This window comes from Mauremys mutica, chromosome 22 (assembly GCF_020497125.1).
Source record: "Mauremys mutica isolate MM-2020 ecotype Southern chromosome 22, ASM2049712v1, whole genome shotgun sequence".
In the NCBI taxonomy this organism is placed as follows: domain Eukaryota; kingdom Metazoa; phylum Chordata; order Testudines; family Geoemydidae; genus Mauremys; species Mauremys mutica.
In genome coordinates, this window is record NC_059093.1 from 13,599,959 (window position 1) to 13,671,705 (window position 71,747).

General features: G+C 44.4%; 2 protein-coding genes across 2 annotated transcripts; both read right to left on the reverse strand.

Moving 5' to 3' along the window:
- Window positions 1–4,366: 4,366 nt before the first annotated feature.
- On the reverse strand, window positions 4,367–9,248 carry LOC123354689 (transmembrane protein 45B-like). Its single transcript, XM_044996812.1, has 5 exons — window positions 9,065–9,248; window positions 8,464–8,676; window positions 6,935–7,119; window positions 5,254–5,399; window positions 4,367–4,592 (listed from the first exon to the last, which is right to left on the reverse strand). The coding sequence occupies exons 1-5, from the start codon at window positions 9,246–9,248 to the stop codon at window positions 4,463–4,465; spliced, it is 858 nt and encodes a 285-aa protein (XP_044852747.1). The 3' UTR covers window positions 4,367–4,462.
- Window positions 9,249–23,607: 14,359 nt separating this feature from the next.
- Window positions 23,608–45,241, reverse strand: LOC123354878 (transmembrane protein 45B-like). Its single transcript, XM_044997244.1, has 6 exons — window positions 45,097–45,241; window positions 31,024–31,226; window positions 29,930–30,142; window positions 28,144–28,328; window positions 26,749–26,894; window positions 23,608–24,169 (listed from the first exon to the last, which is right to left on the reverse strand). The coding sequence occupies exons 2-6, from the start codon at window positions 31,205–31,207 to the stop codon at window positions 24,052–24,054; spliced, it is 846 nt and encodes a 281-aa protein (XP_044853179.1). The 5' UTR covers window positions 31,208–31,226; window positions 45,097–45,241; the 3' UTR covers window positions 23,608–24,051.
- Between the last annotated feature and the right edge of the window lie 26,506 nt (window positions 45,242–71,747).

The window sequence follows — 71,747 nt, forward strand, 5'->3', positions numbered from 1 at the left end:
TATTTTCTAGAATTCAGAACAACATGCAAGAATCTAAAAACAGAGGGAAAGAAAAACAGGCTGCTCCCTACTGCAGGGAGGCACAACTCACCCCACCTTGCTTTAAGTGAGCTCTTTTCAAACTGACTCTTCTGTTATGCTTCGCTATAGAATCTTCTACCCTGCAAGCAGGACCTAAAACACCCCTCACTGCTGATCCTCTTACAGTGATAGCTTGCAATTCCAGCACAGTCCTCAATATACCACACCTAGTTTATGAATTATTCATTAACCAGGGATTGGATCCTGCCAAGTGCTGAGTACTCTGGCTGCATCCAATGAAACATTTAGGCATGTGACCAACTTTCAGACCATGAATATTCCATTGACTTTAATCGGATTACTCTCATGTGCTTAAAGTTGAGCACGTGCTTAAATGTTGTACTGGTGCAAGCCACTGAGCTCAGCACCTTGCGGTACTGAGAGACTCAAAAGAGGGGCTTAAATTCATGCTGAATACTGGCCAAAATTTTCCATACATAGATGCTTCAAGTTAGACACTGAATTTCATATTTAAACACCCAAGTGGCCTAATATGTCAAGATGCAGCAAGAGATGCTACAGATGCATCTGAAAGCCCCAAAATCAGCTACCTCTTAAACAGCAGCACCAATATCATGAGTAGAGAAAGGCCAAAATAAATAAATAAAATTCAGTGCGTACTTAATTTGCCAAAATGCATTTTTCAGGGCACCAAAATTATCTGTGAATTTAGGTCAAATTTGGCAAATAGTTTTGGTTGGAAAAAAAAACCTGGAAAAAAGAAAAAGGGTCTCCAGTTTTTAAAATGACTTTTAAATGAAATGGCGTTTTGAATTTACATTCAAAACATTTCATTTGACCAAACAATTTTTGTTTGTGTTTTCTCCATTTGGCAAGAAAACTAAAAACCTTCACTTTCAGTTAGAAACTAAACAGTACTTTTTTCAGCTCAGCAACTGAACAAAAAAATAATCAATTTTTCCACTCATCTTAGTTGGGAGTAAGGAGAAGATTTTCAATGACAGAAAGTGCATTGGTATTTCTACTGAAAAAGATGGGAAAAGAAGCTGAGGTGCTTGTAGACATCAAAGCTACCTTGCAGCAGTAAATGTAGGCCAAAGGGGTCTGAAATAGGGATGGGGGATCTTCTGAGACAGGCTTGAGCAATGACTAAATACAGAGAGCAAGGCTAAGAGAGGAGGGAACTGTTTCTTGACCATAACATTAGAATCAGTGGTTTCTATATGTGGAACTGCCAGAGCGCAGATTTGTCCATCTCTGTTCAACGTTAACAGGACTTTTTGTACAAATAAAATCACACTAGAAGACACACCTGAGTCTGTCTCACTAGTTTTTCTTTCAAGGGGAAGCTACCCACATCAAAGTCCCCAAGTTTTCTACTACTTGGCAAAGGGGGCAGCATTGGTCTGCGGACCCTTGTCCTCTCAGCTCTATGGTTCAGTATGAATGTAAAGAATATGCCATCTACAATCAATTTTTTAAACATCAGTGGGGAAAAAAAAAGCATGGATGCATGCATGTTCTAAAGGGTTTTAATAGAACTAATAGGGGAGAGAAGGTGTTTCCACATCTTGAGACTATGTTTATGCTAGAAAAAATAATATCACTCACCTCTTATATAATAAAATAAAAATAAATATTTGCCAGCTCTTATATTGCATTTTTTACCTGTAGATCTCAAAGCACTTTATAAAGTAGTTCAGTATCATTATCCTTATTTTACAGATTGGGAAACTGAGGCACAAAAAGGTGAAGCGACTTGCCCAAGCTCAGAACCATGGCTGAGCTAGGAATAGAATCCAGGTCTCAATTCTACTCCAGTGCTTTATCTACCAGGTTACACCCACTGAAGCATTAGTATTAAGTGTTTACTGGGAAAAACAAAACAAAACACACACACACACACAAAATTTCCTTTTAAAATTCCTCAGGATCTTTAGGAAAGAACCACCAGCTGGGACCCATCATCCTCCCTTTTCATCTGATCCATTGAGAATGGCAGAGTAAATGCATGTCTGACTTAATTTTTTCAGATTCAATCTCTTTGTCTCCAATGTTTCTCTTCCACTTCTTAAGGCAGCTGCAATAGACATGCACCGATACAGATGCAATTAAAAAGAACCTAACAACTCTGATATGTTTACCTCCTGTATGCATAAGTAGTTTTTGAAGGCCCAGCATATTTGTTAGAGGATACCAAAAATGGGGCTCTTGGCCTCCATTTTCCCCCAAATGAACATAGTATAAAAGCTTTGACTTTTAGTTAAACCACTTTAGTGAAGAATGTCTTGCCAGGTAGTTATGCTTGTATGCAGATAGTCATGCCGTTGAGACCAACCTGGCATGTACCCAGCATTTCATTGGTTTGACTGGATGACCCAGAGAAGACAACAACTGGGATGTACGCTTTTGGCAGCAGTAAATTGGTTAAGTATTTCAACGCTATTCCCTGCTCTTCTTGCAAGTTTTGTATCTTCTGGCTTGCTTTTTCAGATTGCCCTCAAACTTTCAATAAGCAGCTATCAGTCAAATAATGTCCAAGTCTACATATTTTATTGCCTTGCATCAAGCAAAGATATGGAACTGCAGGGGTCTGCTGTCCTGTGCATCTTAAAGCTATTGGCACCAATAGGAGTTTTGTCGACACATCAAAATTAAACCTCTCACTGTATCAGTCTAATGGAATTTAGAGAGCTTTGTACCTATTGTGGCTCACTGACAAATCCTGGCTAGTTTCTGTAATATACGCACATCCAACTATTCTCCCCCGGCCTAGCCTCATCACATACCAGTAAACAATGGTGTAATTTGTGGCAATGAGGAGGAGAGTACCCACATAGTGCCAGCTGAAGCACATGGTAATGAACACCATGTTTCCATGGTCAGTTCGGTAGCAGGCTGGCCCTCCCCAAGGTCGGTACAGCAGAAACCCAATTTGGCTAGAATGAAGTGATATCTTCCAGAGAGGGAAGCAGGTCAACTCATCTAACAAACTCATGTGTTGAGCGAGACCCTGGGGCTTTGCATCACTTTGTCCAGTTGTGGTGGGTGGAGAGGCATGCCTTCAGGGAAGGGGAGTAGAACATATGCAGCTTGCATTGCCGAGTTTCACTCTTTTCTGTGCTATGACTTCAAGAGGCTTGTGCCATGCATGGTAAGCAGGTCAGCAGCTCTTTGTGATCTACTGTGTTGAAAGCTGCAGAAAGGTCTAGTAGTAGGAACATGGAGATACTGCCTGTATCCATAGCCACAAGGAGGGACGCATGCCTCTAACAAATCTCCCCACCCCCAATACATTAATTAGCAGTCTGGATAGGCTGGTGGATAAGCACCTCCTAAATGAATCTCTGCTTGTGTAATGCTCGTGCACAATGGCCATTTTACCTTCTTTCTTGGTTCATTTTCTCTTCTCTCTGTTCCCACTCGAAAGCATACAGAATCATGGAAAGCAGAGGTAGAAAAGGCCTACCTAGCCCCAGCACATCTAGTTCATGTGCCCGAGCTTGTGCAAGAATGAGCCCTATAGCACAATTTTCAGTGATTCCTCCAGCATGAGTTGCACTTCTTTTTTGGATGAAACCTCCATCACTTCCTTTAGGAGACTATTCCATAGCAAAAGCTTCCAGCCTGGAAATTTCTGCTGATATTTAGAGTGGCAGAGGGTGGGGACAAGTGGTGAGCTAAATTTCAGAAATGTTTAGAATGGAAAAAATAATTTTGTACACAAGTTTTTTTCCTTCTTGGTGCATTAGCTCAAGAGATGTGTGTAAACATGCCTTTTTAAAATACTATTTTTATTTGTAGACATATGTACTTGAAAATTATATAAATTAAATTATACTGTACACAAAAATAATGAAATATATCGTATTAACACATGAAAGAGAATGATGACCTTCCTGTATCTCTCTCAGTACTCTACCTGTAACCCAGGGGTTTTGCTGAAATCCATTTCAGGGTAGTTCATGAAATGCCAGTCTAGGGTTTCCAACTCTACAGTTCAATGCTAAATCTCAATTAAATTTGGAAACTAGATTAGCTGAAGGAGCTGCAAATAGCTTAGCCAACCGCACAGATATGAGACTCCAAATGCCAACTTGCTCATGTAGTGTAGTCGTAACATTTGAATGTCTACACCCAATATGTACAGTATTACTTAAAAAAAAATAACTTAAAAAGGAAAAAAAAATCAGCACACTTTTCAGCTCTAAAGAGTATAAGGGAATCTGCAGCGACGGGAGGCTGGGGAAAGAAAATTCTTGCACCTTAATTCTGTACATATTGCATAATGGGACATTGTGCACACTTTCCTCCCACCTTAGATACTCCATTATAAAGTCTCAACTTTATTTAAAATGGCAAATAAAAATCTCATCTTAAGGGGACAATCATCAGGAAAGCAGAGAAATCAGTCAAGTCCTCACTTTTCATCCATCCCATCTTCTGGGAGGAGGACAGGTTCAGGGCTTTGGTTGGTTTTCCGTAAACAAAACCCACAGTCGAGTTCAACATCAATATTTCCAAAGTTTGCCTGACATGCCTTTCTGTACCTGCATAAAAAAAGGAAAAGAAAAATATGAATGTGCACACTGGCCTGATGATAAAACACTGATCTAATTTAGTAACTGATTATGGCAACAAGCCTGTCTCCTAGTGGCTTTACGCAAATTCAAATGGTCTGGGAACCCTGCTATCTTTGTTACACCAAAAACTGTTCAACTCTATGTAACATGGGATCCTTCACTGTCATTTGTCACAGAAGAACATTTAATTTAGGCATATGCTTTTAGTCTGATTATGTTAATCTGGTATATTCAACTAGTCAGACTGTTTGTTCCCTAAAAGCCCACTGCTACCTGTATCAACAATGAGGGAATCAATTAAATATTTTCGAGCAACAACAGTAATTAAGTTATTATGGAAGCACCCGTCATAAAAACAGGTTGTTACCCATAGAACAGCAGCAGCTTTAGGTGCTCATTTGTTTTGATTCTCTCCTACACTTGACACATACACGTCACTCCCATTGGTACTAATCTGAATTCTGTGCACACAGCAAAATGTGAACAGGTTGCTCAGCATAGCACTGCAGTGCTGTTGAAGTAGCTCTAATTATTGCACAAACTATCTGCCACTGACAAATGATGACTGTAAAGTAGACACAAATTGTTGTCTAGTCCTGGCATGCCACTGCCCCGCCCCACCACATACCAATAAGAAAAAACAGAGTTGGCTGCTGTGACGAGAAGAGCAGCTGCGTAATGCCAGAAGAAACACATGGTGAGGAAATTGAAGTTTCCACGGTCAGTCTGGTCCCAACCTGGCCCTCCCCATGGTGGGGACAGCACAAACCCAATCTGGTTAGAAGAAGAAAAGATTAACCATTTTACAGCAAAAGATGGGTATCAGCCCCTCTAGCACATCTCTGAACCTTTTAATTATTATAGCAGCCTTAGCATTTAGTTGAGATATGGACAAATCCACCCATGGACTAGAAGCAGAACGCTCTTGGCTCACTAACCACTGCCCTCACCAATTCCCCCTGCTTGCAATAACCTCTTGGCTTGACAAACTTTTTAAAACAGGGGGATTTGTTAATGATACATGGGTCTCTTAACTCTTCGGACGCCAGGAATGAATAGGCTCACTTTTACAATTCTGAACAGAAGGACCGACATGGGGCAAACCTCGACCTAGCCTATTCCTTCTGCTCTCCCCTTCCCCAAACCCTTCTCCTGAGCACTAGAATTTGTCTAGTCCAAGGTGCTGGACACAAGGAGATTAGAGAGATTTCCTAGACAAGAAATATTATATAGAGTGGTTAAAACAAAGACTCTGGAGTCAGGCAACATGATTCTGTCTCTGACTCACTAAACACTCACATTAACAAACAAAGCCTTTAAAGGCAGGTGAATGCTACGCCTATTTGACAGGTAGAGAAACTGAGGCAATGAGCAGCAAAGTGACTTTCCTGAGCTAGTACAGTGCATCCCAGGCAGAGCTGGTGAGGAACCCTGGGCTCCTGACCTTCCGTCTGGTGGCCTATCCACTGGAAAAATTAATGCAGGTCTTACAGCTCATGGGTTTTTGACATGGCCTGAGGTACATATACTGTACTGCATTGCCAACTTTCACAATTATATTGCAAGTCTCACAGTATTTGGTGAGTTTTCTACTCGTGATTTTGGGGGGGCCCAATTCAAGATTTTGTAATATTTGGAGTGGTCAATATTGCATATATAGCCAAGTCTCCATATAGTAGCTGCAGTGCAAGACAAGAGCATGAAACCTATGGTTATATGGTAAAATATTCAGGCCAATTTACAGAATCCAGGGATTAAATCCTTTTTGACAGTGACTTAAATACCTTAAAGAAGTTTTTATTGGTCTTACCACATCCTTTCCCCATAAAGTGAAACTGGGTGAGCAACATACCATTATGCTACAACAGCTGCTTAGCAGTACAAACACAGATGGACGTTCCTTCCCAAAGTAGGAGCTAAATGATTTAAGGACCCAATGGGAAAAATTCACCCAGGGTGTAAATCCACTGAAGGTAATAGAAAATTTGGCCCAATGTGTCATTACCAGATTATCTGGAAGAATGAACAGCTATATAGTTACATGGTATTTTTTAAGAAATACCTGGCAAGATCACCAATAATTAAAGGAAACTAACCATTGGTCTATAATGAGTAATGTTAGCTCTTTGGGGCAGGGGCTGTCTTTTTGTTCTGCGTTGGTACAGCACTTAACAGAATGGGGTCCTGCTCCATTATTGGGGCTCCTAGGTGCTATCACAATACAAACAATAACAGCACTGCCTTCTCTTCTGCCCCTGTCCCCATCAAACCTATAGTTCAGCTGAAAGTATCGGATCAGAACAACTGACCTGCCAGAACCAAGATCCCTGGAGGATGAAGAAACTGGTTCTGAAGAACTCCAGGATGGTGTGATCCCGCAGGAACACTTCCATCAGGGCGCAAAGGGCTCCACCAAATATAGCGATGAGCAGCAAGGAGTGGAGGTGCTGATCCAGAGCGGTATTATTGTAGTCATGGAAACAGAACAGGAAACCTGCCAAAAAAAAATCAAACCACATTACATAATTAAATTGTATCAAGACAGTGAGTGAAGAGGATTCATCAGTGACCATAGGAAGCGTGGGTTGCATTTAATGGAATAGATGGATACATTTTTTTTCTGCTTTGTGCATGTGCAACTACCTGCCTGTTAGGCAAAGATGGATATTAGAATTTCATGGGACAAAATCAGGTGAGCGCTCCCCACTCTGATAATCTTCAGTCATGGGGAGCGGCAAGGAGGATAACACATTATACCCCATAGTAGCAAGCTTAAAAAAAAATTGCACCCGAGACTATCCACTTCCTCCAGCAAGGCAGAGCTTAAAGCTTCTTTTGCCCTAGATTATAATGTCTGCCCCATAGGACATCAGACAGGTGTGCCCGCAGTACCCACTCCCACTCCAAAACAAGCAGCAGCAATAAGAGTCAGTCCCCATCTCGGAGCATAACAATGAGCTTTATACTGAAATTTCTTCCCTGCCAAGGATCAAGCCAAGAAAAAGAAGCTCCGTTTTGGTCCACCATAAGTCACCCCACAAGAAGGATCAGGTTAGGGTGACCAGACAGCAAGTGTGAAAAATCAGGACAGAGACTGGGGGGTAATAGGAGCCTATATAAGAAAAAGACCCCAAAATCAGGACTGTCCCTATAAAATTGGGACATCTGGTCACCCTAGATCAGATCCTAAAAACACAACCAACCTCCTTCCCCATAATCACACAGGACGATGGGAGAGGGGAAGGAGCTTCCTCTCCCTAAACCACCACTGCCATCTAGTGGCTGTAAATTATGCATAGCCTCCAAATATCCAACTCATCACTGCAGGCAGTGCCCTATGCACACCTGTTTCCCATGCCTCCAAAGCTGGTTCTGCCTTTCTGGTTATTAAAGCAAAGTTTGGTTCCCCTCTTTAGCTGTCACATAGTGGACATATACTATTGCTGCCTTTGTTGCCACACAACATGGCCGAGTTGAGATGTTGCACCACCAAAAACAAAAGGCCTTGGGACTGTTTCATTGCCCTGCTGGATGTGTGTAATTAGAACTGGGCAAGATGCTCACAACAAGAACACAAAACCTCACCGAACTGGCCAGGTTTAATTGCAGGCTCAGACCTTGGGCCACGTGCATTGAGAGCTTCAGTTGAGGCTCTGAGACTTGTCACATGAACCTGGGGACCAGCCACAGTTTCATATTCAACCCTATCAAAATGTGACCCAGTGACTGGTGAAGCAGTTTATTAGATGTCTAGCTATGTTCTCTCAACCAACCTTCTGTCATTTGAAAGTTCTGTCAGCCAAATTGTTCAGACCTTTTATCATTACTTACTACTCACCTTCAGTGAACATAGCCACAGACAGCAAGAGGCGATCCAGTCCCAGAGACAGCTTGAGCGGGGAATAGGCGAGAACATCCACAATGCCCGAGAGGCCATAAAAGAGGTACATGGTCGTGTACTGCCAGTTAGTCAGCTTCTCCCAGCTGTAGGTCCCTCCACTGTAGAGACCCATGTGGGGGCCATCGGGGACGAATTGCTCAGCCAGCATCCCTAGACAGTAGAGGCAAAAACAGATCATGTTTTTTCCTTCTAAATGAGGATAGGAAGCAGAATATCCTCCAGGCTGGAGAGAATGAGAAGTCCCAGTGGAGTTTGTTTAGGATCATCCATTGGAGACACTTCTTGGTATTTAATTCATAAAGCATGCTTATAGGGTGATGTAGGGTTTGCCTGGTTGTTTTTGAGGATGTTGTAAGACTTCTATATAAAATGCTAAAATGAATGCCACTAAGGCGTCTGAAAACAGAACCATCCATTTTCTGCCACGGGGTAAGTCCACAGAGTCTCTGATGAGAGAATACTCGCAGCATGATAATGTCAGGTTTTTCATGGGCCATTGGGCTGCTGGGGAAAGTAGTGACTAATAGTCTGTCCTTACCTGCTACAGCCAGGAAAGCTTTGGCTGCCCCTTCGAGGATATCCAGTTTCTGGATCCAGCGGCCTGCCTGATTGTCTGCATTCAGCGTCCGGCTCAGGTATTTCAATGGGTATTTCACAGACCACCCAAGCCCGAAGACCAGGAAGAAAGTGCCTCTAAGGGCATTGCCTTTGAAGCTTGACATCACTGATCCAACTTGCTGGGTAGCTGGACCTGAAAGGATAAAAAACAACGTTCGAAGTCGCCCTGTCATTGATCACCCTGACAACAGGATGACTCAGAGGAGCCTTGCCTCTCTAAACGCAGTGCCCTGGAGTTTACAATGTTGTCACACCAAGGCACTTGACTTCCAGTGAAATCCCAATGCACGGCTCTGTCCTTATAACAACAGAGTGGTAATCAACAGCAATTGGAAAAGAAATATAGAAAGAGCCATGGTACCACTGGAGGAGAAGGGGGAAGGATTTGCATAATAACTGGATTGCCCATGGCAGGGGCTTTTTAATGCATGGGAATCATAGAACTGGAAGAGACTTCGAGAGGTCATCTAGTCCAGTCCTCTGCACTTGTGGCAGGACTAATTATCTAGACCATTCCATTGCTATTATCTTACAGAAGAGCATGGCAGCTGGATGCTTTTTAATGGGAAGGTAGCAAAGTTATTGCTGGCAAAAAGCAAGTAGGTAAGATTTTTAGGAACATTAACTCCCTTCAAGCAAAGTAATTAATAGGGTGTGAGTCCAGCCAGCCAGGTTGGATGTGATTTCTTAATTGCTCCAGAGAACTTTGGCTTCATTAAAACTTGAATACTGAACAACCGAGATAAACAAATGAGATTCCTATAAAGTTAAGGTGACCAGACATCCCAGGTTTTGGGGAACAGCCTAGCGTCCCAGCTACAAAAACGCAAGGATCGCAGAGCACGTATGGCAAATGTAACAATGACTACATTGGCATGTTCATGCATGATTCTCACATCATACATGTGAGATGCATTGACACCAGAGTTAGAGATTGAATCTTCAGAGACAAGGAGACAGTTAATGTCTGAGGGCATTGTTTTCTGTGTTGGAGTCAGAGAGCAAGGCCAGGAGGCTGGAACCAGTTGAAATAAAAAAAAAAAAGAAAGAAAACAGAAGACATTGGGATCCAATGAGCATTTCTGGCTATGCTCTGGGAAACTGTACACTTTGAGGAATATTAACTGGCACTCAAGATCTAGCAAGAGGTCCAAGAAGCAAGTGCAGCAAGCACAGGAATGCACAAAGAGTTATCATTCAAATGCTTGCTACAATTCGCATGCTGGGCTTTAAATAAATATTCTCTGGAGACAGCCTCATTTCCTCTTAGTACCCTCCTGATACTTAAACCTTCCTTTTGCCTTTTTGTACCCTTCCATTCTTCTTCATGCATTCTTCTGTGTCATTCTTGCACTGGGAAACATGACCCCTTTTGTGCCACACAAACCTGCCTCTCTTTCATCAGAACCTCAACACTCTCCTTCCACTAAGATTAATAATAATCCACCAAAAAGAGAGACAAACATGGTACTCTAATTATATTGAACTTTTCCCGTGTATATCATATGTTAGTGTCCAGTTTATACTGTGAACCCCTTGGGGCAGTGATCATCATTATGGAATGTTTGTAGAGTCCTGAGCACATGGGCTGTCAGAATCTAGATAAAAAAAACATGCCAAGGTTTTGTCTAAGTCCTCCCATGCTAGGGAGTAGTTAGGTGTGCAATTCAAAATTAGGATAGGGTGTGGTATAGACAGGTACTGGAGATTAGGGATCAGGATGTCTTTACAAAACCTCAAAAGGTTGGATTTGTGTTTTGCAAAACCCAAGTCAGGATAGATTGGCTCTGGCCTCATTTTCTCCAAGTGGAGTTGGTTCAAATAAGTGTTCTGGTTTTGGCTCATCTTTACTCCTATTTGCTCAGATAAAAGCATTATCCTTTATACCACCAGGGCCTACCTTTCATTCTTACTTAGGATGCCTATGTACGAGTTATGATGGGTCTCAGTTTAAAGTAACACCCAAAAAAATCCCCATTGACATGACACAGGAATACCCATCCGAAGAAGTGGGTATTCACCCCCGAAAGCTCATGCTGCAAAACGTCTGTTAGTCTATAAGGTGCCACAGGATTCTTTGCTGCTTTTACAGATCCAGACTAACACGGCTACCCCTCTGATACAGGAATACCCATATATTTCTTACCATGGACAGACGTTAATAGTAGGGTTTCTTGGAAATCAATACTAGAACTAATTGTATTCTGTGGTCCAGCTGGCATAAATCGTCATAGCTCCATTAACCCAAATGGAGCTGTGTTAATTTACGCCAGCTGATGATCTAGCCCAGTAGACATATTTATCAGTAACCTGGCATACGGAGTGAATGGGGAGGGAGCAAAAGCTGCTGTGAAATATTTAGGTTGGCGAAGGATTGTGAAGAATGACAAAATGAATTTAAAAACCTTAATGGGCAGCCAGAATGGCAAAATAAAATTTAAAATAGTAAGTGTGAATTAATGAACACCGAAAGGAACATTGTAAGCCACTCAGAGTAGTTGGTCAGAATTAGATTATCTCGCATGCAGAGGATTGGGGTGTTATTGAAGAATGCCATGTCTTAATAACTCTGTGCACTGAACAATCTATGTATTGCCATAAGTGAACAAGATGTTTTGCAGAGAAATAGGAAGACAATGTCTCCATCTCAAAGAGCTTACATTCCAAATTAGACAGGAAAGGGGAAAACATCCAGAGAAGGGAGGAGAAAAAGGTCAATTGGTGCCAAGGGAAGACTGTATTTTCCTTCTTGCAGGACATGTACACTGTAGGCGTTTGTTTTGCTTTTGTTGTTTCCCCAAATATAATTAGGGGTCAGAGAGGAAATGGATTGCACCAGAGGGGAGATAAGTGGCAGAAGCTAAGACAAAGGAAGTGACTTTTAGGGAGGGAATCTGAAAGCAGAGAGTCTATTAAACACATTGTGTGTCATACATAAAATTATACCGTACGCTCTTTGGGGGCAGGGACTAGGTTTTATTTGCTGATTAACATACTTGGCATAATTTTGGGCACTGTACCGATAATAAAAACAACCTTTTCTGGACTCTGAACTCACCATTTTGACAGATAATAGTTTAGAGGCACACCAGTTGGAAAGACAGTTTATTTTTATTTTTTTTAAAAGAAGAATTACTGTTAGCACAGAGGTCAGACACTTTCAAATTACAAAAACAAATAAACACACTCTTTCAACCAGCCTTATGGCGCTATCTATGAAACCTACTTCATCACATCTCCCGCTTTATCAGCTGTATAATTTAGATATAAATCCATGGGGAAAATGATGGCCTAAATTCTAAGCAAGTTACAGTTTAGAAACAAACGCAGAGCAGTTACAAAGAATCAAAAACTCAGGTGGTATTTTACAGAGAACTAATCTGCATTCCAATAGGCTGGGAATATGGCTGTGGTCAGAGGGGTATCATTACCTGAGTTTCCCTTCTCTCTGTTCTGGCAGGCTGCAATGCTTTTGAGATTTTGATGTCACTTGCCTGATAGTCAGATGAGGCACCTGCATTATCGCCCTAAAGAACATTTCATAGTTGCATTGACTACTGTGTTCAGTCTCCCCTGCTTCTCCATGTTCTGTTTTTTAGCTGTTCAGCTCCAATACCTGCTCTCTTTTATATGCCTTCTCCCCTATCTCAAATACCCCAGGACCTTTTTACCTAACAGAGATGGGTTCAGCTTACTGCTTACTCCATAACAGGACACTGGTACAACAGTCTGTGCAGAGAAATGTGCTTTGTTGCATTTTAAATAAATCAGGGCTTTACAACCTCTTCCCCCAACAGGGAAGACAGGTGCCTGTCCAGGAGGAGAAGCGATAGAAGAGGCAATATGAATAACAGTTATTTCTAGAGAGGAGTTTGAATCAATGCCCTAAGATCCAAGCAGCCCTGGACTTCATCTGAGGAAGGGGCCTGAAATACCAACAACGTGTGGGAACGTGCCCAGCTGTGTTGATAAATACCAGCCTAAGCCACAAAGCCCTTTGGCCAAGCACTAGAGCTCGACAAAGTGGGCCCATTTAGACATGAACATTCACAGGGCCTTGCAAATCCCTTTTCAGTTTGGCAAGTTTGACATCCCCTTTCCCAAGAACAGGGTTTAATTTGCATGGGAGAAGGGGACATGGCTGTTATCCCTGCGAATAGCTGAATGTGCACGTACCCATGACTAGTTGTGCCACAAGTGCCTTCTCTCTGCTTAGGAGTCGTCCAGTCAGCCAATCAGGAGAGACAGCAATACCATGTGATTTCTGGTGACCAATCACAGCACTTGTGGTAAATAATTCACATACATTCATAAAAAACAAACAATCAGAGCCTGCTTGCAGGTAATCTGCCAAGAGGAGAAAAGAGCTTGTCAGCTGGCTGACTGCCATGCATACACACCTGGAAGCATCTGCTTTCTGGCTGCTTGCTAGCTGACTTTGCCCAGTGGTTAGGATGGTGGAGGGGATCCCTGAGGAAGGAGGGACCTTCAGCTCAGCATAGCCCTCCAACATCCTCCAAATCACCAATCGCTGGAAGATCCTTTTCACTAAAGATCACAAAGCTTAAAAGCCAGGCAGTCCTCAAAAAGCGACTCTTTTTGGGGGGAAGAGGGGTTAACCATGGGAACTCAAACACACCTCCCCAGCATCTCTTCATCCAGGTCCCTTCCAACAGCATGAAACATATTCCCAGCTTGTTCCCCCTTGCATCTAGGTAACCCTTCCTTCCAGCTCCTTAGAGCTTAGAAAGCTCAGAAAGCCAGGTTCACACACAGACCATTCAGCATCTCCCCATGGGAGGGAGGAGGAATTTACCTGTGCTGGCTGCACTGCCTGTTTCCTTCCTGCTGCTGAAGTGAGGTGCACCTGTTCCCACTCGCACTCCAGATGTGAGCAGCAGCAGTAAGGAGAAGTGAGATGGAAGTCCCAGATAAGGGGAGGAGTAGAGTAGGGAGGTGACTCTTAATCTGGATGCTCCACCCTAAACGTCTTCAAACCACATCAGAAAAGGTGAGAGTCAACCAGTTTTCACAGTGATTGACACCTGTTTGCTGCTGTATTTCTTAAGGAAAATTAACCTTCTTCTAGGATTTCACCATGAAATTAAACAAACAACCCCAACAATAATTTTTATTCTTGTGATAACCAGGCTTACTCAGGTTACATCATGTTCAGGTTTTGATGACTGAAGAAAGCCTGGTCAGTATCCTGACTAGTCACATTTGTTTCAGTTCAATAGGATGGGAGAACTCAGTAGAGTTACAAGTTGGAAGCTCGTAAAACCTTTCGGGCCTGAATTCTCAGTTACATTAATGCCCCATCACATGGCTTTGACAGTGTGAAGCAGCTGTAACTGCCAAGGGGCTCAAAGGGGTGGGGGTAGGAGTTAATATAACTGAGAATTCAGGCCATGGGTTTCATAAGTTGAAGCAGAGGACTTTTGAAATTTTCCTCCATCATAAACAAAACACTCATTCATTTCTATGAAAATTCAATTATAAAGACCTCTTTATCTATAAGCACTCACTTCTTTCATCTAACATTCCGCCACTAACCCTCCACTGAGCAGCTGCTCAGTATCATCATATCCGCGTTAAATAAAAGACGACAAGTTAATGTAGCTGCTTAAACAATTGCAAAGGTCTCATGAGTGTAACATCACAAGTAAATACAAACTGCTCCTTTAAGCTCTTTTCCGACCCCTCGAAGTCTTTATGGGCTGCATATAGAAAGGTTGTGAGCACCTCAGGGCAAAAACCTTGTCTTATTGTCTATTTACAGAGCATCACATCCCTCTATGGTGTTTTAATACAAACCAGCATAGTGATATGCATCTCAGGCTTTTGTTTAGGACCATAAGTAAGATCTAACCAGAGACCAGGAGGCTTACAAATGAGTTGGTTGATGAAGTGCACTGCACCTGCATGCCATGCATTAGTGCATTTTTCAGTGTAATCCAAGTACGGACAGCCAGGAAAGCCTCCCACCCAGTGTAAAATACCCAAAGCAATACTTCACTACTAACACTAGGCCACCTCGTACCAATGGCTATTACCTCAGATAGCTTTGGAATGATATCAGTAAGTGTCAGGTTCTGAGGAAGCACCTCTCTCACACAAGTGCTTATTCAATTATTAGTGGTCTGTGTTTACCACAGGTGCCTATTCTCGGGAAGAGGGAGCGGGGGGAAGATGGGGTTGGTGGTGGCAGAGAAAGGTGAGGATAACAAAGTGACTTCACAGAAGTTGGTCCAGTAGAAGTTGTTACCTCACCCACCTTGTGTCTCTAATATTCTGGGTCTCACACGGCTACACCACCACTGCAAACACTGGTGAGGACAGCCAAGGAAGAGGAAGCCTCTGTCACTTCACTGCCGCACCAGCATACAGGGACACTAGTACAGTCAGCACCCCAGTTGCTAAGCAACACAGCTGGGAGATGGAAAGCATTCACCTCTGCTTTCATGACCGTTGACAGGGACTAGCATCAGCAGAGGCCATCTGGGACTAGTCAAGGAAACCCAGTTGGTGAGGCTGGAAGAAGGGCTGGGAAGGAGAGACTTTGAGCTGTCAAGCTGGGTGGAGAGGACAGCAAACACTGCTGAGGCAATTATCCTACCCAAGAGGAAAGGCAGAAGCAGTGGCAGGTGTCTCAGGCAAACAGCAGCAGTGGAAGAAGGTCCCTGCCTCGCATGGAGGGGAGCTCCACATCTTCCAGTCTCTCTCTATTCCCAGCTATGAGAGGAAAAAAAAGATGTGAGGGGGACAGTTCAGGCCACGATGAATTCTCTGTACAAGGGAGGCTGGCCAGCTCTTTTAGCCTGAACTGGAGAGAAACCCAGCATGGCAGAGCGAGGCAGGTGAAAGCAAGGGGGGGTGGGATTTAACAAGAAGCCTGAAGAAAAAAACAAAAAGCCCAACCCTCACTCCTGCAGATGGTTTCACCCAGGCTTAGCCTTTAAGACCCTGAGAGAGAGCTGGCCTGGCATCCCCAGCATAGAGAACATACAACTTGGAGACTCGGGTGTGGAGAGGCTCATGTGGAAAGGGATCCTCTCCCAGTCCTGCTATTTGGCATGAAGGGCCTGCCAGTTTCCCTTCAGAGGTGCCTCACCCTGCTTAGGGATCTGAACACCACAAACAGGGCAGCTGCTCACTCATCACCGATCAACGTCTCTATCAGTGACACCGTCCGTGCCAGGTACGGTACTACTGGTGGTGGCAGCGAGACTGCCTGGGGAGAGCTCTATTCCTGCCCACGCCTTAAACAACAAACCAATTTTGACTAAAAAATTGCCAGTGAGTGAATCCCCTATGGTCCTTGATGGGTTGCCCCAGGGTTGAATTGCCCTCACTGTTAAAAATTTACACCTTATTTCCGACCTGAATGTGTCTAGCTTCAGCTTCCAGCCATTGGACTGTGATATACATTTCTCTGCTAAATTGAAGAGTCCCGGTCCTGTCTCTCACTTCCTTAGTGCTTTGCAGCTGTCAATCTCAAGCCCATTTTTAAAAAAACATTAAATTAATTAAGCCTCAACCTCCCCTCCCTGGAAAGCAGGTGGGACCTAACCCCATTTCACAGGTGGTAAAATTGATGTTTAGCCACTACTAGGGAAATGTAAGTGGAAGACCTAAAGCTGGAAGGAAAGAAGATGCAATAAGCAGCAGCCAGCTGCCAAATTGACACTTTCAGGCGTAAGGTGCTTTTCATTGCCAAATGTAAAGGGCCAGTGATGAGCAAAGCCTGCTGGGATAGGTTTCCATAAAAGGGTGACTCTACAATGGTGTGTTTCAATCAGCTGTAAAGACAGAAGTGGCCAAGTTTCTACTTTCCTTTGTGGGAAAGGGACCTGACTGAAGGACTTACCCAGGCTGAGGCAAGGTGTATGAAATGGCTCCATTTAAAAAAAAAACAAAAAAAGGATGTTATTATAAAAATCAGAGTGAAGTTTTGACAACAGCTTGGTAACATGAGGTGGACAATACCACCACTATATTGTGCCTGGAGATATTAGTGCACATGTCCCTGGTCTTAGACTGGTCAGTAACAGAACTGGGAATAGAGAAGCCAGAAGCTGAATTCACCAGTGGTGTGAGTGGGCGCAAGTCCACTGAAGTTTTATGCTGAGCTCAATTCTCCTCCCCATCCTACCCTTGTGAGATGACCATACTTGAAGTTAATGAAAAAAAATTGTGATAATGTTTGCCTACTTCACAGGGGAATTGGGAGGCTGATTTAATTAAAGGCTTAATTAAAGGTTAATTAAATGGCTTGAGTTCTGGAGATGGACGGATGCTAGGGAAGTGTGAAGTATTATTATTGCCTCTCAAACCGGCTATATAATCAGTGAAACAAGTGGTATAAGCGTGGGCAGGACTTGTTTTGCTTCCTACGCTTTGATTTCAATCTTGCGTAAAAGAGGCAGTGGAGGCAGGCGTTGGTGGATCCTATCTTTAGTTGAGGACATGAAATGAGTCCTGCATGGACTTTCTGTAGTAATATTAGACTTGTTGCAGTATGGAGCAACAGCAGGTTTCTAACTTAATTCCCCCTCCACTTTTTTTTTTTAGGTTAATACTGTTAAGATTGAAAAAGTGAGTCAGACTTAATGTTACTGATATTATCTTAAGAATGATCAACAACATCCTCCAGCTCCATATTATCAGATTACTCACGTCTGCAACAGGCACCCGTAGTAGCAACACCAGCCACTGCTCTGGAATGTGATCTTGCAGCAACCCCAAAGTAAGTCTACAGGAGTCTAAAAAGGGGGAGCGGAGAAAGGATATTATCACATGTATTAAAGTCTGTGTCTGCCTTCTATGGAAGGATAAATTAGCTACATAGATATTCCCATCAGAGAAGGAAAATCAGGCCATGTCTACACTACAAAATTATGCCGACTTGACTTACATCTGCATACAGCTGCCTCCATTATTAAATCGCTTGTGCGTGCACACACTTGGCTCCTTGTGCTGGCCATGCGTGTCCTCACCAGGAACTCTTGTATCGATTGTATTGTCAGTGTGGGGGCATTCTGAGGCAGCTCCTGAAAGCCAGTAACAGTCAATGTAAATAACACAGTGTTTACACTGACACTACATCAACCTAATAACTTTGATTGTGACTCTATGCTCAGGAAGGTGGGGTCACTAAGTCAGTGTAGAGAGGCACTTACATCTGCAGGAGCCAAATTTAAATGAAGACACTTTCACAGCTAGATCGACACAAGGCAGCTCACATCAGCTTAACCATGCAGTGTAGAACAGGCCTCAGGAATAAGAAAGCAGACATAAAATGTGGCTAATTGAAATGCTTGAAAGTATAATTAAAAATGTGGGTTTGTGTCATATATTTTAAATCAATTGTAAACAAAATAGTCGAGCATAAGATTTCAAAGTAAGAGGCTGATGTTAGCATTTAAGCTGTGGAAACCAGTTAGTTCACTATTTACTTTAGTCATGTTTTGGGAAGGGTATAAACAAAGCAGGCTGGATAAAGTGGTTTCGATTTGGACAATATTAGTTCCTTTCTGCAATAGCAGACCCGTGGCAGGGGAAACAACTGTAGGAATGTCTCCCCTTGGCTTTTGACCAATGTCAGCGTCTGAGGTTCTGGATGCGATTAGGGAGATTAAGGTTCTGGATTGCGATTTGGACCCATGTTTTGGTGAGGTTTATCATGAAGAGAGACCATCAAAACCTCCCCTTTGATAAGGTAATGTAACAGCATGAACAGACTCATGCTCCGGGAAACATCTCTTGATGTAGACATTTTTGCCAGGCATCTCCTTGTCTTTAATCTTACCTTTTTTGGAGAAGACTGAGAAGGCTGTAGTGATATCAGCTCTGCTTCATTTTGGAGTCCTCAGATTTCCTTGATCCTCTACAGTCCAGAATTGGACCTGCGTGTAGTACAGCCCAGAATTGGACCTGCACTAGTCAGTGGTTGATTATCTTTTGACAGAACAAAACATCTGTGCTGTTTTCTTGAGGCCCATTAGCTACCTTTCACAATGACAACATGTCTTCAGGGGCAAGTGGAGTCTCCGCAGGCTAGGCTAGATGGAGTCCACTGAGTGGTTTTGTTTTTTCCTAAAACTTCCCATCAAGAGGAAAGTGCTACCTCCCCACCCACCATTTCCAGTTTATATGAAGACTAGGGAAAATTGTGAGACAGATGGTTTGGGCTTGAGTGGTATTGTGTTTGCTGCCAACTTGGCCCAAACACCAGGGATTGAACCAGAGCTAAAAACATGAACTGCTACAACTTGAGCTAAAGAGCCAAGGCTCTCCCTTTCTGCAGGCTGGGCACAGAGTGGGATCTGTAACATGATTACCAGTGAGGTACATTATTGTATGCTATGACATTCATCTCTGTGTCTCCAGGTCATTGGATTCATGCAGTGTGAGGGTCACTCAGCTTTGTCAATAATTGTGTAGAGGATGGGGCTTGGAAGAAAGCGATCTGTCCAGATAAGACAAAGGTGATTTCAACAGGCATGGAAATAGCAGTTAAAGAGAGAGAGAAAATATTAGCCCCTTTAATTGAGATGGGGTGGGGGCAGGGAGCTAAATCTTAAAAAAAACTAACAAAACCCACTATTGAAGGCATTTTGCAACCACAGGGGTCTGGCTGAATCAGTTAGCTGCTTCTGGGTGTCCAGAGAAGCGGTGGGAAAGGGGGGAAGAAAAAGCACTGTTGGTCATTGTTTTGGCTTTTTGTGCGGAGCAGAAGTTGAGAGGGTCTTTTCAATATACTAGATTATTTCAAAGTGGGACCATAGTTGAAATAAAATTTCCCACTCCCCTGGGAAAATTAGAATTCCCTTTTGAGAGGCTGTGTAACAGGCAATAGATGGGATTGCATATTTTCTTTCTCCCATTGCTAATTCTTTCCTCCCCCTTTCCCAGTCACTAGATATGATGATACTTTGGAAGAAATATGCTTCACAGAGAGAAAACAAATTAACAAGCATTATACTGATGAATTTTAAGACATTTTTAGCACTGGGGAGTCAATGAGGCAGAAGAGAATTTATTCCAGATGGTAGGAACAGCCGAGGAAAAAGAAGCGCTTTGCTACAATTGTGACCAGATTGTGATAAGGGATAAAAAAAAGATGCTAGATGAGAATAGGGAGTGACAGAAAAAGCAATTTATTTGATCGACAGCAGCATGTATGGCCCTGAAGAAATGGAGAAAGACCATTCTCACTTTAAGGAGCTCTCACAAAGAGCGGAGCAAATCCAATGAATGTTTCAAAAACCAAGATCAATGTTGATGTTGATCCTATCTTATGAAAATAGATTTCAATCATTTCTTTTGGGAGAAGTAGGGGGAGGAGAGATGCAAGGTGACTATCATCTAAAATCTTGAGTCATTTGTGCAGTATACACCGCCACCTCCTCTTCTAACTTCTGCTGCCACCATCTGGTCATTTAATTTTTACATTTTTTAAATAAGCAGAAACCCTCTGCAGTGGCACCTCAGTTCTACTTATTGTTCAATTAAGCTTATTTTCACTCCTTTGCAATTTAGGTAATTCAGCTTGTCCCCATTTGGATATTGGCTTACTTATGATCAGAGAAGAAACAAAATTCTGAAAGATGCTCACAGCAAGTTTTGTGTCATTGTAAGGGGGAAGGAATGATGCAGCTTATTTAGGTAAAACATTCCAAACACATTATTGGGGGAAAAATGGTTTCTGAAAAATGCCTATTGTATAAAATAGTTCAAATCCTTGCAGTTTACAGTTCAGGCTCTTGTCAACTGGATTAATTGGGAGGAGATGCTGTTTCTTGATTCTTTACACATCAATTCATTCATGCTTCTCCTAGTATTCAGGAATGCAAAATAAAGCTGTTCAGTGGAAGGAAGAAAAAATGAGAGAGTAGGAAAGCAAGCATTCAGGTAAAGGTATGCTGTTAGTTTTTGCAACATTGTTAATTAGCAATAAGATTCCGATTCTAGACTCTTTAGACAGCATTAAAAAGTCTTCTCATCATGCACACACAAGTTCAATAGGGCATTAACATGCAAACCATGCCTTCCCTGGGTGCATAAACATACACCCACAGATAGATATAATTTGAACCTATTGTAAAATGAACAGGTGTTCAGTTAAGCCAGGACAAAAACAAAATCAATTCCCATTCTACTCCTAGCAGTTATTAAAACACACTGTAGTCTGACAGCAAAGCATCATTCATATTCAAGGATGTAAGGATTTGAACTTTGGATGTTTGCAATGCAAATATATATATTTTTAAATTCTCCCTTAGCATCCCCACAACCAGCGTCAGACCTTTCCGATCTGAACTAGGGAGCGGCATTTCCAGTGTCTCTCTGGATCTAATTATCTGGCAAAGGCAGGTTGAAGAAAGAATAGAGCTTGGTCAGCAAGTTCTCTTAATGCCCTTGGCAGACGTTTCTCTTTGTTGTGTCAGAAGGGACCAGACACATAGCAGCTGCTGGTATAGGCAACAACTGAAAGTTCATTACAGTATCCTACTCACAGGGAAAATGACTCTCTGCCTATCCCTATGGCAGCCCAGAAAGGGACGCCTCATTCTCTCAGAGCTAGAGGGAGGCACACAGGTAGGTGAGAGAAAAGTCAGATTATAAGAGACAAATGCCCCAATAATAAAATAGTGCAAGCCTCAGGGCCTGAAGATTCAGAGGGATGAAACTCTGCTCCCTCTAGAGAAGGGGAAAAGCCATCATTATTTACAGCAAAGAATCTTGTGGCACCTTATAGACTAACAGACGTTTTGCAGCATGAGCTTTTCACCCACGAAAGCTCATGCTGCAAAACATCTGTTAGGCTATAAGGTGCCACAGGATTCTTTGCTGCTTTTACAGATCCAGACTAACACGGCTACCCCTCTGATACTTGACATCATTATTTATATTAATTATAAATGTTGCTTACCCATAATTCCATGTGAGTTTTGTTTCTGTGGTTGGAACTTATGTTTTGATTTTATAAATAAAAGGTTATTGCTGTATTCATTAAAGGACACAAGCACTGTGCAGTATATCCCTCGGCAGGAGCAGGTCACCCTGACCTTATGGGTAGTGGACTTTGGTTTTGGCAACAAAACTAAAGTTCAAGAAGGAAGGGTGGCAGAACCCTTTTCCTGAAGACTAGGATCACTATCTCAGCAAGCAGGGACTCTGTCCAAGGGTTCAGTTTTACTCTGGATTCCCTACCTGGAGATTCTGTGACCTGTAAATTTACTGAACTGGGTCAGAGCCGACCAGCAGCATCACAGAGCTGATTTCCCAGCAGTGCTGGAACAGACCCACAGGGACTCACTGCTCAGCAACCCAGAAGACAGCTGATTTCACAGCACCCCCACCCACCAGGCTGGCACAAGCAGAGTGGACATTACAGCACTGGACCGGATATCTCCATATCTGCAGTGGGACCTGGCTCAGCAGCCCTTTCAGGGGATTATATGGCATCTTAAAAAACAAAACAAAAAACCTGCACAATCATTGCTTGAGATCAGGAATGGGATTTAAGAAGCAGGAGAAGGAGGAGCATGTCCCAAAAGCAACCTTCATTGGGCACGACAGCTAGACTCTAAATCAGCCTGTACAGCACTGAGATGGGACACACATATTTGTCCTATCCAACCTTTAGGAGTATGGTTTACATCTGTCAAAAACCTGAAGTTGCATTAAGATTGCCTCAGACTCTGGGATATCCATTAGCGACCTTTTGTTATTCCAATCTACTTTACCTGGGAGGCTTTTCTATACTTTGGTGATAGGCAGCAGTACAAAATCTGAAGATAGATAGGCCAAAGAGTAGGAAGGTAATGTTTAGTACCTGCTGTGCAGTACTCAGATTATAAACTGATGAATTATGGACACCTGGTCAAGTAGGATTTTTTATTTCTTATCATTTTCAGTATTTGTAAGGCTTGCCTCAAAAGTATAAAAAGACTTAAGTTGATAGACGTAGTACAAAATTTCAATAGTGTACAATTGAACAATGACACTGCACATTCTTTGGCATTGGCCTGTGCTCTTCCTGCTTGGGGTGACTGTGGGGTTACATCATCCCTATGCTGCCTTGGTGGAAACTTACAGCAGCAGCACATCAAGAACAGAGGAGTTAGATAAAGTTGTTATGAGAAAGTTGAGAGCTAGCCAGAGGGAGGCAAACGCCAGGTGGCCTAGCTGGGATCGGTTTCAAGGTGATAAACAAGTCCATAATCAGATGAGTTGCATGGGAAATGGGAAATCAGTAAGCAAAGGGCCATGCGTGTGAAAAGCGTGTGTATCGGACTAAGAACCAATCAGCAGCAATGTGATGTTGGTGTGTCTGACGTTTGCTAATATGGAGAAGTCTATATAATATGATGCATTGTACATAATAAATGATTCAGCTTGCAATCACATTGGTTGTTGTGCTTTATCCGGCCCGCATGCAATGCAACAGGTGACCCTTCCGAATCCTTCACTCCACAAGGTATCACTAGAGTTATTGAAGCCCAGTCTGCAGGTTTCTCCAACTTCGACTATCACAGGTCAGCCCTCAATTCACTCAGAAAATATGACTGGCAGGCTCTGGTCCATCACTATGGAGACAACATAGACCTGAGATCCCATAAGCCAAATTGTCCTGACATTTGAATTTCTGCATTTGATTTTGTCATTAAATAAAATTGCTCAGAAGTAGGACATTATGCACCCATTTCAGATCCAAAGGGCTTCAGGGAATTTACCGAAGGAGAGCAGAGATCACATCTTGAGTCTGTCCATATTGTTCAGCAGTAAAATTGCAGGATCTTCCTTCTTGATATTCCAATATAAATATTACTTGGATTAAAAAAAATTGATTCTCATAATCTTTAGGAAATAAGAGATATCAGCCAAGGTGCACTGTCGTCATTCCTCATCCGATCCATTTAAGAGGGAAACATGAGAGCTTGTGTCATTTTTCTGCTTCCGAACACCAAGTCCAATATCTATTTCTCTAGTGTCTCTCTTACATCTTCGGATGCAGCTGTAACACACAAACAATAATAGCCATGGTTACTGAAACCCCCGCCCACCAATGCTGCCCTGAAGGCCACTAATCTTAGGGTGGCAGGATTACACACATGGATAAGAATTTGCTTGCATGGGTTGCAGTGGTTTGTATTATTCTGTGATATTGAATCATTTCTCTACTCTCCCCTGCATCAGGTTTTCCACGTGCTTTGACCCACAAAACAGGCGCTGAGGAGGAATGAAGGCGAAGCCTGGCTGAGCTGCATGAACACCGGTGAGCAGCAACCCCCCTTTCCCGAATCCATTCCCTGTCAAAAGGGACCCCACCAGCCAGAAGAGACTTTCTGGCACTGCGCCTCACAACCTCCAGAAAGACCCCAGCCCCCTGTGTGATGCACTATAATATGAGGCCCCATATAGGGAGATGGAGGCTGTATAAGGTGTGTCACCTCTCTATAAGAAGCACCTTACCCTGTGCCCAGGAGGAAGAGATCCCCCACCCCCCCATCTATCCTGGAATGACACCTCCCACCAAGTGCTGTATAGGCAGATTTCACCTCTCACCCTAGCGAGCTCCTTGTTTGATACTCCTGGAGAGTGGCCTCCAAAGGAAGACTCCCTCCCGCCCCAGAGTGCCCTAGGCATTATTTTAGGTAGTTCTGTGGCCTGTGTTATACAGGTGGGGCAGACCAGATGATCACAATGGTCCATTCTTGCCTTGAAATCGATCAGTCTCCTAATGCCAACTATCCAGGGGCTGCAGTGGGATTACAGGCATCGCATGGGGCTGGAATAGCAGGCCTGGTAATTCTGTAGCAGATCCTTGGGTCATTCTCTGCAAAGGGGTTGGCATGTGTGCCTATCGCTAACCTGTACAGAGAAAGCGACATCTGAGTGGCAGTGCTTGTGCTGTCAGAGGCTGATGGTTTCAGGGAACTGACAAGGCTGCCTCGTGCTAAGGGCAGGTGGTGGCAAGGTGCCACACAGCCCTGGATATCCCCGGGGAGCATCACAGTTGCACATTCCAAACGCTGCATTTAATGTAGCCATTGCAAGGTGGGCTGCGCAAGATGCTCAGACAAATGGGCTTGTCCAGTGTGGCTACGTTAGCTTGGTGCAGCCATTAGCGGGATACCATATTCTATACATAAGTACAGATGGGATATGGTCATGTCATCTGTGATACAGTGAAATATTTCTCTGTGTGTATGGTGAGACGCGGGAGGAAGAATGCTCCCGGGCTGGAAGTCAGGAGAACGTGTTTCTATTACAGAGCTCAGCCACAGATGTTGAGTGCGACAGCGGACACCTCATTTAGGGGTAAGTTTTCAGGAAGATGTTCCTCCTGTCGCAGGCACAAGTTTAAACTCACTTTTGTGCTCCCAGTATTGAGCTGCGGACCCAAATTGGAGTATTCCGGATCTCTAAGTATTCGAGTGCAGGCACAAATCTGAGGTTTAGATAGTTCACGTGGGCATATTTTAAAGATATTTAGGGACCTACAGATGCTGATAGGCACCTAACAGGATTTTCAAAGACACTTAGGCACCTATCTGCAACTTTAGGCACCAATATACCTTTACAAATCTAGCCCCATTTTGTAGGAATAAAAATATAGCAGCTGCAAAAAGGGAAGACAGGTGTCAACTAGGCTGGAAAAAAATATATACCCCTTAATCTCTTGTGGCTGTTTCGCAGTGTTGTCAACTCTCATGATTTTATCACAGGTCTTGTGATAATTCATGTTTTTCTTTAAACCCCAGCTGCTGGAGTGAATATATGAGATTCCCATCTTTTATTTAAAAAAAAAAGTTTCTAGACTGTGACACTTTGGACAACTCAAGTTTCTCTGTGCATCAGTTCCCCTTCTGTAAAATGGAGATGAAAGTACTTCCCTATCTCACCGGAGCATTGTCCGGTTAAAGACAGACTGTGTGGCACTCATGTATTACAGTGCTGGGGCCTGACAAATATTTAAGACAGATGGATAGCCCTCCTGGTAGCATGGAAAGCTCACCCTGTTGTACCAGTAAAGCTCAGAAGCCAGAAAGCCTTAAAAAGAACCGCCCGCCTTTTTTTTTTTTTTAAATAATGAGAATTTTTAAAGTTAATCTCATTTTCTGGAGTCTAAGTACTTTTTATATTTCTTGATATTTGGGGTTGGCACTATTTTGGTCTGCCTTCTAGACAAAGGTGCTGTGAATCTAAATTCATTGCTGTTTTAAAGTGCTTTGAAATCCTCAGAATGAAATCGACATTGCAATGCCAAGTGCTACATATTTCCAGCAATATTTTAACTGTTGATTCTTTTATACATTTTTTAAAAATTAAACCTTCACTTTCAATTGCCAGCCAGCACCCAAGTGCAAAGAAATAAAAAAGGTTAGGACTTCAAGAAGCAACTTAGAGGCTTGCTGACATTGCTTTGAATCTGTGCATTTGGCAAGTGAAGGATACGCCTCTTGGCATGCCCTGAAATTTAAAGCCATTTGATGCCTGTAACTCAGCCATGGCTTTGTACTGCAGGTCATGATATAAGCCATTCTGCATCACGCTCCAATCGTCTCCCCTGCCCTCCCACCGCTAACATACCAGTAAGTGAGAGCGTAGTTGGCAATCATGATGAGAAGAGCAACTGCGTAGTGCCAGAAGAAGCACATGGTGACAAACATGATGTTGTTATGGTCATCCTCATCCCAGGCTGGGCCTCCCCGGGGTGGGAACAGCACAAACCCAATCTGGTTAGAATAAAATGATTTGTTACCTTTGAGGGGAAAAAAAGTGGATGCCTGACTGTCCAACCTCTAACATCGCTTTACTTCACCCTTATTATTATAATGCTTCACTCACTAATGGAGTGGCCTGACCCCCACTCATGCACAAGGCTGGACTTGTGGTTCAAGCTCAGAACACCTGAGTTCAAGTCTCATCTTTGCCACAAACTTGCTGTGTGGCCTTGGGCAACTCACTCAAAATATTTGTTCCTCGGTTTCCCCATCAGTAAAATGGGGATGATAATACTCCCTGATTTCTGAGGAGCATTGTGAAGATAAGTTAAGGTGCCCAAGGTGCTCAGACACTATGGTGAAGATCACCAAAGAAAAGCGTGTATAGCAATAAATGCCACATTGGGAAGCAGAAGGCTCTGGGCTCACTATCAAATCACCATCCTTATCAATTAACCAGCTTACTAGAACTGCTTGGCAAACTTTTGTTTTACATTTGATTCTATTAGAAAGGAGGTTCCCTATCTTGAATCAAAGTGAAGGGAGCAGTTACACATGAAGAAAGAGAACATGACCAATTATCTTGTGTTCTATTTAGTTCTAAAGATACATATTCAATCCTTTGGTACTGTTGATGCTGAACCATCCTTAGGGGAGTTTCCATAACACGCATCTGAAATTCATTAGCATACCACACGGCAGTTACTTAATCCACATACAGTTCTAGAACGGCTATTTCTTCCCACCAAACTAAAGGGTGGGGGCCTCACAATGTGCAAAAAACATGAAGTAACAATATCTATAGTACATGGCTAGGAGATAGGGTGACCAGACAGCAAGTGTGAAAAATCAGGGGAGAGGGTGGAGGATAATAGGAGCCTATATAGGAAAAAGACCCCAAAGTCGGGGCTGTCCTTATAAAATCGGGACATCTGGTCACGCTCCTAGGAGAGCATGGCAAAAAGTCTTGATCACAGCAAGTAATTTCTCTCTCTCTTTTTATTTAAAAAGAGCAAGTGAACAAAGAAAATCAGTTATTTTATGATCAGTGGTCATAGTAAAGGACCTGGGACTAGTAGGTTTCCAGGACAATTGTTCATAGATGGGTTTTGAAGCATTTACCAAGTAAACCCGGAAAGATAATCCTTTAATGACAACTGATTTGTATGTACAGTGATGTACATCCCTCCCCCACACCCTGTTTCCCCACCCCCAATGCCTAGTCCTAGAACAAAGCTGAAGGTGTTGAACCAGAACTGACCTGCCAGAACCAGGTTCCCTGCAGGATGGCAAGGCTAGCCCTGAAGAGCTCCAAGACAATGTTGTCACGGAGGAAGACTTCCAGCAGGATGCTGAAGGCCCCGCCGAACACGGCGATGAGCAGCAGGGAGTGGATGTGCATATCTAGCATGGGGCGGTGAAGGACGTGATAATAAAAGAGAAAACCTGTCGAAATTCATACCAAATTCAGAGCGGCGTTGTTAGTAAGGAACATATAGATTTTGCATTGCAGTTTTCATACAATAAAAAAATCAATCAATCAATCTCAAAGTGCTTGGCAAAAGGAGGCCAGCACCATTCCATTATCTCCATTTTACAGACGGGGAAACTGAAGTACATGGAAGTGAAGCAATTTGCCCATGGTCACCCAGGAGAGCAGTGGCAGACTGGAAATAGAACCCAGGTCTTCCAGGTCCCCATCCTGCGATAGTCTTACTGGAGATGTGTGAGCCAGATCCTAATAGGTTTCAGCTGCAGATCTCTGCAGCAAAGCCCTCTGTCCCCCCACTCCCACTGCACACATGTGCATGGGCACACACGTGAGTTTATGGCACTGGCAGGTAAAAAGAAATCTTAACATATTAACTGAGCCAAGAACAGAGAATGGTATTCACGATGTGTTGATTTGAAGCCAGTGCATTGGCCACTTGGATTTGACAGGTGAGATGAAAGCAGGCAAGACCGACGCTGCCCACAGTGGAATTAATTGCTCTCTGGGGGTACACATGACACAAGGACAAAGCTCTATAGATGTGAGGCAAGAGTAGCATCTACCAGATGTTTATGATAACAAGGGACTTCAGCCTGCTGCTTCATACCACAAAGCCATTGTCATCTGAGGAATCCATGACAGCCTATGGCAAGTATTGGATGGTTTTAAAGCCTGTTAGTAATCATGAGGCAGTTGCTCTTGAAATAATGGCAGGATCTTTAGCTTTATCTGTGTCAGTTCAGTTACATTATACTCCCTTATCTCCACACAAAGAGCTCACCTGCCTGATGTTCATTGCTGGGCATCAGACAGGCCCTCGCTCTCGTGACAGTGCAAGAAGTGACTGGCCCGCTCCCTGTTGTGATAATAGGGTGACACATCCTGATCCCAGCTCTATAGCCACTTAATGGTTTCAGTATTCAACTCTATCTACTTCCATCTGATGTGAATTCAGCTAGGAAACCTGAAATCTCCTATGGTCTTCAAAACTCCTCATAGTCAGAGACACAAAGAAATTCCCTTTCACTGCAGAAAAAAGTTCTGGTATAATAAAGCCAGATTGAGGCCTCCTCTGATTTAGATGTGGTGGCTGCCCTTTACGTCTCACTAGAGATGGACTTTAAGTAACACCCCATGCCCCAACGCACCCCAATTTTGCTGAGGTTCAGAACTTGGCAAGATCCTGTGTCTCTCGGCAACTCATCATTAATCCTTTCATGATACTTCCTGTGTTTCGTATCTATGATATCCCCAAACTTTCTTCCTGAACCCAGCTGCTTCCAGCAACATCTTGAGATGTTTCCAGCCATTTCAGAATCCAGTTAACAGAGTTTATTCCAGTGATTTTTTTGTGTAGTTTCTCCAGTCTCTTAACTGTTTTTTCCTCAGCACATTAGCAGGTTTTACAATCTAGTTATCATCCTAGTGGTAGACTTTCAAAGCTGTCTAGTACATCTATATCCCCAAGTCCCATTAGGTTCAATAGGTATCTGTCGAAATCCTCTGAGCAGCTTTGGGAATCTCAGCCCTAGCCATTTGCCACCAGGCTACTAACCTTCCACAAACACAGCCACAGACAGCATGAGGCGATCCAGTCCCAGGGGCAACTTGAGCGGGGAGTAAGTGAGCACATCCACCACCCCTGAGAGTCCATAGAACAGGTACATGGTCGTGTGCTGCCAGTTCATCAACTTCACCCAGCTGCGTTCCTCACCACTGTAGAGATACAAGTGGGGGCCATCGGGGACAAACTGCTCAGCGAGCATCCCTGGACAGAGACAAATAGAGGGTTACATGTCCTATTTTTTTTTAAAAGGAGGAAATTAAAAAAAAGAGGGAAATCCAAAACCAAGAAAAGGAAATACTTTTTCACACAATGAGTGATTAGACTGTGGAACTCATTGCCAGAGGAAATCACTAAGAACAAGAATGTAACAAAATTAAAAAAGGAGATGGATATTTATATGGACATCCAGTTGTCATAATTAGTGACAATAAAATTTTTGGAAGGGAGATTAAAGTTTGTGCTTTACAGCTTAAACTAATCTCTATTAGAGACCAAGGTGAGACCTATCTTGGGGTCATATTATTCCACATCTGCCTACTGCAGAGTTCTTGCACTATTCTGTGGCGCATCTGGTTCTGGCTATTGTTAGAGACAGGACACTGGACAAGATGGACCCATAGTCTGATCCAGTCTGGCAGTGTCTATGAGGAACAGATTTGAAGACAAAACATTCTCCAGGCTGGAGAGAATGAAAAAGCCCTGGTAGAGTTTGTCTCTGTTTGCCAGAAGCTGGGAGTGGGCAAGAGGAGATGGATCACTTGATGATTACCTGTTCTTGGGCACCTGGCATTGGCCACTGTCAGAAGACAGGATACCGGGCTAGATGGATCTTTGTTGTGACCCAGCATGGCCATGCTTATGTTCTTATGCTTCATGTCACCCATTGGAGACACTTGGTGGTGTGCAGTTCATTGGACCATGTTTATAATATTGTACATGTAGGATAATTTCATCAAAAGTAAGGGTAAAAATTAAGGGGCTATAGGGTGGGTGAAAAGGTCAAAGTTTCTACAGTAAGACAATAATTATAGCATGGTGAATAGTCTTGGGTGGTTGGGGATGCTCAGTGTTCTAATCCTTACCTATCAGGGTAAAGATGATTTTGGCTGCTCCTTCAATGACATCCAAGCGTTGGTAACTGTGGTTTCTACGGGACTTTTTATCCACCTTCTCGTTGAAGTACCTCAGGGGGTATTTCACAGACCACCAGAGGCCAAAGAGCAGGAAGAAGCTGCCTGGGAGAGCATGACCTTTGAAATTTGCCATCTTGGTCTACCTGCTGGCGCTAAAAGGCAAGGAAATAAAAGGCCATTGAGAGAAGGGCTTTTACAATCTCCCTAACAATGCAAATAAGCCTTGCCCATGGGGCATGACCACGGTTAGCTCAGGAAGAGAACTCTGTGAAAAGAACAAAAACAAAGTTTTTTCACATTTATTTCAAGATCATTTTACAACCCAAATATTTGCTTTTCACGTTGTCATTTTAAGAGGCAATGGCATGGCAGATACGTTAAGCAGATTCCCCGACCAAGCGCAGTCACTAAACAGTAACCCCATGCCCTGCCAGCAGTACCCCTACCGAAGAAGAAAAGAGTGCCTCCCTCTGGCTCAGCTACCAGAACTAGGCTAATCTTTACCAAGATACCAATCACACACTGTATATCATGGTCAGTGACGCAGAACCATTTGCAGAGGGATTTCGGGCCCTGTGACTCTGGAACCAAGACGAAAAGAATCCCCTTTGAAACTGAGTAATATTCCTTCAGAGGAAGCATTAAAAACAAAACAAAACAGTTAGAATGAACCTTCTATACTTGTAGCATGGGCAGAGATTAGCATGAAGCTATCTAGAGGTTCCACCAAGTATATTGGACCAATGAGCTCTGAATAAGTGTGGACTGCAAAGCACTGTACAGATCCAGACAAGCTTCTAATCTTTGTGGTGTACGTGCACCTGTGCAGGTGATGGAGCAAGTGCATCACTGCAAGAGGACAAAGCATGCAAGAAGTTGAAACCAGCTGTCTTGCTTGTAGTCATGGGAATCCACAGCACATCCAAACTGCCTGGCAGGCAATGATGTCACTCCCCACTGTATTGTGCCCTAAGGACAAGAGAAGCATTTCATCATTTCGCTGGTCTGTGTTTGAACTTGACATTAGTTCTTGAAGTCTATTTTGAAGGATGGTTGCAGGCAAGGACGAAGCTCTAGGATGGAGCGGCCAAATTAGTAGGGTACTGTGGCAGATCTGCAAAAAGCTTCAAAAAGGAAATGCGCAGGGGTAAGAAAAGCATGACAATGCATTCATTGGCAATAAACCCTTCCGGACAATATATTCATCCAAACCCACTGCCTCTGATCCAGTTTGTGGCTTTTGCAAATAACAATACATACATATCACTGTAACTCTAGCCAATGGCATGAATGCTGGCCAAATATCTGCTTCATGCTGAAATCTGACCCACCTTCGCCAGCCAGCGTTGTGCTCCCCCTGTCCTTTGGATGGAGTGGCACAGACCTAGCTAGGAGGGTGGGAGAAGAAACATTGGGGAATGACCCACTGAGTGGGTGGCTGACAGACAAGGCTAGCCCCGTGCTGCACAAATGACCTTACACATACTCTGGAACTGGTGAGCAATTTCTGGAAAGGTTGCAAGGGAGCAGTCCACCAGCAATCTAAACAGAGACCTGAGTTCATGTCTTCAGTGCTCCATGCTTTGTGTTGGCTGCTGATCCAATTCCAGGTCCATTTCAAGCTTTTGCCCTTATCTGTAGAGCTCTAAATTGGCTAGAAAGACCTGGTTGTGTCAGGGAGTATCTCTGTCTAGTCACACCCCACCATGGCCACTTAGTTCAATGCAGTAATACAGCTGATGGAGCCTGGGCTCCAACTAACTTTCTCAGCAAAGGCCCCAAAACTGCTGAAGTTGCTGACACCAGAGAGCAAGCTGAGCCTGAATCTTGCATCCTTCAAGGTACATTGCAAGACTCATCAGTTTCCTTGGGTCTTCTCATGTACAAGCTGCAGATTGACCGCAACGATTTACTACTGGAAATAAACCACCTAGGACTTCTGTTAAGTAAATTATCTAAACTGAGGGGACAGCGCGGGTCTTTACATGGAAGGAAGGAACAGATGTTACACAACGGCAGACAGATGTGACAATGATGGAGCTCTGAGAAATGCCACCTATGGTGCAAGCAGGGTATGAGATTAATCCACTGTTCCTTCCCTCTGCCTCCATCCAGGGTGGGAGCACAAAGGTGAATACTACATGGGAGTGGCTCATATCACAAACTACCCACAGCCTGCCCTGGAGGCGTTTGACATTGACCTCAGCACGGCAACGAGGCCATCCTGACATACCTGCTTTTATTGGCTCCCTGGAATAATCAGTGGCCACAAAGAGACATGAAGATCTGCCAGATGCCAGTGGGAGTACAGGGCCCGCAACTTTTCTGGTACAAAAGAAAGGAAGATGCTGGCTGAAAGCAGCCTAAGCAGAAAGAGCCTATGGGGAAGATACAGAGATGGGTCCCTTTTTTAAAAAAAAAAAAAAAAAAAAAAAAAAAAGCAGTGGCCACCAACTCCTCCTGCTGATGGGTGAACTTCAAAATGGTCCAGAGCCTCAGCAGACCCAAGGGAATTAACAAGGCTGAACTGACCCCTTGCAAGAATGGCCTCATTGGCTCTTAGTCCTTGATGAGTGGAACTAGGAAGCCCGGAGGTGAAGTTACACGTTTAAATTAAATCTTCCAAAAGGTACAGATCAGTTCTTATTTGGCCTGGTTACTGTATTTCAAAAACTGTCACCCTGGGTCCTCCACACAACCCAGACCAGCTCACGAAGCCCATCTGTCACTTATAATCCCAAACCTGTTACTCATTTTCCCCCTCCTTGTATCTCTCTTCTGTCACAGTTTCAGGGCAAATGCATCAGCATTCCCCCTCTACTGTCCCGTGAGGCTTCCTGCTTAAAGTTTCCCGCTCCCAGCCGTCATCTCTCTGGGGCAGAGACCCGAGTCTTACTGACTCCTGACAAAGCATTTTAAGACTGCACAGCTCCCTGGATTGGCACTGTGATATCCCCAGCAAGCCAGACTGCCTAACCAGGCCAGCATCTGCTCTTTTCTTTTTCTCCAAATGCTATGACCAGTATATAACCCGCAGTTACAGTTCCATCTAAGCAAGCACTTTTATAAGAGATTGGTTAGGAACAGAAGAAGAATGAGAGCAAAGTTGTGAATAGGAAGGTGACTGCTCTTTAAGATAAAGGCAAGTCTGAACTGGCTGCATGAGTGGAAGACAGCGAAGAGATGCAAAGAGACACCAGCAGTCTGAGCATCTGGGGGGAGAAGGCGGCATGGAGTGGGGAGAGAGATGATTTTGACAGCAGCATTTTGGATAGACTTGAGTGGGCACAAGATGAGATATGGAGAGTCCAGAGAAGAGGCAGTTGCAGCAGTCAAAACAAGAGATGGACAAGGGTTGGGGTTATAAAAACAGAGGGTGGGGGGAAGAGGATTTCAGAAGACAGGATGAAGTACAGTAGGCCTTAGGGATGAAGAAAAGAGAGGTGTAAAACAGATCCCTCAGTTTATACAGAGTGACAGGAAGGATAATACAGTTACAGATCTTGGGTGACACTCTAATGCAGGGGTTGGCAACCTTTTAGAAGCGCTGTACCGAGTCTTCATTTATTCACTCTAATTTAAGGTTTCGCATGCCAGTAATACATTAACATTTTTAGAAGGTCTCTTTCTAGAAGTCTATAATGTAGAACTAAACTATTGTTGTATGGAAAGTTAATAGGGTTTCAAAATGTTTAAGAAGCTTCATTTAAAATTAAATTAAAATGCAGAGCCCCCCGGACCGGTGGCCAGGACCTGGGCAGAGTGAGTGCCACTGAAAATCAGCTCGCGTGCTGCCTTCGGCACGCATGCCATAGGTTGCCTACCCCTGCTCTAATGTATGGTTTCAGAGTAGCAGCCATGTTAGTCTGTATCCACAAAAAGAACAGGAGTACTTGTGGCACCTTAGAGACTAACAAATTTGTTAGTCTCTAAGGTGCCACAAGTACTCCTGTTCTTTTTACTCTAATGTATGACCATGTTGTATGCTGTGTTATATAGCACCAGAGTTTCGATATCACAGAATGAACTTTTCACCTGTTAACACAGAGAACAGCAGGTTGAGAGTCCCAGTGTTTCACTTAGTCACAGAGCACACGCACATCTAGTTACTTAGGTGAGTCAGGGGATTGGTTTCCTAGGAGAATTGTAGCAATTAAACACAGATTGTTCCTGTTTGCCTTTTGCTAGTTTGCTTAACAAGGTGAAGAAACTGTTAGCTATTTGATGTAGCCTTGAGCATATGTCAGGAAGACCATCTGGCATAATTACTGGTCAGTTGTGCCAGGATGATCAATTAGGCTTTTTTAATTAATAGCTGAAGCTGAAACTCAGTGCACCAAAATGTTTCTCGTCTGTTTATTAGTCTCTCTCGCTCTGTAAAACAGACGTACATTTACTAGTAAGCAGCAGCCATATATCTTGCTACTTTGAATTAGTTTATTTAAATAGCAGGTGATGATGAGATGGGGCTGAACTGCAGAGCTGGATCTGACCGTACAACTTGCCATCTCCATCCCCATCCTCTCAGCTTACCAACTCCACAGAGATTTCACACAAAATACCGTCAGTATTAGGTTGGTGCTCACCAAGGCACTGACTGGAAAGTTCCCGGGAGCTTGGCTCCATCAGAGCTGTGGTGCTACGGAGCTGGATAGTGGGGCCTAGGAGGCCGTGCAGAGAAACAGACTCTCTGTGCAGAGAGCTCTAAGCACCAGCAGAGGACTCCAGGTCCTCACATTTTAGGGCCCTTCCCACTCCACTACTCAACAGGGGCAGGGACCATCTTTTTGTTCCGTGTTTGTACAGCACCTGGCACAATGGGGTCCTGGTTCATGACTGAGGATCCTAGGTTTTTAAAATCTTTCCTCCTAGGTCAGGTTTTCTAAACCTTTTATCATTTTCGTTGCTCTTTTCTGGACTCTCTCCAATTTGTTCACACATTTTCTGAAGTATGCACCCAGAATTGGACACAGTACTCCAACTGAGGTGACCAAGAGCTTCACAGCACCCTGTCTAGATTATCTTTCTGGAAAGCTCAGCCCTTAAAGGCCCAGCCCTTAATACCACAAAACTAGTGCAAATCCCTATGTTGACACTTCTTTCAGTTGAACTTAAACGTGTCTCCAATCAACTTAAGATAAAGCAAAATAAGCCACCCTTAAACCAAACTAAAAGCATTGACATAGAGCCTTGCACTGGTTTAAATTATCACTTTCAGTTAAACCAGTGTCACTTTCTCATGTAGACAAGCCTTGAGTGTTATGAGCATTGTTCAGTGCTTCCTCTAGTTTTCTGACTGTTACTTGTACAGTTACTTCTTCAACTGAAGAGGTAGAGGACTTTGCTTCCATTGCTGAGGTCCTGGGCTCCTTTCCTACAAAACCATGAGATAGGAGCTACCAGTAAAGATATATTACTATCCCTGCAAGTAGCTCTTATGAGAGGATATTTACGCCTAGAATGGAACTAGCCCATACAATAAAATACTATTTTCTAGCATATTTGACAGCAATGTTGTGGCCAGCTGTTACAAGTAACAAAAGCCTCTGCCTCACTCCATGGCTGAACGGGAGAGATTATTGTCAAATGAGCACATTTGCCTTCTGTGTTTAATGAGCCAAACAGAGAATCCTTAACCAGCAGTATTGGTACAATCCAACAGTTTTATGTAATAGACACTTTATTTCCTTGGAGACACACCAACCACCTACCCAAATTGCTATAAAGAGGCCACATTCATAAACACTATGGAGATGGCTGAAAAGATAAGATTTCTGGGTGAATAGCTGGCCACACAGTAAGCCTGTATGAGAGCTCTAGCAGCTGTACTATTAAAAAAGAAATTTAAATGGCAATTAAAGGTGTGCCCCATAAAATAGGAGCTGCCAGAATATTCATCATAATTAATAGATGCACAGACTCATCAGGGCATGGTAAATTAAGGCCATACCTTTTGCCCTGTTGGACACACTGTGCACAACCCATTTCACAATCAAAATGCGTTTGTAGGAGAGTAGAAAATTATCTTCAATGTATTTTTAAGCACACTAAGAGAGGACTAACGTTTCCCCATGTGACTGACCCACCCTGAGACTAATAGAATGATCATGTGCCCTGACCCATCCTGCACAGCGCAGAACTGCTTGCAATGTTTGTGTGCCAATGTCAATAGAGACTCAGCTGAGCACAAAAGAGCAATAGGCTGTCTCAAGCATTTCTGTGCAGAGCCTTTGCTCTGATTACTCTGGAGCAGGGAATAGGGCACGGTAACCTGTCTGGACTATGTAACCACAGGGAATACCAACATGCCTGAATGCACTTGTCTCTGCTGGTACCTTGTCCTTTTTCTTGTCATTCACCATTTGCCTATTGTCTAAATCCTAGTGCTCCACGGTCTGAGTTGTTTGTTTGTAAAGTCCCAAGCTCAGAGCCCCAGTCCTTGTCTGGGGTCCTTGGCGCTACCACATTAGACATTAGCGAAAAGAGCCCAATGACTTCAGATGGAGTTGTGGGTGCTCAGTATCTTCTGAGAAACAGGCCCAAGGCATCTCAACCTGGGCACCCACAGTTAGAGGCTGCTTTTTCAGAAATTGTCTTGCCCTTACCTGACTTCCTGCTTACTCCATTACTCAGTTCACCTGCTTGTTCCATAGCATACCTGATTCTCCACTAACTTTAATTACCGTACTTTGCAATATTGCCTGTTTATTACAGTATCACGCTATTAGTCGTCTTAATCATTGACCTGGGGCTTCTATTCTGATCACTTTCACAGCTCAGTTTGTTTCTTGGGCTGTTGCCAGTTCCCTGTTCTCCCAAGAATTAGCAGTGTCTGGACATAGCCAGCAGCTGCTCACCCCTACTTCTGAATGCACCTCTTCTGGTGGAGTCTCTTCCTGCTCCCTGCATTTCCTCCTCCCTCTCTCTTATTCCCACCACCAGTTCCACTTAGGGTGACCAGATGTCCCGATTTTATAGGGACTGTCCCAATTTTGGGGTCTCTCTCTCATATAGGCTCCTATTAGCTCCTCACCCTCTGTCCCGATTTTTCACACTTGCTGTCCAGTTACCTTAGTTCCACCTTTTCTGCCCTTCCCCATCTCATTGCCCTGCTACTCAGTCCTACATTTCCCCCCACCACCACCACCAGAGCCAATTGCCCCAATTCTGCCCATCTCCTTTACCTCCCCTCTCCTGCCACCTTGATCCCTCTGGCCCCCTCCACCTTCCATTTCACTCCACATTCCTGCTCACTTTGGAACACTCCTCCCATCTCAAGATGGATCACCCAGGCAAACATCTCATCTTTTGTCTCCCGCACCCTTCTCCTGCAATTTAGTGAAATGCAGACCCTTCTCCCGCCCAGCGCTGCCTCTGCTGCTGCTGTCATGCAGCAGCTTCAGCTTTCCCCAGGGTCATTAGGCTTCTCTCCTGCTTCTTCTGCTTCACCAGAACTGCCTCAGAGGACCTCTTCATGGCCAAGTTTGGAGCCTCTGGAGCTTTCCAAAGGTCTCATCTGCTTTACTGGCCCAATGCACCTATCCTCCCTGAATCGGTTTCTTTTACCCTGTCAATAACACTTCATCTTGCACAATCTGTCTGGTTCCTGGTGGTGTGCAGTGAAAGTCCAAAGTCCAGTACGCCACTGTAGCAAACTGCTCACAGACACCCATTCTGCACCCTCCCACCTCACTCAGATTACGCAAATCATGCACCTAGGTTCACACACTGACCATGCACTACCTAAGAACTACACTGGTGGTGATGTGGGGTTTGAGAACAGTGCCTATGGCTCTTGCGTGCATACATGGTGTTAGAAGGACCATTGTAACAGTCTTAAGGGGACTGCTGGGCCCTTAATTCAAGTGAATTACAGGGAGTCTTCTTATCTCAACATGAATTTAGCTCACTCATACATTTCACTAGCAAAAGCTGCAGGAAAGTCTCAGACAGGATTTGTGTCAGTCCTGCCACTCTTGGTGCAAGTGCATCTCTTGGCAACAAACACCCAGTTTGATTCAGCTTCTAAAGTAAAGCCAGCCAACCCTAGGTGTTAATGGACTATTTCACCTCCTGCTCACCTGAATGTGTATAGCGATACTGCGCTGTTCACATCTGTTCCAAACATACAGTAATTAGACTTGTTACTAATGGATCCGGCCGTGTAATTGGACAAATGAACCAGTTCACTTATCTGGTCAGATAGTGTGGGGTCCTCAAGGTTTCTCTATTTATATTTAGATCTTGTTCAGTCTTTATAGAATTGATTCAGGGGGGCATTACACTATTCACTCCTGGTTCTAGTTCTGAAATACATCTGGAGTGTTTAACTAAAGAGCCTTTAATCTATTAGGAGTGCTCAAAGCTCAACAAAGTTTCCCATTCTCTCACAATTTCATTCCCCTCAGGCAAGTGCTTTATTAGGAGCAAGGGTATGATTTCCAAAACCCTTCTTTACCTACAAACTTGTTCAAAAGGTGGGTGGGAAAGATGAGAAATAAAAAGGAAAGTTTGGATTTCTGTAGGTGCATCATTTGAAGCCATGCAGATGGCAGTGACCTCTATTGCCGGTGATTGTCAGCAGCTTAAACAGAAAAAGAACTAAATCCCTTTTATATGAGAGCTGCTTGCCTTTTTTCTGCCCCCAGCAGTGAGTACACTTTTATTTACATGCTGGAAAAATCTGAGTGCAATTGCATGACAGGGTTGCACGTGATGATAGGGGGCAGGGCTCAACAGCCCTGGGGTTCACTTCCCATTTTTGTCTTATGTTCCTAAGAGCTCATGGTTTCAGCCAGCCAGAGGCCAGGAAGAGATTCCCTCTCTCCACTGTATTCTGGGATTTAACAAAAACCTCCTTTCTCTGAAGCATTAGGAATAGCAACAGCTGGAGATGAGACAGAGCTCTCCCTCTCAGGTGATTGGCTGGTTTGTTCTTGCTTACATACTCGGGGTCTAACTGATCACCGTATGTGGGGTTGGGAAGGAATTTTTCCCCAAGTCATACTGGCAGTGAGCTTTTAAAACAAAAAACCCACCTTCCTCTGCAGCAGGTCACTTGCCAGAATCATCTGGGTACATCTCACTTAATGACGTTGGGCACTGGTGCGCCTCGGCCCCTCCTACTCTCTGCCTGTTGCACGTAATAATTTAGGCTTCGGTGGGCTGTAATACTTCGGCCTAGTTTCAGTGGTTGAGTTTAAATGTGCAGGTGCTGGGTGGTGTTGGTGGCCTGTGATGTACAGGAGGCCTAGATGAACTGGTGGTCCCTTTTGGCCTTAAACTCTATGATGAGTCAGACATTCTATAGGAATAATGGTCAATAACCTGTGCCGGTTGTAGGAGTTATTTTTTGTTCATGTGTTTCTGAACAACTCACTGGATGACTAGTCAACTGGAAAAGAGTAGTGTCACTTCCCCCCAAGCTCCATTCATAAACCAAGTTGCACCCACGGGAGAGGTAACAGATACCACACACCACAGAGCTTGGTAATGGGATCATCCTACTGATTTTTTACACACTTTGAGCTACAGTGAAGTAATTAATGCTGACTTGGACATTATCAGTCCTCAGAGCTAATAACCCATTGGGATGGGTGGAAGCATTTCACACTTCTTGAGGCTGTTGGTCCAGGCTGTTTGCAGGCTCTGGAAGACATTACTGTAAGGGTTACTCCTAGATGGCATTTGAAAAGTTAGATGAAAGCTAGCAAAGATAGCAGCTTCCAGCAAAAGGACCTAGCTCACAAACCAGTTCAGTTTGGCCTCTGCTTTATAAGAGGCAGCTACACATGGCAGGCTCACGTGGTTCATTTTTTGCAAGCTCCTAGTGACCAGTGCAGTATTATTCCCTACTTTCAGACCCTGAAGAATACTGCTTCTCTTCCCACAGCCATCAGGGAGTGGCAACACTAGGGCAGCTGAGGTAGAAGAAGCCTTCCTTCCCCATGTGGTTTCTATACTCCAGATGTTCTCACCGAGTATCTGGTTGCTCTTTGCCAGAGTACAGTGCAACCTCATAGGCTGGGATGTGCTCAGTGTTTCCCCCAGGAATTGAAATTAGGAGGAAGTGTTTAAAAATACAGGGGAGGAGTGAGAACTGATGAGGTGTGAGACCATTAGGGTGCAGGTGGGCTGTATGGCACCATAGTAAAAACTGAAAAATGGTTCATGACCATTTTATTGGTTTTAAAAACATGACTTAAAACCACCACACAAATTAAAAGTTGTATACACAAGCCTACTATGAAGCACTATATCTACATTTGTCTTAGTTTCTTGTTATAATTTTGCACAACTCTGTTAATGAACTTCTTGAATGCAGTGCATTCGTTTTTAGGGGCTTCTCATGGCTCCGGTACTTCCAGTCCTTCATGATGTGGTCATGATTACGCAGAAGGCAACTTCTTTCAGAACACTAAATTCTATTCAATGAGGAAAAAGAACACAACTGTAGCTGTTGTGAGTGGGAGAAGAAAAATGAATTCCTACTTCTTTCATCCCAGAAAAAATAGCACAAATATTGGGTTGAACCACTAGTGATGATAAAGAAGAAGTTGAAGTTAAATCTTCATTTGTTCATTGCATGATATTCCTGTCTGTGTTTAAATTCTCTATTCTGTCCTGATCACATGGCAGCCCCTTGCAGGTAGTGCCTCACTCCACTCAACTGGCAGAGAGTTTTATAAGACAGGCATCTGTAAAAGCTACGTAGAGGTTGATAGAATCCAGAAGTTGGTGTTGTAGAGATGTAAGAATCAAGTCTGTGTACTTTATTTTTTCAGCTGACTTAAACACTTCTTATACTGACTCCTTAAATGAAGACGACAAGTGCCCTAATTAATCAATTTCTGAATTGAAGTCTCTGCTTCTTCCAGTATGTTTTCAATGGATCTCTCTCTGATTGATCCAAGTGTAGTTTCCATTGCTGGACAGAGATCTACTACTATTGTAGCAGATGCCTGGATGGCATTGTTTAATGGCCCAAGTGGTTTCAACAGTTGACTTGCAAGAGAGAAAATGGCGATGGTCTTCTCTGAACCTAGTAGCAAAAGTAGTCCACCAGCCTCACTACTTAGATGCGTCCCATCTTGGTAGATACTTTCCAAAGCCAATAACAACAGTTGCAGTAATTTTAAGACAACAGCCAAGGATTGCTCATGAGAAAGCCAATGGGTTTTCCCCGGTTGGACTAATTTGAACTTCAGTCCCAGTGTATCTTCTATATTTTCCAAGACATTCAGTCCTTTTGGACTCTTTCATCCAGAATATAATACATACATTATAATGTATAGCTTTTGAAATGTCTTTGGAAGATTCTGTAGCCCGTACTAGTGCCATTTGGAGTAGATGGCCTCTACAGTTTGTACAGGAGTTTAGAGTTACACTTTTCTCTGAGCAAAGTTTGTACTTCACCCCCTCCCACTGCCATCCAAACCCCTTGCTTTGCGAGTGCAGTTCACTTGAGGGTGACCAGTGCTTAATTTGTAATGAAAGAGGTGCCAGGGCTCAGTCATGGTTTTTACTTTCCTAACTGATGTGGCAAGAACTGCCAAGCCTAGAGGTACCAGGGCTGAGCCCTGGCAAAAATTAAGCAGCGTGGGTGACCCCTTCAATCAGGACAGGCTAAGTACAGTTCTGCTGCCCTTCACTCATACAATAAGGATAACATTTCATGACCCCCACATTCAATACTAAAGTGATTTTTAACCCAACACCAGCCAAAAATTGATCACTTCGGCAGCACAGCTCTGTCTGCTGGATACCTAGGCAGAGTAGGTGTGTTCATGTAAATACAGTCTGGTCCTGAATCCTCCCCCACCCTCCCCTGGAACATCACTAGCTGTCAGGGGAGAGCTCATTCAGACCTCACTTACAAACAATTATTTGAAATTATAAGGCTGGCCAACATTGCCAAAACGAATGTGCCAACATTGTCGAAAAAAAAACAAACCAATAGCTGTGTGAAGAAGCTAGTCTTTATTCATACTTTTCAAACCTATTGTACTTTTTCAGGTACAAGTATTTTATCATACACTGTATCTGCTTTTAAAAGTGTGTATTAATGTTTCAATTCAAATTCAAATTCACAACCAATGACTAAATTGGCAACACTGCACATAACTAGTTGACCGGTGGGGGTGGGGAGTTGGGGAAATTCAGGGGGGGGGGTTTACATCACCACTGGGTGTGTGTGTGTAGGGAAATCCCTGGATGCTCTAGAGGGGAGGGTGGAAAGGTGCTTCCAACCGACCTTCATGCAGTGGGACAACATGTGGGGGAGAAGACAGAGGCAAATGGTTACAATATCTCCCCCAAACTCTTCTAAAGAGAGCAAAAAGATGATAAAAGGAACCAACAAGAAATGTGTGGAGAAAACTATTCACACAAACTTAAGTTGTTCCTAAACTTGTTTCCTTCTCTTACCCCATTCACCCATTACCGGTCTTCAAATCCTCCTTGCGCAACATCAAAATTTAGATTGTCAGGACGATGCCCTATTTGTCTGCAAAGCCTCACATGCACCTATAATCATAAGCACTTCAACCTCGCTCCTTGGGAATCTATTTGCTTGTTTGTTAGTGATCTCTATTCAGGCTAAAATTCCCCTTTGCAGAATTTCATGCTATTAAATCACAGGTTCTCTTATATCCCTTTCCTCCAGCTGCACCTAGGGAGAATTGTGATGGTTTTGAACAGTTATGTTATTACTTAAACAAATTAGGCTGATAAAAAATCTGCCAGACTGGTGGAGCAACTTTCCTTCATTCTACAGTTGCTTCTGAAAATTTCCAGTCTTCGGTTACAAAAAGACCTAATGAATCAAAATTTAATTATATAATTGGCACCTAAAATGCCTGAAAGTCACTTGGGGGGGGGGGGGGGGAAGAAGGGGATGCACACATGCAGCCTGCTCATAGATGCTACCCTAGAAATTTAGGCTGTTAGCAATTTTCTTCCATAAGCATTTGAGATCAGTGCATAGTTAGGGTTGTACTCTGTATCAGACGTTGTACCTTGTGCTAGAAATGAGATCTGTTATCAATTTTACTAGATGACAGGGATGACTTTTTTCTTTCCTTATTGTTCCTGTTAGAATTTAGTCTGTCACTAGTATCAAGTTTTGATAAGAGTTATTTCTGGACTCTGATCTTGCTGCTGTTCTTTGCTCCAGAAGTATTTGTTTATTTTTCACTCACTGTAAAAAAATAAAGCACATTTCTGGACAATGCTACAGAGAGCACACCTGAAGGCTAATGCATTTCAGGCCAGCAGCTCAACAACATATGGATCTCATCTAGACTTTCTTCTAGGTTTTAGAAGAAAGGGCTCTGTCTCATTAGTTCGGTTGAAGGCAGAGCAGAAGAATCAGAATTAAAGAAAGTGACTCATAAAGCTACATTAGCTCAGTGACAGAGCAAGATCCTCTGCAAGTCCAAGGACCAAGTGGCCAAGGACAGAAAGTACCATTTTACTTGTAATATCATTGAGAGTTGGTCTTTTCCTCTCCTGCTTTCAATTGCCATTCGCCTGATGTACCTTAGTGCAGCCGACTAACATTGTTTAGAGGTTTCCTTCTTGTAAGTAATTGAAGCCCCTCCTGGCTGCTAGGCTCCAGGATCTTTAACCACTAGGCTCCCTGGTCAGTTTGTTACCACTACAAACACGGCGTGGTCACCTTTCCACCTCCCCAGGTTGGCGAGAGCAAAAGCAAACCAAACACTCCCCAGAAACAGGGACCCCTCCGTGACATCGGTATGTAGAGAAGGAAGGAAGTGCAGGGCTCCACGCACACAGGCAGAGTCACTATCAGAGGAACCACACCCCAGGGCTCTGCCTTATCGTGCCTGCACCTTTATTGGCTGCTTTCTGAAACCCCAGGAGGAGGATGGAGGGGGCTTGTGCTGGAGGGCACTGAGGTGGATTCCAGGGAAGGGAATCCCCTGCCCTGCAGAGGGAAAGCTATGGCTTGGGGCGGGGGGTGGGAGAAAGAGCAGAGCAGGGCAGTGGCATAAGACTCACCTTAGCAAAGCCTTCCCACATCACCGCGATACACAGCCTTCTGCTCACGGAACTGTAACCCGGAGCTTCTACCCACCCCAGGCTGCTCAGAGAGCGGAGCGCAGCCCTCATGGGTGGGTGAATAAGAGAGAGGGGGGCTCGGCTCCGCTCCTCTAAACGTGGAGAAAATTCCCAGCCCAGGGGACCCCCTGTCTTCATTCTGCAGTCCCCGGTAGCCTGATCCAGGGGGGTGGCCTCGAGACACGAAGCATAAAACCCGCAAGCACCTGGCGCTCCCCTTCTCAGTCCGCTCACCCGCAGAAGAACTTTACCTGCTGACCACTTACTGCTGCTCCCGCCAGCCCCAAGCGCACCTGTCGCTCTCTGGATACAGGTGAGCGGCTGACGCGGAGCAAGCGGGCACAGGTGAGGGAAGGCTCCGCCCCGTTCTCTCTAGCCCAAACCTCTGGGGAGGAAAAAAAAAGAAACATCTTCTAATCAATGGCTGCCCCGGCTTTTAATTAGTGCTATGGTGGGAGTCTTTCTGGTTAATTTCACAGTCTGGGAGAATTTTCCTTTACCCCCAATTTCCTAATATTTATACTTCTAACATTCTCCCCTGTGTATTTCCTCTTCCTGTGCTGCTGATTTGCGCTTTGTTTTCTATGCCTGGATGCAGCCTGGCCAGTCCCTGGTCACAAATTTTGTGTGATGGTCATATAGTTTCTGTTACCTTCCTTTTACTTAAAATAAAATACAGAAGAGACGGTGGAAATAAACCCTGGCTTTATTATGTTATAAAGCACTGTAAAAATCCCGATGTTCAGTGATTCTGAGCTCCAAGGCATCCCATTGCAAGGAGAGTGGGAGGTCCTGAACTTCTGAAACTTCAGCCATGTATTTTAAATCATTAATATCTTGGACATTCTAATTTTCTATCTAATTTTCTTCCAAGGCTTTGTTACTTTTCAGTTATCGCATGAGTCTGTGGTTTTGTGACACAGGTTCTTTAAATAAAAAATGGCATTTTTTCTAAACAAACAAGGGTGAAATCTTCGGGACAGTTGAATTCAATGAGAGTTTTGCTATTAACTTCAATGGGACCAGGATTTCACCCTAAATCTCTATTTTCTTTTCTTATAATTCAAATGACTAAATTACCAGGCTCCCACATGGGTTACCTTGAGGTCCTTAGCTTTGAGAACTGGATCAGATTCACAATTGCCCAGTACTTTGTGTAAAAATCTACACCAGTCAAAAGTGAATGTAAACCACTATCATTCTGAGTACAGAACAGCAGTGAACACTTTGGTGTGCAATAAAGAAAGCATAGGTTCAATAGGGATAAAAGGAAGGATGGATAGATGGATTAGAGAATTTTTGAGTAAAAGGTATCAGAGTTGGGAAAGTTATATTAAAGTAATATTAAAAATGATACACCACAGGAAAGTGTTAACAGCCTGACCTTATTTAACATTATGATAAATGATTTTCCAAAATGAATAAATCCTGGCATAGGTGTCACTCTATTTGCAGATGATTGTGCTTTATGGATTAGGAGCAGGACTATTGAGGTGACATAAAAGAGAATAAACAAAGCATTACTGGAGACTTCAAACTGTGGAAATGCCTCAGCTTTCAAGTTCTCCATTGCTAAAACCAAAGACTGATCTTTACTGAAAGGAAAGCTACAAAGGAGTGCAAACTGTATCTGTGTGGAGAACAAACAGATATAGCTAAAAGGGTTTAAATTCCTAGTGGGTAATATTTGACACTAAGTTACTTTGAAAAGATCATATAGACTATGTTAAAGATAAATGGCCAGCTATCCTAGAAAACAGAATTCATTCATAATAATGCTGTGTACTTACAAAGTCTTTCATTCCAGGCTCTCAAAGTGCTTTATAGAGGTTAAATAATTAACCCTCACAACACCCTTGGGAGAAAGGTAAGTAGTATTATCCCTATTTGTAACAGTGGTACTTGAAAACCCTTGTGCTGGCAGACATAGCTGTAATTCGCTTTCACATATCAGTATGCAAATACTGCATCACTGCTAGCAAAACTACCTGCCTCAGGGAATTTGTAGCAAGGAAGCAGCAAAGAATCCTGTGGCACCTTATAGACTAACAGACATTTTGCAGCATGAGCTTTCGTGGGTGAATACCCACTTCTTCGGATGCAAGCTCATGCTGCAAAACGTCTGTTAGTCTATAAGGTGCCACAGGATTCTTTGCTGCTTCTACAGAACCAGACTAACACGGCTACTCCTCTGATACTTGTAGCAAGGAAGTAGACGTTATCATTTAGATGCAGTAAGGGAATTTAAATATTTCTGCGTCATTCACACTGAACTTTCAGTTCAATACAGGCCTGGCACCTTTCCACACACACGTCTTTTTCAAGAAGAAGGGAGGGGTTTATTAAAATGTAATAGCTTCCTTTTTGGTATCTTACACTGTTGACACAGGTGATGTTGTAAATTGTGAGATGCGAGCCCATTGGCTGTTTCTACTCTGACACAAAGGTACCGTTCAAACCAGTAGTGGAAGCTTTCTGCACGAGTCTCATGCATATTGTATAAGTGAATACAAATGTCTCATTTAGACAGCTGCCATGATGTTGAGTGGTTTTGTGGGCAAATCAAGCAGCTTTATCCAGGTGGGGCAATACAAATTTTACTTAAAGAAAGACTAAGTGGCAGGAACATCTTCTCTCTTAATTGTTGCTCACATACATGCAGTTTCTCCTGTTAAGTGACCTGTAATGTCCCAGTGGTCTCCTGATGTCTTCACTTGAGTCCTTGCAAGAACTGGGTGAACAATTCAGAATAGGTCATTTGTTAGTTGCACTACAGTAATGCACAGAAGCTTTGATCAGGATCAGAGCCCCTTTATGTAAATCCCTATATAAACACACAGTGAGAGACAGTAGAACTTAAAATCTAAGTTGAAGAAAAGACACAAGTGAGTTTAAAACTAATGGTGAGAGAGGACACAGAAAAGAAATACAAAACAAAATAATTTAGTTGAACTGGTTGCCTCTATTTGCAAATTGTGCATGAACAAATCTAGATTCTCCTAAATATGTTGTTCCAAATTATGCATCAAAGCACTTCTGTAAATAACTTGAGTTCTGTAGCTTATTTGCTAACAGTTCACTGTGGGTGTTTAAAATTCAGGCTCTTTTGATTGGACATCTAGGTCTTATAGTATGTTTCTGTTCCCTGACTTTTTAGAGTCAAGTTTCTGGTGCAAATCCTTGTGATGGTGAATTTACAATTTACGTTTGGTGAATATTCTGCTTTGTGTATTTAAAATCTCCTGTTTCCACAAACATGGCTGCTGGGAAACTAAAATATTTTCAGAAAGCAGACATGAAGTGGTGGTGATCACAGCTGAAGCAAATTGAAAAGTCCAAACTTTTATTTAATATAGTAAGTAACGTGAAGGAAGAATGTGCTAATGCTGAAACAGTTAGAATCCTCGCACTGCCCTTTTGGAAAGTCCTGTCGCTATTAATGGAGTTCAAGACAAAAATTGTCAAATACTGTGGAAGTTCCCCATTCTGTCTCTTAATTACTTTTCAGACAAAGCTGCAATTTATAAGTCAAAAGCTGGTAGCTACAGCCATTATAGCAAACTCAGCCTGCCTTATGAAAGTCAGGCCGACTGTTCTCCAGTTCTATTCTGGTTCATCTAACTGTGTTCATCATCATGGTATGTGATTGCCTTCAACAGTGCACTAAATAATGTGACATAACAGCTGTTGTGTAGTGGTTTTCCTCTGTCTCTTCCCCTCCACAAGAAGAAAATTGTGCGTGTATCTGACAGAAATATATACACTTCTGTGTGCTGTGTGTTTTTATCAGTGAAGACTTAGCCAAAGATGTTCCCATTACCCTTGGAATGGAAGATGGTGAGGTTTGAGGTAGTTCTTTGTTCCTGCTATCTGGAATTGGTTTCCAAAATGCCTTTGCCTCCTCCACAAAAAAAATCTCCTTTGCAATAAATAGTTCTATTGAACCAGAGGAGCTGAGTTCTTGACCATTTCCAGAGTTTTACATGACTTTCCAGGTGTCCTGGGTCCAGACCATTGAATGTCTTGAAGATAGGAAGAAAGGCCTTGAATTTGACACACTCTAGGGAAAGAACTTACTTCACCAGCAGCAATAAGGATTCTGCAAGTAGGACTTAGAAGATATTAGTGTTGAGGATGGAGGCAGAATAGAATGCAACTCGCCCACCCATGGCTGCTTTGGAACTGCAGTGCTAACAGGCATTGTTTTGTGCAGTGAAGTTAATAGATACAATGAGCAGTTCTGTTGAGCAAGAAAGTATCTATTGTATTCTCGACTGCAAACATATTTTAAAGTGTAGTTGTCATGCCATCGGGAAACTTTGAACCAGACACACTTGATTCTCTATTTCCAGTCACTTCTTTAATCCTGTTTTTATGTAACTCTACATCACATTTATTTTTGTTACAATCTGCCTGTTCCAAAGTTAGATTTCTGTGACATAAAAATTCCTTTGTTTAGCAAGCAGGGGTGATACGACTACAGTGATATCTGAGGGCAGCCAAGCAGATGAACTCTTGAAGGATAAAAATTCCAGTTTCAAACATGTCCTTAGTACTAAACAACATGGTAATCAGAGAAACAGAATAGCAGGATTGTCTCCAGTTTTCCCCAACAGGCCTTAGATGCTGTGTAAAAGTCAGGTTTAGACAAGACCCAGATTTCGGGTAGATAAATCAAAATTAGAGCTGACTGAAATTCTCAAATGAAGGTGTGTATATGGGGGAAGGGTGCCAGTTGGTTAAAAAAGGCCTTTTTAAAAATAATTTTCTCTCTTCTTCCAAATTTTTCTATCCTTCAACAAAATGAAAAAAGGAAACATTTTTGTTTGCAGCTTTTCACCTTTGTTAGTGGTAAAAATGGAAAAAGAGGGAGAAGGGAACAAAAAATAAGGGGTGAATTAAACCCCAAATGTCAAACATTTTATTGAAATGTCTTGAAATGTTTTAAATAAACAAATGCCCCTGCTCCCCATGGAACAGAACCAACTTCACAACTTTCCACAAAAATTCTTTACCATATTTTAACCAGTGGGAACCAAAATGACATCCATTTTCTCCCACTGCTGTGGAAACCTTGTCCTTTCCTTTAGGATGAGTACAGCTGAAAAATGACATTCTGACTCTACAAGACAGTTCCCAAGATCTCAGGCCTCCCGAGGTCTCTATGGATGAGGCTAAGAACCTTAAGTGATTGATGGGGTGGCCTGAAAATCCTCAAGCATCTTTGTGAGGTCTGCAAAGCCGAGTTTTGTTGAAGATCAGTTGGGTGGAGAATTCATTTTAAGCATACTCTTCTCTGTATCATTAATCTGTAAAAGTGTTTATAATGTTTCCAGATGGTCCATTAATATTTTTGATAGTCCAATTAAAAATCCAAAGCGAGAGGGCATATCAAAGTCACTGTCTCATCCAGGGCTCTTATGTCCAACAGAAAGTTAAATTAAACCTGCTCAGTGGGTAGTGTCTGGATTTCTCTGTTCACAGCTGCTCATGGCTCCTGTCTACTGATGTTAGAAACTTATACTAAGTATCAGGGATATGAAGCTTAGAATTCTCATTGCAGAGTTCCAGTTTTGCTATTATTTGTATTGTGGTAGCACCTACAATCCCCACTCAGGGCTCAGGACCCCATTGTGCTAGGTGCTGTACAAATACAGAACAAAAAGATGGTCTCATGCACAAAGATCTTGCAGTCTAGATACTTCATCTGAAGCTTTGTATTTGTCTCATGGGAAAATCACGCAAGCTAAATAGGAAAGGAAAACAATTTTCTTCAGAGTCGGGTGGTGGTGCCAGTTCCGACTGTCTTAGACTGAGTCTTCCATTATTTGGTGCCTTTTTAAAAAATCCCAGTTCCTGGAGTCAGGTGACCGCAGAATCTCTTCTTTCTTTCTTTGTTTCTTTCTTTCTTTCTTTCTTTTAAAAAAAAACCCCATAAGCTTCTAGCTGTTGCAGAGAAAAGCTTTGAAAACATGCAAACCTAACGCCTCGTAACCACAGCAAGCAAATAAAGAGCACTCCAAATGTGAATTCCTTTTAAAATCTCAAGATTTTTAAGCCAATCCCATGAATCCAGGAGTGGGGAGCCTGACCCAGGATGTTTGGATGCTGGGAGAAGGCAATGCTACTTGGAACTGATAGAAACCAGAAGTGAGATTCTGTGCTGGGCCTCTGACCGTATGTCGACAACTGTGATTTAAAATCCACAGCAAAGAGTCTCAGAGCCTGGGTCTACAGACTTGGGGTCATGCTATGGCACTAAAACAGTAATGTAGACACTGGGCGCTGAAGCCTGGGGAGTGAGTTTCAGAGCCTATGTGGCAGCCCAAGCCCCAGCATCTACACTGCTGATTCTAGCACTGTTGCATGAGCCTGAGTCTGCAAAACTGGGTTTTAAATGGCAGTGTAGACGTACCCTAAGAGGTTACGCCCAGAACACCGAGCCCAGGGGGGCACAAGATGGCTTTAAGCCACCTGTATATCCTGATTAGACAGCCCAGTCTTAAATTACACAAGCCTCCTTGGCCTGCCCTATGGGCTTTAGCACTGCCTGGAATCTTTGCAATGTACATCCCCTGTAGCGGCCCTAGTGAGAGGCCCTTGGGAGCCAGCCTTATGGCTGTCCTGCAGGGTGCCTGGACTGGGAGAATCCTATCCTGGCTGGATACAGGGCTTCTAAAGTCTCTTTATGTCACTCTGCACCTTTTACATTGTGTAGAAAGGCTGGAGCAGGGTTGAGGATCCCTCTTGGCTGCCAGGGCTGGGCTCAATGCTTGCCCTTCTGGGGTCTATATTAGTCCCCCGCAAAAGAAAGAGGAGTGTGTTTCTTTATGATCTGGGCCTTGCATCATCTTTCTGCTAAGGAGGACGGGGGGGGGGGAGGAAAACAGCCTTGTGCCCAAGTGAACATTTAAACATGAAAACACTCAGTCGTTTGCTTTTTTGCAAATTGGGTTAAAATGTTTTTTTATTTTGCTGGTGATTTTTTCCTTTGCACAGCTCAAATGAGAGTTGTGAGTTTACCTAGTCACTTGCTATAAATATGCATGTTAAGCAATGAGATTCTTCGGTGAGTCTGATTAGCGGGTATTTGTACTGCCCTCGCACCTAAGTCCCCAGTAAGACTGAGGCCTCATGGGAAGAAGTAATCTTGCTGGGTACAGAGAAGTGGTAGGTGGTATGTTACTTGCATAGGCGTGACTATGCTAATGAGATACTACTTTGTAAGATTGCTGCACTTTCCAGCTGAGCAACTCAGTCCCTAAACAGCAGTCAAACTTCACAGCCCCTAAGAGGTAGCTAAATACTCCCAGCTATAAGGTTCTACCGTAGGGCAAAGTGCTTTGTTTTAATTGTATTTATTTATTTATTTATTACTGGGTACCAAATGGAAAAGCTCCAATCCTTTTGCTGGATAAATGAGCTTGGGTTTGAAAGCTAGGAAGGACAAACCCCACTGGGTTGTGGTTTTTTATCTCCCTGCACTTTCCTACAGGCAGGCATTCCCACCCCTACACTCTCAGCAGTGGTTCTCAGCAGGGCCGGCTCTAGGTTTTTTGCCGCCCCAAGCAACAACAAAAAAGCACAACTGCCGAAGAAAAAAGAAAACCACCCGCAATGCTGCCCCTGGAATTGTGCCGCCCCAAGCACGTGCTTGGTTTGCTGGTGCCTAGAGCCGGTCCTGGTTCTCGGCAAAGCAATGAGTGGAGCCAGGGCACAGCTCTGTGGCAAGGAAGAGGAATGTCCATTTCATAATCCCATTACGCGTTCCGGTTCTTGCGGTTTGGCAGGACCTTGGCTTACAAAGAAGGCAAAGTTTGTCTGGAAGTTTGCTGATCCCAAAGGATGTGGCCCTTCATAAACAACCTGTATTACAAATTTAGTTCCTAACCCTTCCTGGAATGAAAGTGGCTGTGAGAAGGGAAAGTTGTGAGTTTTTCATGTGCCCCTCTTTAGTTACTTTGAGGGGTGATGTGGATGTGGATTTTCTCTCTCTCTCTCTCTTGCTTTCAGATGCTTTCCCTGTCTTCCTAGCTTCCTACTGCCAGTTGGTATCTTCATTCCCTCTTGGTGGAATCTAATCTGAACTCCCTCCCCTTCTTATCATGTGAAGCAAATAAATGAACATGCTATTCTAGGGATGGAGCACAGCAGATCCCTATAGAATCATAGACTATCAGGGTTGGAAGGGACCTCAGGAGGTCATCTAGTCCAACCCCCTGCTCAAAGCAGGACCAAACCCAACTAAATCATACCAGCCAGAGCTTTGTCAAGCCTGGCCTTAAAAACCTCTAAGGAAGGAGATTCCACCACCTCCCTAGGTAACCCATTCCAGTGCTTCACCACCCTCCTAGGAGGGATAAGAAAAAGCAGTTTATTTCATTTGCCTTGGGCTGCTGCTCCCAAAGCCAGCCGTCTAGTCAGCGTTTAACACGCCGATTTGAGCTGAGGGTGTATTTGCAGTCTGTGTTTGGAGGAGAGCATGTGTGGGTTGGTGAGATTGAAAGTGAATTTAGCTATGTTAGTGCCAAGTTACGATCACTAGATGGTGCTGTGGGGTTACAAAAATACCCTAGCCGTCTGTGGCATCAAAGCAGGCTGCCAACATCGCAATGGGTTTGTGCTGATGATGTGAATACCGGGGCTGGGGAATAGACAGATATTGGGGCTAGAGCCTGATCTTAGCTACTCTGGGTTTACCACTGGTCTGAGATCAGAATCTGGCCAGTTATTCCAATGAAAAGCCCCTTTCAGATAATTTTTCCTACCACTGGCATGGGATGTGAGGGACACAGCTGCAAATCTGTGCCTGATTCAGAGCAGTGTTTTTCATCCAAGATCACTGAACCCATCAGGGCAGAGACTTGCAGCTGGATTCCCCACATCCCTGTCCAGTGGGCTATAGAGTGTGAGAGAATGTCTCTCCACCAGAAACCTTCCCGGTGAAAAGTTCATCGAAGCTGATATATCTCCGCAAAATATGCCAGCTTCAACATCAAGTAATTTGGTTGAAAATGTTCCCACCAGCTCTGCTTGAGACTTATGACTCCTCAGTGCCGAGGGCATTCACATACCACTTAACCTTCACCGTGCCTACACATCGATTCTGCTCACACTTGTGTTGAAGGCGACACGGTTACACTTTGTGCCACACACCACATTAGTGCTTGCAGCAGCAGGGCCTTTGGAAATATTAACAGCTTTTAACCTGCTGTAGTGCAGGATCACATATGCTGCATTACTGGTGGCACAGAGAGAGGAGTTGCCGTTTGCTGGACATCAGCATATCTATATCCAGTCAGGGATTGGCTAGATGAACAATGACATCTATCCACAAAGTAAGATGTAGCAGAGTTCTATCCAATTTAGGCCTTTGGCTTCTAGTAGGGAGCTACATCTCTGACCACCTGCTTCTGTGATACTGTAGCCCATGAAAGCTTATGCTCAAATAAATGTGTTAGTCTCTAAGGTGCCACAAGTGCTCTTGTTCTTTTTGTGGACACAGACTAACACGGCTGCTACTAAGAAACCTCTTCTTAAACAAATACCAGATCACTCCCCACAGCTATATGGCTTATTATGTATGCTCCCTTCTTCCGATTTCTCACATACAATGCTATTTTTTTAAACAAGTGCTTCTACATGAAGTTCTAATTCTTCTATATGTGTAAGAATGAAAATGCCCATGGTATAAATACACCTGAACATCATGTGCATTTCCTTGAATGCTGGGATATTCAGGTGCCTGATATGGATAAGTCAGAACCAGAACATCAGATCCAAACTTTCCTTTGGAGAAATTGATGGTACGGCCAGATTTAGCAGCATGGGCTCTGTAAAGGACTCAACCAGACTGTCCTCTGATGGAAATTATGATTCAGATGCAAACTTTTCAGCTTCAGCCTCTGCACAGGCTCCAAAGAGCCAGGATGCAGCAACTTAACAAAACCCAGATCCAATCCACCACCAAGTCAACGGGAGTTTTGTCTACTCGACTGGGCCCAAAATTTATATTATTTGTTTATTTTCCAGTCAGCACACATGTCTCTGGGCACTGCCTGAGCTTTTGCACATTGGTGGAATTTAAAGTACACAGTGAAATACGTGTTTTTTAAGTTGCATAAAGAAAGATGCTGTGTGTCAGGGTAGGGAGCACTAGGTCTTTTAAATGAAGGTGGTGGGCAAACAGAGCACTGTGCCTTTATATTCTTTAGATTTAGTGGCTTCTTAAGGGCGATAATGACTCTATTTCCACAGCATCCATCGCTGCCCCTCTAAGAAATAAGGGGCTTGCTGATTAGGCTGAGAAACAGTAACCCGTCCTCACTACTGACCCTGCCTGCCGTGCCATTGCATTGTCCGAGAGCTCGGGTTACCCAGCAGGTCCGTAAACAGTGTCTAAAATAATTGCGCAGTTGTCACCACTGCAAAGGGGGACTATTTTAAAACGCTGGCTTAGCCCGAAGGGCCAAAGGGATTCAAGCCAGGCCCAGCTGTCCGAGCCCGACGCAAATGGAGGCTTCAAAGTGCCTCAGCGCCAGCCTGTCCTGGCCAGGAGCGCTGGGAGGAGGGGGCAGCGCGGGGGTGGGGGGAGAGAGGGAGCCTACACGCTAATGGTGTTTTGACGTATTGTTTCAAGAACAATTCCTGGGGCTCGGGAGAGTTAGGAAGCAGCTGTTAGGAACCCGCTGGAGGATGATGGAGGAGAAGGCGGGGGGCTGACGATTAACAGGAGGGCTAATGTCTTATCACATGATAGTCTCCCACCCCTTAAATTGTTTAATAGAAGGGCAGACATGCTGCTGTCAGCTGAGCTGCTTTGAAGGTGGAGAAGGTGGAAGTGGACGCACAGAGCAAGGGGTGGAGGTGCCCCAAGCCAGGCAAGCGAGGGGAGGCAGGCCAGGGGGAGCAAGCCATGAAGAGCATGGGACGAGATTCAGTGTGCAAGACTCAGTAAAGGGTCCTGACAGAGAGCATCACAATCCCCAAAAGCTGAGGAGCCGGCAGCTGGAGAAGTGGGAGCAGCCAGGCTGAGAAGGCAGGGAAGTGCCCGAAAAGAGATGCACAGCTCTCACCCCAGCCAGGTTACGGGGCACATCACTCAGCTTTATTCTGCTCTTCTCTCCTACTGCCCGGAGCCTGCATTTCAATGGGATGTGTTATTCTTAATTGCCTCTTAAAAACCTTGTAGTAAGGTTGGCCTTGAGTAGCCATTACCTGGCCCCTGCTTGGCTGCATTTCACTGGTGGATGAGCAAGCAGTTTTGTACCCTGGTCTTGAAACATTTAGCAAGTGGGCAGACCACTGTTCCTGCAAGGACATAGCACTCTGTTTACAGGTTATATGTTATAAGATAGTGCCACAGCTGTAAAGTGACTTGGTGTCCTTGGGTTGCAAGGTGCTAGCTACATGTGATAAAACCAGCTGTACTCTCAATTAGACTCATGCAACTCCAACAAAGACAATGGAGTTGTAAGGATCTAAGAGTAGAATTTGACCCCAAGTAATTTATTAACCTTACAGCAGATTCTAAACATACACTGAAATGGACCCTTTGCTTTGGGGATAAAAATCCTGGATTTTTTTGTTTACTGAAAACCCAGTAAAAAAATTGTTGACATTGATTTGGGGAGGAAAAGCTCAATAAAGTTGTCACTAAAATCATCTTGAGGAATAAAAAATGTTGAAAAATATTTAACATTAAAAATTTTTCCAATAGCTTAACTTGGTTTTTTCCTGACATTTCAGGCTCCCTTGTATGTCTGAGAAGGAGTGTGACAGGTCAGAGAGTGAATTGACCAGTGCTGGGTGTGTGACGTCTTCTTATCTGGCCAGTTGAGAGTATGTGGGACCAATTCCTTCATTTGAGCCTTTGGGACTATCACGTCTTTTCCTGTGGACCTGCCATGTACAGCACGAGAGAACTGCTTCCTCTTGTCCCTCATTCCGACCCAACAGTGGCCAACACCTACTGCATCAGAAGAAAGGGAAAAAATAACGCTAATGCCCCTAGTTAATTGTACATTGGAGGCAGAGTGAAATCCTGGTCCCATTGAAGTCAATGACAAAGCTCCCACTGACTTCAGTGGGGCCAGGATTTTTCTTCAGGCCAATAAATTCCAGAGCGGTGTGATGGGGTGTGTTCCACACACTAGCCCTGCCACAGCTGAGTTAGGCCAGGTGGGCCCAATCAGCTAATTAGGCTGCAAGCAGGGGAGCCTGAGGCTACTAGGAAGCCACTGATTGGAAACAGGCTCACCTGTGCAGGAACAGGCAGGGGCTGTTGCCGGGAAAGACTACAGGGAAGTAGGCTGCAGTGGCTCCCTGGGAGGGTGACCAGATGTCCCGATTTTATAGGGACCCAAGCTGATATTTGGGGCTTTTTCTTATATAGGCTCCTATTATCTCCCACCCCCGTCCCGATTTTTCACACTTGCTGTCTGGTCACCCTAGTGAAGGGAGTTGGAGGTTGGCAAACCCAGAGAGGCTGGGAGCCACCAGCGATGTAGGAAGAAGCTCAGGGAGCCAGCAGCAAGGGGTAGGACTGCAGCTGCTTGTTATAGGGTCCCTGGGCTGGAACCCAGTATAGAGGACGGGCCTGGGTTCCCCTACCAACCACTGGGGAGTAGCAAAGGCACTGGAGTGGACAGCAGGTCTGGAAAGACAGGGAGGACTTAGTGACCTGGCCAGAGAAGAGAAAACTGCAGCTCCAGGACTGAGCAGGACAGCAGAGCGAGGCAAGATGGGGGAAGACACCCAGTCAAGCAGAACTACTTCCCAAGATGGCTAGCAGGAGTTGCTGCAAGTGGTGAGTGTGCCTCGTGTGCCCCGTGACAGGCAGTAGTTGTGTTTCACCAACCTTTCCTCACGCATCCATGAGCTTTATTCTCTCCTGGGTCAGGCTGAAGAGAGGTCACTGGAGGCCTGCATGCATCTCAATAGATGGGCACATCATGTGGTCGCTGTCACCTCTGTGCAAAGAGGACGTTGAATGTCAGCCTGGCAGCACTTTACTTCACTTTGCAGAGGGATGCAGGGCAGGATCAGGCCCTGAGTCTTAGCTTTGATTGGAAGGAGAAGAGAAAAGCTCAGTAGGCTCAGTTCACCCCTAATAATCATAATGTTTAATGTCTCATTTCTGAGACTTAGCAAGCACAGTGATAGCACAATCATGTCTCTGCTAGAGCTGCTGCTACAGACTATTAGCTATTAAGAGGTGATTTTTTAAAATGCTTCCTTCTCTGTAAGATCTGATCCTTAAACAGCGCCAGTGTTTGCTGGATCCTACTGGGACGGAGAACTCAACCATTACCTATGTTCAAGGGCCAATCCAGTCCCTTCTGCCCGGCCTGAGGAGCTGGTTTGGGTACTTAGGAGAGGAATCCTTCCTCCTTAGGATGCAAATTCACACCTGGCACTCCTGTGCCCTGCAGAGGTCAGCTTTACACTTCCCATGTGGCTCCGGTTAGCCCTCCCTGGCTCCTCAAGCAGCAGGACAGCAGCGGTTCCTCTGTATAGGGACCTTCTGCAGCCATGGAGAGAAAAGCTGGATTTTCTCCTTTATGGATTAAAATCTAATTCTGATCCCAGTGATGAGATCCACCAAGACTTGAAGCTGGTGAGTTTTCAGGACAGACACCTGCTGCCTCTACCTGCTCTGTATCTCCTGGACCCCTTGCCAGGACAGCGCTTCCTGGCCTTTAGCTCCAGCTAGCTGGTGCATTTGATCTTTCCCAGTAAGATCATCCCTTTGGCGACTGAGGGAACACAAGTCGCTCTGTACTGCAGTGACCGAAAACTCCTCCCAGGGTGAAATCTCAATAAAGGAGGGTGTTAATCTTCACCAGCAAAAAGCTGACAGCTGCTCCTTGGGCCGCAGACTGAGGGGCTGATCCCTAATAACAGCCAGGATGATGGCTGTAGCTTTTTGAACTTGTTCCTGCATTCCTTTCCTTCCATGTGCGTGTCTAAGCCCCATTTTCCCAGGGGGCGGGGGGAAGAGGGAGCGGGACCTTTCAGTTGGCACTTGATGGTACCATAACCAGGTCGAGGACAAGCAGTAGAAATAAGAAGCATTTCTGGCTTCCTTCACTAATATACACACTGAGAACAGCTGGAATTGGGCATCTCATCCTACTACAACAGCTCCCCTCGGGCTGAATGATTCCAGAGCGCTCCATCAATTATGCATACAGGAAGCATCCTTCTCACTCCACACCCACCACTGAAAAGCGCCCACTTCTGGAGCAGAATGGAGAAGCAAGTTAGCCGTGCACTGTGTTATGTCTCTGGTTTTAGAGCGCTCCTTCAGGGCTAGCCTACCACATGGCCATCCTTCTTGTAGGGAATTTGCAAACCGCTTTGGATAAAACAAAAGCCAAACCGAAGCACTGTAAAAATAAACTGAACTGAAACCTTTGCTTTCCGAGGGCTTTGCTATGCATGTTTTCCTTCTCGTGCAAACTGGTTTTCACCAGGGCTATAAACAAATACCACAAGCGTAGGCTGATCTGGCTACACTGGCATCCTGGCTCGAACAAGGACTTAGCAGAAGTGTGCCCCCCCCCCAAAGCCTGTTTTGGATATTTAGCCAACTCTCTGAGGTTTGCCTACCAGCTGGTTAAAGCCCCTTGATGTCACTTTTAAGTGCCACATACCCTGGTTTACTGCTGAAGGCCCTTTTTCTACTCATCAACTCATCCCTAGCAAGACTGCATTGCTCAAAGGCACCCTCTGTGCTTCTCATTCATTAGCACCAATCGACAGCCAGATCTCAGCCAACCAGTTGCAGATTCTGTGGTCATGATGGTGAGAAGTGACAGCTTGACTGGGTCAGGCTCACAGGAGTACCGCAAATAGCAAGAGAAAGAAACTCTTGTTGGGATTAAAAGGCTAAGCGAGGACATGGGAAGTGCACAGGAAGAAAGTAGGGGCTCCGTATGAGGAACTTTCCCTGTGAAGAACATTTCAAAATCATGGGTGGCCAGTGACCCAGCTGCTGTGGGAGGCTGCAGTGCCTCCAGACCTGATGTGCCGGGTGGCCACTCCCAGCCCTGGAGCACCGTCTGGCTGCCCCCAAGGGGAAATATCCCTTCCCCTCACCCCCCAAAAATGCTTGTGTTAAAGGAGGAACATTTCTGGAAGACAAATTCAGAACCCCGTCTAGAAGTATCTGGTCCCTTATGTTCAGGGAACCATCAAATTCTCATTTCTGTGGGTATTCACTCATGAAAGCTTATGCTCCAATACGTCTGTTCGTCTATAAGGTGCCACAGGACTCTGTCGCTTTTTATCAAATTCTTAGTTTTGTTAAATTTAGTCTTTTCCAAATTCTTATTGTCCTCTCCAATATTAATCCAGTGTGATCACCTGTGATTGTAGTAACAATACTTAGTAGCAGTATTAATTTTTCCACTGTGGTTCAATGTCTTTACTGAGCCCATTCACACTTCCCTGCAGTTTCCACATGTGGCTGGGTCATTTGCTGAAAGTCCAGCAAGCTGTATATCTTTTTAGACAATGTCTTTTCCACCTTCTGGATGGACTTTAAAAGATCTCACCCTCCTTTGCTAGAGTAGACCCATCCAGGCCACTAGTGCAGTGAACTTGAATTGTATCCAGAAGCTAAGTGTTACTACCATGGGTCTGAGCTCTACAGGCTGGCCGCACAGCATCAGGAGTGAATGTAGCTAGGGGAGGGACTCATTGGAAGGGGACAGGACACCACTGGAAGGAGACATCCTTAAGAAAGTCTCACTCAGCCCATGGGAGCCCCCTACAGACATGTTCTCTTGGGCTCTGATCACCTCCTCCTGTCAAGATGACCTGGACATGTAAGAGGAAAGAGAAAGTGAACCCACAGAGTTTCACTTCACTAGCTTTAATGGTAAGAGTTTAACTGGAGAGAAAGACCAAAGGGCCTTTATCAAGTTAGCAGCACATTGCCTCAAGCTACCAATTTGCTGCATTACTATGGGCAGATTTGCAGGTGAAGGATGACTCTCAACTACAGAAAGCAGAAGAAAAGTCAGTGGTAAGGAAGGAGACAATTGTTCTTGATCAGAGTCCTTTTGCCCTATACACTCTCTTAAAGACATTTAACTGAAGGAAGTTGAAATGAAGCCACAAACTTCTTTGATCAAGACTAGCAGAGAAGATGGTCACAGAGGAGTTATTAAAGGTTTCCAAACGACAATGCAATGGATCATCTCTGTCTGAGTGGCAGATAGACGTGAAGGTAGAAGTAAGGTAACCAAGAGAAAAAGTAGATCATTGAGAGTACAAGGCAGAACAGGTAACCTGGTGAGATACCCTTGGAGGAAGCGAGAACCTAGTGCAGAGAGACTGCTTTGATATGGAAGCGTGGAACTAAGCAAGAAGGAACTAGAATGTTTCCATTGCTACAGAAGCTAGCTGATAGAAAGCAATAATTCCATAGCAAAAATGAAAAAAAGCAGTGAATGAGTCATCAGCTGTAGAGAGAAAGTGTCCATTAACTTCCTGCTCAAAATTTAAAGAGACACACACAACACAGAAGTCAAGCTGCAACATTGTTTAATTCAATATGGACAAATTCTATTCTCAGTGACTCTGGTTTAAGTCCAAAGCAACTGCCCTAGTTCCAGATTCACGTGTGTAACTGAGAAATTGGCTGATTTGACATCAATGGAATTGCACAGAATGTAAGAGCAGGCTTTGGCCCTACTGGGACAAATTAATCACTGGAGTAACTCCATTGACTTCAGTGGATTAACACAGGGGGATGAATTTAGCTAAACAATGTCTGTAAGGGAGATAGAGTATCAAAACCATCTGCAACTATTTGGAGTATATAAACACCAAGGAAGGAGCCAGGGTTAATGAGGAGTAATGGGATGAAGTTATGCACAGGGAATTGTAGGCCAGTCATCAGAGCAGGTTTCCTAATGAGGAGATCTGTTAGGCAGTGGTATAGTCCCCCAAGGGATCTGATTATTATTATTGTAATTAATTAATTATTTGTATAACAATAGTGCCAACTCAGATCAGGGCCCCATGGTGCTAGGCATTGTACAGATAGGAAAAGAGAGCCCCTATCCCAAAGAGCTTCCACTCTAAATAGACAAAGAAATGAAATGACCTTCCCAAATTCATCCAGCAAGTCAGTGTCAGAGCTGGGACTAGAACCCAGGCTTCCTGAACAGTGATCCATCCACTAGACAACACTGCATGCCTGGGAGCCCCTGTTTAAAATAGGGTAGCTCAAAGCAGTGAAGACCCCACACTGTAGTGCGAATGTAGGTAGGGGAGGGACTTATTGTAAGGGGACAGGACATCACTGGAAGGAGACATCCTTAGGAAAGTCTCCCTCAGCCCATGGGAGCCCCCTACAGACATATTCACTTGGGCTCTGACCTCCACCTCCTCCTGTCAAGATACCCTGGACACGTAAGAGGAAAGAGAAAGTGAACCCCCAGTTTCACTTCACTAGCTTTCAAGGTAAGAGTTTAACTGGAGAGAAAGACCAAAGGCCCTTTATCAAGTTAGCAGCACATTGCCTCAAGCCACCATTTTGCTGCATCATGACGGTCAGATTTGGAGGTGAAGCAGGTGTGAGAGGGGAGGAAAAGTCCTGTATTGGCCAGGGATCTAGTAGGTGGTCTCTAACATCCAAGAATTAATGAAACTAATGAATTCTTCATGAGACATACTTACCATTTTTTGACCAGCTCTACCTAGGACCAGATAACTTTAAATTAAGAGTGGAGGCCTTTCTGGAAGATGCTTTAGCCGAACACAAGTTATTGGGCTCAATAAAGAGAGGAAATTCTCTGGCCCGTGTTATACAGAAGGACAGAGTGGATGAGCTAATGGTGCCTTCTGACCTTAAAAAATCTGACTGGTTCTATGACTTCCCTGGCTGAGCCTAGACAGAGCAGTGAGGGTACTTCAGGGCAGGGGCGGCTCTAGAAATTACGCCGCCCCAAGCAGGGCGGCGCACTGCGCCACCCTTCCCCGGTCCCGCGGCCGGGGCAGAAGTGTCTGTGGTCCCGCGGCTCTGGTGGAGCATCCGCAGGCATGCCTGCGGGAGCTCCGTCCGAGCCGCGGGACCAGCGCACCCGCCGCAATCATGCCTGCGGGAGCTCAAGCGGAGCCGCGGGAAGAGGGGACCCTCCGCAGTCATGCCTGCGGCAGGTCCGCTCGTCCTGGGGCTCTGGTGGACCTCCCTCAGGCATGACTGCGGAAGGTCCGCCGGAGCCAAATGCCGCCCTGCCCCGACAATGCTGCTCCACGCGCCTGCTTGGCGTGCTGGGGTCTGGAGCCGGCCCTGCTTCAGGGCCACAGAAAGCCAGCAGCTCTGTCTCTCCCTTTTGAAAATACCCACGGTTTAACTCTTCCTCCTCCCCAAGCAGCCATGGCCTTCTCTTCAGGAATGGCCATGAGCAACATTTCTATAGCTGGGCTGGTCATCTTCCTTGATCCTAGCGCAGTCTGTTACTGCACAACCCTAGTCAGGTGTTTGTGCAGCTGCACGCAAAGATTGACTTGCAATGCGAATTAGACGCAAGTGCCTCAGTCACTTCTGGAAAATGGGACTTGGCTTCTAAAGGCTTGTCTATATGGGATGTTAGTGCATGGCAAGCCTGCGTGTGAATCTACAACACACCAGCTTGTTGCATAGTAATGTCCCATGTAGACAAGCCTTCAGTCACACAGGCACTTTTGAAAACTTTACCAGTCAGTGGGGTTTACTCTGGATTCACACGGACACAACTCAGAGAGGGCTGAAAGGGGGATGAGCACATGTAGATTGTTGCCTGAAATGGGGGCATCTTCAAATCAATTTTAGCAATGGTTTTTAATAACAATGGGCCAGATTCTGCTCTCTCTACACCTGGTGTGAATCCAGAGCACCATTAGTGAAGTCAGTGAGTAAAATTTTCAAAAGCATGTAAATCATTTAAGCACCTTTGAAAATGTTATCTAGTAGAGTTACCCTGGTGGAAGTGAGATGGGAATATGAGCCCTTGTCTTTCACGGTTATGCATCTTTCCAGGAACATGGCGTATACTATAAATAAAAAACCCCTTTACGTCTGTAGGCTGATATTGTCAAAGCCTTATGGGCAATTTAGAGGCCTGACTCCCATTCATTTGAGTGGGCCTCAAAATCCTTTAGGCATCCCTGATAATCTCAGCTATAATTCCTTCAGTCTTTTGCCTAAAGAGAAACGCATTGGTATTCCTTCCCTTCCCTCCTTCCCTTTTCAAGTCTTTTCCTCCGATTTTAAGTATCACTGGATCCCGCTTGGGGAACAGAAAGTAAGCAAAGCCCAGGGCAGGGTACTAGACTAGGAGGTGGTCACCAGGAGCTTTGGAATGTGTGTGTGTTTGGAGTGGAAGGTGGGGATATACATGCCTGCTAAAGACAAAGCGATCTTCCAATTACTTACAAGCGAGAGGTTCTCTGAATATTTTTGTGCTTTGCAGAGGTCACAGAGAGTTGAGTACTCAGTAACTCAGCTTGCCAGGTGGAGCCCTGCACAGCAAGCCTGGGAGCTATCCCCAGCATGCGACAGAGTGGCGTCAGCTGACTCTGTCTGATCTGATTCCTGCTCTCCCATCAGCAAATGCCACAAACTTGGCATGAGTGAGTTTTGCTTTATTTTAATTGCACACAGAGGAGCAGGACGTGTTGGAAAGTGGGATAGGAGAGGAGGTGCTGGGGGATGTTTCAAATAGGCCGTGGTGCTATCAGGCCCTGCGGGGGGCAGTGAAATGGGATCTGCAGCATGGCTACTGTACCATCTATGGACTTTGTTCACCTGGCTCCACAAACCGTGTCCAGGGGTATTTTGAAAATGCTGCATGGAGACTTGGAATCAGTCAGGGATCAGGGTCTCTCTTAGGGGCAGGGTTAAGGGACTGGGGTAGGGGCCTGTTTCCCATTGTCTTGCTGTGAAAAGTAACCTTAACGGTTCTGCAGTCAGAAAGGGCGTGCACACAAGGACAACCCCAACTCGCATGTATTATTGCAGCATGGGGGGACTCTGTCTATACAGGAGATGTCGTCTTCTTCTCCTCCTCACACAAAGCAGGGGCAGAACTGCCGGCGAGTGTCTCAAAGTTCAGATCCAGATCTGAATTGCTCCCAGACATTTGGATGGGAGGGGTTGGATCTGGACTTTAGCCCATAGTTTGGGTATTCGATACTTTGTATTTTCATGTTGCATCTGCTGACCTGCCTTCTGAAAATTTCTTCTTTTCAGCTGGTAATTAGAAAAAAGATTAACCAAATCAGACCAGTTAAGAATAATCCAAAGATCATCCAAAATTCAAGCCAAAACCCCTCCTCCAGCTCCCCCCGCCCCACACATTTTGCACCCTACTCCTGCCCCGCCCCAAATTTGAAAAGGTCTGGATTTTTCCTCTGCTTGACTCTGCACCAACAGCTGCTCTTGGGCATCAGACTCAGAAGATCAGGAGAGGCTGTTGGTGCTGCATCTGGCTCAACAGAGAGCAGGACATACTGGAAGGAAATCTCATGAGAGAGCCTGTTCTCTTGACAGTTCCAGTGAGGGTTAGGCCAGGCATGAATTATCACCTGGGTAGCAAGGTGACTGAGCACTTTATGGGTTAGACAGTCAGACCAGTGCTGTGTCATATTCTTGTGCTATTTCTGTCTGTTGTATGAACCTGTTGTCTCTTGTCTTGGACTGTGATCTTGTAATAAAGGCTCCTTATCTTTTAGCACCCTCTTGTGGAGGGGCAGGGAGCTACACCAGTCTGGTTTTGTCCTCCCTTATGCCATCATACCCAACTCTGCTTTGCCAAGTCCATGTCAAGGACAGACCCCCCTGGTCCCCTTTTGGCCTGGTCCTCAATAGTCTGTCTCTTCTAGGGTAATGGGGAAGCTTTAGGGGCTAATCAGCCCGAGTTCTCCAGGGTTAATGAGAGTCCTGTCTAAGAGCCCACTGGCTGGAGTATGTAGGGGAACTCAGGTCCACCCATGAGACTGGGTTCCAGCTCAGGGCTCTTGTATGGGCAGCCAGAACCAGTGTTTCTCCATCCCTTGCTGTTCCTTGAGCTACTTCCTACCTCTGTGTAGTCTCCCCAGCTTCTTCTCCTTTCCCCTTCCTTTGCTGGGTTGGCTGGCTTGGCAGCTTTTCACCAGCTTGCTGGAGGGATCCTCAACCTGAAGTCCCTCAGTCTCTCTGGCAGGTGCCCCGCCCTCCTGCCTTGCACCCCTTTTATCCTCACCACTGCTGTGGGGTTGCCAATCGACTCTGGCTGAGCATCCAGGCATCTGCTTTGTTAGTCCTTTGGCCGCCGAGCAAGCAAGGGGTATATAGACCCCAGGACAGATCTCTTTTGGGGCAGGGACCATCTTTTAGTTCTGTGTTTGCTCAGCACCTAGCACAATGGGGCCCTGAGCCAAGACATGGGGCCCTATGGGCTACCATAATACAAAATAAATAACAACAACAAAGAGATCTGAAATGTTGGGTACTTTTCTGGACTCATTTGCTGAACCGTCTGAGGTTCATTCATTGCAGCAAGGGAGATTTAGATTGGATATTAGGAAAATCTTTCAACTGGAACATGTTAGCTAGGGAGTTTGTGGAATCCCCATCCGTGGAAGTTTTTAGGAACTGGTTAGACAAACACCTGTCAGGGATGCTCTAGGCATACTTGGTGCTGCCTCAGAATGGGCAGGATGGACGAGATAACCTCTTGAGGTCCCTTCCAATCCTGCATCTTTATGATTCCATTGTTCACATTTTCTCTCTGAGCCACCACTTCACACCTAGGCTGCAGTTGTTCCAATACTGCATCTGTTTAGCCTCCCACCTATTGCCAGCAGCATACCCCAGCCTGGCAGCTTTGTACCCACATCCCAAATGCATCCCATCTCTGCGGACTAGCCCCTAATTCAACCAGCACAGGAGACCAGCCACTCGTCCATGCATTTCTTATGCCTCAGAGTAATCCAAAAAACATTAGGCACTATATTTAACGCTCAACCTCAATAAAATATGTTGCCCTGGACAGCCTGACCGGAGCTGGGGATTGTCACCTTTCACAACACCCAGTAATTGTTTACCTCATAGCTATAAATAAACAGAGGAGGCATTTTTTTCATTTGCTTGTAACATTTCAGTTCGAGCTTTTTAAAGTCATGCACCAAGACTGACTCCTCGCCGTCAGTACGGTGCCACAAGCCTGAACTTAATGCAAAAACTTGAGACTCATACTGGCAAAAATGAAAGGAACATGCATATGGGATGCAAGGATCAACTCATTCAGGGTTTTATGCAAGGACTATGCATAATCAAGGACACTTTTGCATGTTCTATGTACAGTCCTGACATCTCTATCGTCCAGGCATTATCCTTGCACTTTTTCAGAATGGGGGGCCTTTGGAAATCACAGTGAGGCCTAACTGGGGAGAAATGATGGCAGCCCATCAGGGAAATTGTAGCTAGGGAAAGGTGGTGTCTGTCTGAGAAGAGCTTGACACTGGGACCCTTGGAAGATCAACCCAGTGATCCCTGGAGCCGGAGCCAGGCAGGATTCATCTTTCAACAGCTGTAAGCCATTTATTAGTCAGGTTTTAATGTTTCTGCAAAAGCCAAGTTGTGGGGGAAAGACAAATGTGAAAAAAAATTGTGTTAATTACCAGTCCATTTATATGATGCAAAGCTGACCCGGTCTGTCATCTCTTCCCCCTGAGTAGTTGTTTGTCGGGTCTCTCATTTTCATAACAGGCTCCCAGTGGGGCCTGTATTTCTTTGGATTGCTATGGAGACAGCAGCTGCAGCTGACTTCTCCTGTTAGAAGGAACCGCCAGCACTTCAGAAACCATTTTGGAAGCATTTGTCCCAACAGCGTCTGCTAATCTCTCTTTCATTTGTAATTATTTTATCACCCAGGCACTCCGACACCACAACGGTTCCCTCCCGCCCCAGCCCTCCACCATGAGGGAGCTTCAGACACCTCAGTGCTATCCTTGTAGAGATTAAAAGCCTTGGGGGTGATGGGGGGGGGGAGTCTTGTAAGGAACACAGTGGGCTTCAAACAGGCCCCAGTCTCCTCTAGGCTGTTCTGTGAGGGGCTGGGGCTATTGAAGTAGGCGAGCTATGAAGCCGAGAGCCTTTGAGGTAGGCCGCGTCATCTAGGCCAAGAATAATTGAACAAATAGTTTATCTGGATAACCAACAGCTGTAGAGAACAGGCGATTTCCAGAGGATTAGGGGAGAGCTGTGAAAGGGAACTCTCACGGGAGGTTTAAAACCCTCATCTTGAATTCTACCAGCCAAGAACATATGTTGGAGCCTTTGAATTTCTTTTTAAGTAACTTTTTTCCCTCTCCTTTTGAAATGATTGTATAAAACACTGATAAGAATTTTAGCTAGTTCAGGAATAAGGCAGAAAAATGGTTTGCATTAGGGGAGCTGAATTATTTAGAGGTAGTTGATTTCTAAAAGGAGTTTTCTTCTGTAGCTGATTTGAATTTGATCTAATCCAAGCAGTATTATTGTACAATTTTTTGGCAATTCCATTTCTTGGGCTTTGATTTTCTGGGAGGTGGCCTGGTTTTAGTGAATAAGGCATTGGGCTAGGAGTCCAGAGGCCTGGGTTTTATTCCTGGGTTACCTGTGCAAACTTGGCGAATGCTGTTTCTCTGTTCCTTGGTTTCCCCGTTTGTCAAGCGAGGATCTGGCACAGCATGCAAATGTGACATCTTTGACATTACAACCACCAAAAGCTTTCTTTTCCTGTTGGCAAAAGAGCATAAACAACCATAGCTAAGACACTTACACTCCTAGACCAGTTCCTTGCAGGGATGCTGTGTGTGAGACTGAGAAATGAGAATCCAGAGATAGAACCAACCCTCCTAAATTCTGTTGTGTGTGAGTAGATGTAGTGCTGATTAAAGATGCTGTGTAGATATCTCTGAAGATTGGAGTCCTCTGTTTATCTATAGAACAGGTGACAGTTTGGGTAGCAGCAATGGAAGTTTTCTCTACACACTGCCCTATTGATGTCTCAATCCTGAATGGGAGGGACCATGTCTAGAAGAGTCATGTCAGTTCTTGACCTCTCCACTGAGATGGACCACCATGGTGCCAGTTTTAGGGCTGGGTTTTGTGATGAGTACACCGAACCACTGGGAAATGGACTGAGACCACTAAGCCATTGGACTCCCTTAAATTGGGAATTACTCATAATCCCTGTGCTATAAGAGCCTGGAATAGAATCAAGGAACTAGAGGACCTGTATTGCTGTTATCAACCCCCTGGAATAATCCAGTGTCTCTAAAGAACCCCTAAATTTCATCTGCTTGTAATTTGCTATGAAGCTTTCACTTAGTCTGAAACCTTGCATCTCTAGTCTTAGCGTGCCAGGACACACAAGGCCCCAGAAGCAGCAGGAAAACCACTGTGGCACCAGTTGACAACGGTTTAGGAAGGCCACGGGAAGACCATGTGCTACAGTGTATTGTGGTGACTCATGGCAGCATAGGAGGGCATTTTAATGGCTGCTCAGGGGAGGTGCATGGCTAAGGAGTCTGCCAGCCAAAATCACAATTTAGGGGAGACACATGGCAGACTTTAGCCTCCACTACTGCCTGGAAACTTCTCTAGCAGCTAATCAACTGCTTTGCAGCTTGGATCCATAGTGGGGGATGACTCCATCCCTTCAGCTCCCACCCAGACCTGTCTCCCAAAGCCTATCAGCTCTGACTTTGGGCAAGGGATGAGATTTTCTGACACCGCTTTCCACCAAATCTGCACCCTTGAGCAGCAGGAAGTGGTTCAGAAATGCCAACTTAAACTTTATTTATAACTACACTTCACAGCAAGGAGTTGAAGACTGGGAGCAATAAATTCTCCAGCAGCTTCTATAACTTCTCCCTTCTGGAACTCACATGAAAAATACACTTCAGCCCATCTGTCAAGGTTAAAAACATGCACAGAGAAGCAAACCACAATTTACTTTCCATCCGGCTTAAACTGTGTCTCCTTCACTCTTCACAAACATTTGGAATCCAAACATTTATCCGTCTTTAAAGAAAACATTCTGTTTGCTTTAAGATTTGCAGAAAAGTTTGGGTCCGTTCCTCCCATCCTAATTTCAACTGAATGGGATCACTCAGCTCAAGCTAATGTGCTTCTGACCTTCAGAAACCATGTCTGATTTCTGTCAGTTAGTTAAAACACTAATGGACAGGCAGATTGCCACAGAGATGTGTAATCACAGAAATGTAGGGCTGGAAAGGACTCCAATGGTCATCTGATCCAAACCCCACACACCTTGCCTCTCGTAATGCAGGATTAAATAAGTGGATTGCCTTCTTCCATCTTCAACTGGCTAGGAATCTCAGCCCTTTCTTCCAGGATGAGGCCTGGCCATGGTGATCTATGTTTTAGCCTTCTCCAGGTGAGACATTGCAACTCACTCTGTCTGGGACTGACTTCATTTGCCATGGGATGGTTGAAGCTGGTGCAGCCTGCAGCAGAGCAAAGGTCAATGTAAACATGTCACACCCACAGGTTGTGAACTCTGCTGCCTCCCTATTCACTTTTGAATGAAATTCAGAGTCTTGGTCCTAATCTACAAAACATTTACAGGACTGGGCTGTCTCTGGGTCCTCATCAGCCTGATCTATCTTCCAAGTCAGCTGTACTTCACAGACTATTAGGTGCTGGGGCAGAGTGTTCTCAGAAGTGGGACCCAGGGTGTGGAAATTCTTGCTGAAAGAGATCTGATTAGTGGTGTTCAGACTGAGATGTAATTCCAGGAACAACACCCAAAAAATAAAATCCTGGCACCTTCATCCACCCATGTAACCTGGGGAGATGCTATTTATTTTAGATCTGCAGTGGTGGTGTAGCCTTGAGACCCACAGGCATTAGACACACAAGGTGGGGGAGGCAATATCTTTTATTGGACCATCTTCTGTTGGTGAGAGAGAGACATTTTCTAGCTATGCAGAGCTCTTCTTCAGGATTCTTATTTTGGAGTCTTCCAATTTCTTGTGGCACTTAGCTATCATGGGGCAGATCTTCATGTGACATAAATTATCATAGCTGCACTGTGTTCAATGAAGCTATGAAAATTTACACCAGCTGATAATCTGCCCCCCTTATTTCGATTTGGAGAGACAGAGTTAATTATCTCATTTACTCTACTTTTAGACAACTAGTCCTCTGCGTGGGCACAGATTGGGGCATCACCAAAGTTGAGCCCATCCGGCACTGTTCTACCTGACTCAGTCATTCCCAGCTTCCTTGTTGAGAAAAATCTTTTAGCCTCTACCCCAGCTAGTCTAGGATTGTGCCCTAATGTCCGGGCTAGTTTTAAATGTGTTGCGTGATGGGGCTGCCTCCACTCCTCTTCCTAATATCTCTCATTGTAGGAAGTTCACAGAGATTCTTAGACTAAACTGTCCTTTTCTTAATTTAATGCTCTGGAATCCAGTCCATATGAGACTTCTGCTTGATCCAAATATAAGACCCCGATCCTGTAAGGTGCCGATTACCTCCCAATATGGAAGCTCAGCGCTTTGCAGGAGCCATTTAGGCGTAGATCCTCAAAGGTAGCTGT

Excerpts from the sequence above, each read along its gene's own strand:
- LOC123354689 (XM_044996812.1), bottom strand. The coding sequence starts at position 9,248 with ATGTCAAGCTTCAAAGGCAATGCCCTTAGAGGCACTTTCTTCCTGGTC. Across the intron at positions 5,400-6,934 it reads AGGGATCTTGGTTCTGGCAG|ATTGGGTTTGTGCTGTCCCC; the intron begins GTCAGTTGTTCT and ends TCTTCTAACCAG. Across the intron at positions 4,593-5,253 it reads AACTCTGTTTTTTCTTATTG|GTACAGAAAGGCATGTCAGG; the intron begins GTATGTGGTGGG and ends TTTTTTATGCAG.
- LOC123354878 (XM_044997244.1), bottom strand. The coding sequence starts at position 31,207 with ATGGCAAATTTCAAAGGTCATGCTCTCCCAGGCAGCTTCTTCCTGCTC. Across the intron at positions 28,329-29,929 it reads TGTGGCTGTGTTTGTGGAAG|GTTTTCTCTTTTATTATCAC; the intron begins GTTAGTAGCCTG and ends GAATTTCGACAG. Across the intron at positions 24,170-26,748 it reads AACTACGCTCTCACTTACTG|CTGCATCCGAAGATGTAAGA; the intron begins GTATGTTAGCGG and ends TGTGTGTTACAG.